General features: G+C 41.4%; 2 pseudogenes; both read right to left on the reverse strand.

The window, feature by feature from the left end:
* Positions 1 to 16,125: 16,125 nt before the first annotated feature.
* On the reverse strand, positions 16,126 to 34,335 carry LOC103298432 (G protein pathway suppressor 2-like; annotated as a pseudogene).
* A 15,395-nt stretch (positions 34,336 to 49,730) lies between these two features.
* LOC103298411 (RWD domain-containing protein 1-like) lies at positions 49,731 to 50,583 on the reverse strand (annotated as a pseudogene).
* Between the last annotated feature and the right edge of the window lie 21,506 nt (positions 50,584 to 72,089).

The raw sequence follows: 72,089 nt of genomic DNA on the forward strand, positions 1-72,089 counted from the left end.
GGGTGGTTGGGCTGAGGGACGCCCCCGAGTGCATGAATCTTCATGCACTGGGCCTCTAGTCTAATATAAAAATTAATATTTTTTTGTGTTTGTAATGAAAGAAGTTCTTCTCTTCCTTTTTTTCCTATACTATTTTCTGTCTGCCTCTTACTTCACAGTAATATCTTCAGATATCCATCACAGGAGGTAGGTATGTTTATGAACCTCCTTAACTGAGCCAGGTGGTCTTGGAGGCAGATTGCTTGAAGAAGTGGCGAGAATTCCATCACAAATAATTAGGATTAAAGGTAGTGCTTGTGTGGATGCTCCTTTAAAGCCCCAGAAGACATTAGGCAATGTCTGAAGACATTTTCAGTTGTTATAACCAGACCAGAGGTGCTTCTGTCATCTAGAGGGCAGAGGCCAGGGCTGTTGCTAAATATCTTGTATACACAGGATACCTGCTCCCCACATCCCCCCCCCCACACACACACCACATAATTATCTGACTTAAACTGTCAGTAGTACCAAGATTGAGAAAATGACCTAGGTAGGCATGGATCTCATTTTCTACTATGAAAATCTTATAAAAAGCTTTGTATGATTAATCTCCTAGCAAGCTCTAACCAATTGGCAATGAGATAGATTTATGATTGAGATAAACTAGCACACTGCCTACTATAGTAGCCATTAGCAACATGTAATTATTTAAATTTAAGTTAAATTCATTATTGAACAAAGTTAAATTTTAAGTTCCTTGGTCACACTAGTCAGATTTTGAGTGCTCATTAACCAAATGTGGCTATGTTACTTTATTGGAACATTTCCATCATTACAGAAAGTTCTATTGCACAGTGCTAAGCTAGAGACTCCACATATTTACTGCACTAAAGGTAAAATATATGGTGGAGCTCTAGCTGGTTTGGCTCAGTGGATAGAGCGTCGGCCTACAAAATGATGGGTTCCAGGTTCAATTCCAGTCAAGGGTACATGCCTGGGTTTCGGGCTCCATCCCCAATGGGGGGGGGGGTGCAGGAGGAAGCTGATCAATGAATTTCTCTCATCGTTGATATTTCTCTCTTTCTCCTTCTCCCTTCCTCTCTGAAATACATATATGACACAAAGATATCTCATGTGTGGGGGGAAGTGGAGGTGGGAAACACTATCTCTTCTGAATTTATAATTTTACTTTTAATGATCAATCATGTACCTACAACAATATCTAGAAAGGTTATAAGAAATTGAGCAAGATAACCAAAATAAAGTGAAATGAAAATAAAGTTTTCCTGAGAATGATTGAGGCCAAAAATCTAGAATTCAAACTGCAAACAATTTAATATACACATATACTAGTATGTTCAACAGCTTATAAAGAATATATTATATGTTTTGAACAATTTATATTTCCTTCTCAGGTAGTGAATTAGGATAATAGTTAAGCAGGTGGCTTCCCCTTCTGAGTGTCTTTTTTTTTTATAAGCATTTTTTAAAATATATTTTATTGATTTTTCACAGAGAGGAAGGGAGAGGGATAGAGAGCCAGAAACATCGATGAGAGAGAGACATCGACCAGCCGCCTCCTGCACACCCCCACCGGGGGATGTGCCCGCAACCAATGTACATGCCCTTGACCGGAATCGAACCCGGGACCCTCCAGTCCGCATACCGATGCTCTATCCACTGAGCCAAACCGGTTTCGGCGTCTTCTGAGTGTCTTTTTAAAAATATATGTTTTTATTGATTTCAGATAGTAAGGGAGAAGGAGAGAGAGAGAGAGAGAGAGAGAGAGAGAGAGAGAGAGAGAGAGAGAGAGATATCAATGATGAGAGAGAATCATTGATTGGCTGCCTCCTGCATACACCACACTGGGGATGGAGCCCACAACCTGGGCATGTGCCCTGACTGGGAATCAAACCATGGCCTCCTGGTTCATAGGTCGACGCTCAACCACTGAGCCATGCCAGCTGGGCTCTTCTGAGTGTCAAAAGCTGCTTTGGGCCCACCTCATGCAATTTGCACCAGGATATAGATCTCTGCTTCATAGCTCTGATTGTGCAACCCTTACTGGATTTTCTAAGAATAGACTTTAATCATAAAGTCTGTGTAATTTCCTTCTAAAAACTTACTGCGTTCCTCTGATATGTTTGGTTTAATCTTGATTGTGGTCCTTTGTATAGCTGCAATATCTGAACTTATTTCACATAAAATTAGGGAGAAACTGCATTTGCTGTGCTATAAAGGAAAAATCGCACCAAAGAAAATATTCAGGACTATTGCAATAGAGGGGAGAGATATTTAACTCAGCTCCACTGAAACAAATGGTAGCAGCATTTTAAAGACTGAGATGAGCTAATGGAAAAATACTAGAGGACATTACAGGGAAGAGTGTCGATGTCATTAGGCTATCTGAGTTTGCTAATTGGTGCTTATCTAAGTTAAGTCTCCAACTATCAAAAAGTCTGGGAGAAAGGGGTGCTTTCTTGATGATTACATTTCAAAGGGATGGCTCCCAGGTCCTTGAGAAAAACATTCTTTGGTTATAGAAGATTTATATCTCAAAGGGGCAGTGAAAAAAGTTTACAATTGCACATTTTCTAAAGTAAATGCTCTACAAAAAGGAAATCGGACCTATTGTCAGGAAAAAGCCTGTTTAAAGTTTAGTTAAGCCCAGGGAACATTAAGAACATCATGGTCAATGCACAGTGAACTATGACATTTACAAAATACTCTTTAGTGTTTGATTGTTTTTATTAAAGTAGAGTTGGCATACAGTATTATATTAGTTTCAGGTGTACAACATTGGGATTTGACATTTATATAGCTTACAATGTGCTCACAACACTAAGTCCCATCACCATCTGCCACCATGTGAAGTTATCACACTATTATCTATAATAATAAAAGCATAATATGCTAATTAGACCGGACGACCTTCTGGATGAAGCCAGGGCTGCGAGGGAAGCCCAGGTCCTGGGTCCTGCTGGGGGCTGGAAGGAAGCCGTTGCTGGCAGCCAGGGGAAGGAAGGCTTACTTTTGCATGAATTTTGTGCATCGGGCCTTTAGTTATCTACATTCTTCTTCACCTTTTCCACCCATCTTCCCTGTGGCAACCATAAGTTTATTCTTTATTTCTGAGTCTGTTTTTGTTGTGTTCATTTGTTTTGATTTCTTAATTTTTTAATCTTTTAAAATTAAATTTATTGGAGTGATATCAGTTAATAAAGTTACATAAGTTTCAAGTGTACAATTTCATAATTCGATATCTGTATATTGCATTGTGTACAAGTGATGCTTTGATAGACATAGTTTTTGTAAACCGATTACCACAAGGTTAGTTTATACATCCCTCACCTCACAGAATGACCATTTAAAAAACTATTTTAATGTTTCTCTGGTGAACCCTGACTAATACACTCCCCTCAAAGCCTGCAGAAGGAACCAGCCCTGCTGACACACAGACTTCAGCCCAGTGAGACTGACTTTAAATTTTTGACCTCATAATTGTAAGAGATATATTTGTGCTGTTTGAAGCTGCTAAGTTTGCAGTAGTTTGTTATAGCAACAATAGGAAGCTAATAAATATGGGTAATAAATTATGTCAAATTCTGAATTGTGTTGTTCAGTTACTCTGTCTTAGAGGAGTATAGGACAAGCTACTCCAGAATGTGCCACTTTGGCATGCAGGTTACAATTGTTCCCCCTTATCCACGTTTTTGCTTCATGAGGTTTTATTTACTCACTAGGGGCCTGGTGCACGAAATTAGTACACTGGGGGTCGGGGATCCCTCAGCCCAACCTGCCCCCTCTCACATACTGGGAGCCCTCAGGGGATGTCCTACTGTCGGCTTAGGCCCGCGCCCCACAGGGAGCGTACCTAAGCTGCAGTCTGGCCTCCCTTTGTGGGAGGCAACCGGGCTGGGCAGGGGAAGGCACCAGCCCCATCACCCCACTGCTGCAGCCACTGTCAGTCACTGCAGCCACCAAGGTGTTTTCATCAACACGGACTCCAGTCCCTTAACCAAGAAAAAAATGACAACTTTCTTTAGGCATTTTCAAGATGTGTCTTTCATAGAATATGGATTTCTTTATTTATTTTTTATCCTCACCTGAGGGTATGTTTCCATTGATTTTAGAGAATGTGGAAGAGAAAGGGAAAGACAGAGAGAAACACTTTGATTGGTTGCCTCCTGCATGAGCCCTGATCTGGGCCCCAGGCAGGGAGGAGCCTGCAACCTAGGTACATGCCTTTGATCAGAATCAAACCCAGACCCTGCTGTCTGCAGGCTGAGGCATTATCCACTGAGTCAAACCGGCTAGGGCAGGATATGACATTTCTTAGCCTTCCAGCAGCAGACCTTCATTTTTTTCTCCAGAAGTGTGGTGGAAAAACCCTAGATCACCTTTTTGGATTGTTATTACACAAGTTACTAAGAATATTACCAGTGGCATAAAGGAAGCTTAGCCAATGTGCAGTCAGAAAAGGTGTTTCCTCTATAGTTCACACCAATGGAGGGCTGGGCACTGCCCAGGCCTAAAGCCTCTGGCCGAAGCTTTAGGCCTGGGCAGGCCTCTCCAGCTCCCTCTGATCACCAGCTCAGCCCCTGCCCAGGCCTGCCCAGACTGAAAGCCTCTTGGGCAGGAGCGGACCCCCAGCTCCCTACAATCAATCACAGGGGGTCCGCTCCTGCCCAGGCCGAAAGCAGACCCCCAGCTCCCTGCCCAGGTGATCAATCACAGGGGGTCTGCTGCTGTACCAGGCCGAAGAAACCCCCAGATCCCTGGGATCGATGGCAGGGGGTCCGCTGGTGCACTAGGCCAAAAGCCCCCAGTGGAGGCTTTTGGCCTGGAGCCGGAGCGGACACCCAGCTCCCAGCTTTCGATGGCAGGGGAGCTGGGTGTCCGCTCGTGCACTAGGGAGGCTTTTGGCCTGGAGCCGGAGCGGACACCCAGCTCACCGCTTTCGATGGCAGGGGAGCTGGGTGTCTGCTCGTGCACCAGGCCAAAAGCCTCTGGCACCTCTCAACGGCAGGATAGGCCACCCCGAGTCCCACCCACCAGCCTCCTGCCGGCCCAATCGTGGGCGTAGCGCAGTGATGGTTATTTGCATATTACCCTTTTATTAGGTAGGATGGTCAACCATGATCCAAAAATATTAACTAAAAAATTCCAAAAGTAAATTTTAAATTGATTGCTCTTCTGAGTAACATGATGAAATATAACACCATCCTGCTCTGTCCCACCTTGAACATAAATCAGCATATCCATGCTATATATGATACCCATGGATTAGTATGTAGTAACCATTTAGGTTATCAGATTGACTGTTGTATTGCAGTGCTTGTGTTCAAGTAACCTTTATTTAACTTAATAATGACCACAAGGGGCAGGAGTAGTGATGCTGGTAGTTAGGATATGCCAAAGGGAAGCAATGTACACTGAGTGGCCAGATTATTATGATCGCTGAATGCATAATAATCTGGCCACTCAGTGTATATCCTATATAATAAAAGGTTAATATGCAAATTGTCCCCTCAACCAGGAGTTCAACCAGCAGGCAGGCTGGCCAACTGCCCATGTCTCCTCCCCTTGGCCAGGTTGGCTAGACCCCACCCATGCACAAATTCATGCACCAGGCCTCATATATATATATATATATACTGAGTGGCCAGATTATTATGTGTTCAGAGATCATAATAATCTGGCCACTCAGTGTGTATATATATATATATATATATATATATATATATATAGGAAAAAAACATAGTATAAATAAGATTTGGGACTATCCATGGTTTCAGGTGTCCACTTGGGGGGAGGGGGACTATTTAGATGGTTAATTAATTTAGCAATTATTTATATATATGTATGCATATGAAATGTCTATTTTTTGTTAAATAGTATTTCTGGTTTGCATATTGTATTTTATATTGGAATTACTTTTTTTAAAAAACAAAAATGAATGTTTAATATATATTTTTTATAAATAAGATATATAATATGTTCATTTTAAGCTTTAAAGAAAACTGTGATATTCTTATATTCTCTCTCTCTCTCTCTCTCTCTCTCTCTCTCTCTCTCTGTCTTCCTCCTTCCCTTTCTCTCTTTCTCCATCTGTCTCTCTCTCTCTCTCTGTCTTTGTGATTCTGGATAAAATATGAATCTATTACTTTAACAATCCTATATCCAGATGTCTAGTACTTTTTTAAAAAATATATTTTATTGATTTTTCACAGAGAGAAAGGTAGAGGGATAGAGAGCTAGAAACATTGATGAGAGAGATACATCGACCAGCTGCCTCCTGCACAACCCCCACCAGGGATGTGCCCGCAACCAATGTACATGCCCTTGACCGGAATCGAACCTGGGACCCTTCAGTCCGCAGACCGACGCTCTATCCACTGAGCCAAACTGGTTTCGGCCAGATGTCTAGTACTTTTAACAACTTACGAAAGTTTGCTTTTTTCTTATTTTCTTAAATTTTCCTATTATCATTTTGATTCTTATGATTATATTTGCTCAATATATACCATATAATGTCCAGTATATTGTCCAGAGTTCAGCAAACTACCTCTCATTGGACAAATCCATCCCACCACTTGTTTTTGTTACTAAAATTTTATTAGAACACAGCCACGCCAGTTCATTTGCACATTATCTTTGACTGATTCTATACCAGAATGACAGACAGAGTTGAATAGCTGTGACAAAGATCATGTGGCCTGCAGAACTTAAAGTATTTACTATATGGCCCTTTGCTGCACAAGTTTGCTGTCTCCTATCCATTGCTTGATAAACAGCTGGTGCTGAATATACTGTATATATACTCATATCTTAATTAAATGAATAGATGAATAGTTGCATAGGTGGAGAATGATAGAGAGATGTAGGTTTTTATAAGAGGAAACCACTTCACTTCATTTAGTACGTTGACATAAAAATTGCTTTCTGGAGCATGAGTTAGTTTTATTATGGTTAGAGAGAAAAGAGAATGTGTCTCTCTCTTTTTTAAAAAAATATTTTTATTGATTACAGAGAGGAAGGGAGATTGAGAGAGAGATAGAATCATCAATGATGAGAGAGAATCATTGATATGTTGCCTCCTACATGCCCCACACTGGGAATTGAGCCAGCAGCCTGCAACTCGGGCAGGTTCCCTGACTGGGAATTGAACCATGACCTCCTGTTTCATAGGTCAATGCTCAACCATTGAGTCACGCCAGCCGGACAGAGAATGTATCTCTTCATAGAAGCAATAAATATTGGGACAAGGTGGTGAAGTAAACAGAAAGATTTAGTTCCTTGACTGTTGTAAAGAAAATTTAATTTCAAATCAGAAGAGTGTACTAATTTCTGGTTGCCTCCAGTTCTCAAAAACTGAATGCTCCAGAAGACCAATAAGTATTGTAGAGTTCACTATTACCTAATTTAAGAAATTTTCATGCCCCATTATATCCTTTATCTTGAGGTAATTTCATTACTACTTCTATCTTCTCTGTGGAACTGTTAACTAGTCAAAACTGAAAATAAACAGTCTTAATGAATTTCTTTCTAAATGTTTCTATAAATTTTTTAAGTGGAAGAGCTTGCAATGCTTGGGATTTTTTAATTATCAGAAGTGTATTACAGTCCTTTGAAATATAGATAAATGAGAGCTGCCTGAATAAGAAGTCTAATGGAAATTACACAGCAGAAATCCAGAGATGGAGAAAGAATATAATTTCTTCAGTTAGTGAAACTTAATTTCTTACATTTCTCAAATAGTTACCAGACTAGAATCCCCAGAGAAGTGGCTGGGGACCAGAAATTTTCATGGTTGATAGGAATTCATTTTCTTTGGTCATCTATGAAGCAATCTTAAGGATAGGCAAGTACAAATGAAATGAAACTCTTAATGTTGATGTTTAAATTATATTGCTCTTGTGACTTTAAAGCAGGTTTATAATTTTATATTATATCTATTATAAAAATAGAATGAATTATTGGATTCTTCAAAATATAGAAATGATATTTGTCTTATTTCCACACTCAGAATCCCTTATTTCAGTTTTTCCATTTAAATGCTCTCTGTCATGCTGTTTTACATTCATTTTATCTGCTGTTTTATTTATATTTATACTTGTCTATGAAAATAGAAAATGCATAATAAAGGATGTGGTTAGCAATAAATATGCTGTGAGACTGCATATTTTGCAACAAGAGAAGCTTGGGGCATGAAGCAGAAGCCCTGAGCCTTAAACCTCCCCTCTCCTTGGCTGCGGGGGACCACTGCATTAACTCCTGAATAAAAAAAGACCGGGATGTGGAGCTGGGAAGACTAGAAAAATCTCTCTTCCCAAGCACAGTGCTTAATTTGCAAGTTAAAGTGGAATATAGCTAGACAATAAATTTAAGAAGCAAATCTACCTGCCATAAAAAGCATTACTGCTTTTCAATCAAGGCCAGAGAAAGTAATAGTTGGGAAAGTCCTGATCTTAGAAATCGGCATTTGGAATACAAATGATTAACCCTGGAGAGAGAAATGCCATGCATAATGCTTGTATCAAACCACTTGGTTTGATGGATGAGGAAATCGGGCATATTTAGGCATGAGGTATTTGTGGGACAAAAAGAAAAATATCAGTTGTTAGAGTATCTTCCATTCTTCTCCAAATGATAGAATTCAAGAAACCTTACAAATGAAGAAAAAGAGACTGAATTGTCATAAACAACCTACAAAAGAACTGGCTTCTCCTTGTTTTTCTTTCTTTCCTCCCTCCCCCCTTCTCTTTCTCCCAATCCAAGTTGGTCCCACCATGTCATGCTCTGCTTACTCCTAAACCCAAACTTGGTTGACTAAAATAGAAGGTCCATTTTTCATTTCATTTCTCTTTACTTTATCACTTCTATCTAGAATTTAAACCTTTGATATATTCCCAGGTAGTTGGTTATTGAGGATAGCACTGCAAGGACATCTTTGGAAGATCCAGTTGGCTAGACATCAGTTCATAATGATTTGTTCTGGCAATGATTCATTGTGTTAATAATAGTCAGGATAACACGCGCGCGCGCACACACACACACACACACACACACACACACCAAAACAAAACAAAAACAAACAAACAAAAAACTACAGGCCTCCTTGTGACTGGGCCAAATAAATTTTACATTGTATCTTATTTCCTTTCCACAGGTGGAACTCATCCACAAGAAACGTTAGTCTCCAGTTGTTGCCAAGTTCTGTTATCAACTACATATGTTGGCCTTGACACATTGGACTAGGAAACTCCTCTAGAGCAAGCTTTCTGAACCCTGGAACTATTAACATTTTGGACTGAATAATTATTTGTTGTTTGGACTCTTGCCAGGGCTGACCAGCAGACCCTGAGCGATGGGTGAATGATTACTCTGACACACATTTCTGTGAAAGAGAGGGCTAAGCGATTGCCTGGCTAAAGGAACCAGACAGCCCTGTTCGCCTGCTTGCTTAGGCTTTTATTGTAACAACAGCTTGAACTAAAATTAACAGATACTATCAGCAGGGTAAGCATCCTTGAGAAGACACATGCGTCTGCAGTGTCCTTTAAGCAAGGACGTCTAAAGAACAAACATAAAGATTCCAGCAAAACACCCGGGGGCTCAGACTTGTTTGGAAAAGTCAAGGCAGGGTCTGCCGCCTTCTGCAAGGTCCCACTAGAGGCCTCCAACCTTTCGGAGAATCCTCCTCACATACTTTCCAACCAAGTCCCGTGCTTCCCCACAGACTCTGTCCTGGGCACTGTAGAATGTTTAGCAACACCTTTGTCTCTGCCTACTAGATGCCAGTATTAATGTCCTCAGGGTTCATTCATGGTGTACCATGTCACAGAATTTCCTTACTTTTTAGATCACATTTTTATGCATTGATGGCTAACTGAGTTGCTTCCACCTTTTGGCTATTGATGCTGCTATAAACGTGGGTGTACAAATATCTCTTTGAGACTGCAATTATTATTATTTTAAATATATTTTTATTTATTTCAGAGAGGAAGGGAGAAGGAGAAATAGAAACATCAATGATGAGAGAGAATCATTGATTGGCTTCCTCCTGCATGCTTCCCACTGGGGATCAAGCCCACAACTGGGGCATGTGCCCTTGACTGGAATAAAACCCAGGACCCTTCAGTCAACACTCTATCCACTGAGCAAAACAGGCTAGGGCACAATTCTCTTTTTAGATCTCACACTTTGAGCCACTATGCACCAGCCCCAGTCACTCTGTGTTTGGTTACCAGACAACTAATGCAGCCCCTACCCCAGAGTCCTTGAAATTAATCAGATTATCCAATCCACAGAGAGTTTGAGAAATCTAGTTAATCTCACCCTGCTTGTCATATATAAACTGTATTTCTAGCTGTTACCCTGTCCCTAGTGTAACCTTTTGTGTGCCCCTGCCTGGCAGCCTTCTTTCATTTGGAGCTGTAAGTAACAAAAGTTCGGCCTTTCAGTACCATACAAGTGTTTTTGTGTTGTGTCCTACCATCAAAAGAACCTTTATATCTTATAATTACTGAGCAAGAAAAAGGAGGGTGCCATCAAATCCTAAATTAATGATGTCATGGTAAAAATGTCAATTCTGGTCATGACGATACAGAAAACATATGATGCATTTTCAATACTTCAAAAGCAGGAAAAAAAACAACAGCAGGCTTAAAATACATATATTCATGGACCAAAGATGAAACAAAAATATTAAGCTTAATCCACGAACCTACTAGTCTACAAGCCTAGAGGCAATAACTAGTGGTTATGTGTTCACATCTTGTGAGATAATGTCGTCAAATGATGCTCTACCTAGATGGATCAAAACTTGACAAAGGCAATAAAAATATACACTGAGTGGCCAGATTATTATGATATCTAAATGCATAATAATCTGGCCACTCAGTATATATATATATATATATATATATATATATATATATATATATATTAGAAGCCTGGTGCATGAATTCGTGCATGGGTGGGGTTGGGCCAGCCTGGCCAGGGGGAGGGGAAATGGTCAGTTGGCCAACCTGTCTGCTAGTCGAACTCCTGGTCGAGGGGACAATTTGCATATTAGCCTTTTATTATGTAGGATATACACTGAGTGGCCAGATTATTATGCATTCAGAGATCATAATAATGTGGCCACTCAGTGAATGTCCCTGATGAATACTGCCAAAAAAAATTTTAGCAATATATTAGCAAGTTGAAATCAACTCTTTAAAAAAATATTGAATAAACAAATGTAATTTATCCCAGGAATAGCAAAAAATAAAAAAAGCTCAAGACATTAGTCATCTAAGAAATGAAAATTAACATCACAATGAGATCCCACTAAACCTACCAGAATGGTTAAATTCAGATTGATAGCACCTAATTTGTCAAGGATGTGTACCAACTTGAACTTTCATTCATTATTGGGTAAGGGTGTAAAATGACACAAGTAGCTTGGAAAAAAGATCAGGCAGTTTTTTTTTTTGTTTAAAACATATTTTATTGATTTTTTTACAGAGAGAAGGGAGAGGAATAGAGAGTTAGAAACATCGATAAGCTGCCTCCTGCACACCCCCTACTGGGGATGTGCCTGCAACCAAGGTACATGCCCTTGACTGGAATCAAACCTGGGACCCTTGAGTCCGCAGGCTGATGCTCTATCCACTGAGCCAAACCAGCCAGGGCAAGACCAGGCAGTTTTAGTTGAAACTAAAGATATGCTGCCTATGCTGCAACCAGGAAGTGTACTACTAGATATTTACCCAAGTTATATGAGAACATATGTTTACACAAATCCTTGTACAAGAATGTACACAGAGCTTTATTCATTAAAGCTGAAACTGGAAACACAGTGTGGATCAATAGGGGAATAAATAGAGTGCAATATATTCATATAATGAAATACTACTTAGTATTGTATTACAAAGTAGTAAGTTCTTTATACAGAGAGATGATTGTAAAAAACATAATGCTGAGTGAAAGAAGCCTTAGACAAGAGTTCATAGAGTATGATACAATTCATAAGAAGTGCTGGAACAAGCAGAGAAAACTAATTTATGATGGAAAAAAGTCAGAATAGTGGTGACCTCTGAAAGGAGAGGTAGGGGTGGAGACTGACCAGAAAGGGGCATATGAAAACTTCTCTGGGGTGAAGAAAATGCTCTATATTGTGAAAGGAGTTTGTGTTATTTGTCAAAACTCATCAAATCACATGCTTAGAATTTGTACATATCATTTTAACTAAATTTTGCTTCACATTAAAAAACTGCAAACAAATGCTGAACTTTAGCTTCTGATTTGCATGCTAAAATATTTAGGACTGGAGTATACTGATGTGTGCAACTTATGATAAAATGCCTACACAAATAAGATGACCCTTAATAGATAGGTAGGGGGATAGACAGATAAAAAGATATGTGATAAAACAAGTATAGCAACATGTTAATTGTTGGCTATTGGTGTTGTGTATGTGAATGTTCACTGTAAAATTCTTTCAAATTTTCTGCATGCTGGAGATCTTTTATAATATAATGTTGGGCAATAACTTGTGAGTCTGAGTCTTGAAAAAATATATACCCTTAACAACAGAAAGTGACAGCATTTTCTCTGGCTCTATGACTAAATCTGTGTTATCCACCATTTCTGCAGAGGTTGGGACACTGAATCATCAACATGAAGGAAGATTCATGAAGGGGCACTGTGATGGCAACTGCTGATGCTCTGGCAGAAAGAAAAAGAAGAAAAAAATCTCATTCAAAAGAAAACTAATCAAATGAAAACATGAATAAATGGAATGTTAGGAAATAAAACCACCAAATTGACCATTCAAAATATTAATTCAATAAATTCCATGAGGAAGTCTGCAAAGCCCTAATGAAAGACAATCAGGTACTCTTGATGGTTTTTATTCCTTCTAAGAAAAAAACGTATAAATTAAACATTAAATTGTCATTTTACAGCATGACATGTACCTGATGAAACTTTGGATTGATAATACTATTTTAAGTATATAAAGAAGGCTACCAGAGTGGGTAGGTGGGTGGGAAGAGATCAATTAAGGAACTTGTATGCATATATATGAACTAGAGGCCTGATGCATGAAATCTGTGCAAGAGGAGGCCTTCTTTCCCCAGGCTGCTGGCACTAGCTTCCCTCCAGCACCTGGGACCCAGGCTTCCCTCCCAGCCCTGGCTTCATCCAGTAGGTCGTCCAGAAGGACGGTCTAATTAGCATATTACCCTTTTATTATTATAGATAACCCAAAGACACAGACAATAGGGTGGTGAAGGCCTGGGGCCAAATAGGGTCAATGGGGGAATAAAGGGGACAAATGTAATACTTTCAACAATAAAGATTAAAAAAGAAAGAAAGAAAGAAAGAAAGAAAGAAAGAAAGAAAGAAAGGTACCAGAGAAACAAATATATCCAATTATGGCTTGGTCTTGGAATGCTTCAGAGACTATTCAACTCTTGATGGATTAAATCAATGCATTCATTCACTCAATAAATATTTATTAAATACTTAGAATGATCCAGGTACTGTCCCTGGTATGCAGTGATGCATAAAGCAGCCAATGGCAAGGCCCATCATGAGAGTACTTCCTGGAGATTTATCTTCGCTTCTGAGACATGGTAGAGGACAAATGCATGAAGGGATGAAGGGTTAGGCTAGAAATAAAATACTTATTGGGCCTCCAGCATTAGCTAATCTAGTTAGCCAGAATAATGTTTGCAATCTAAATGTGTTAGATGTTCTTTTTTAAAAATATATTTTTATTGATTTCAGAGAGGAAGGGAGAGGGATAGAGAGATAGAAACATCAATGATGAGAGAGAATCACTGATCAGCTGCCTCCTGCATGCCCCACACTAGGGACTGAGCCCGAACCACGGGCGTGTGCCCTGGCCTGGAATCGAGCTATGACCTCCTCAACCATTGAGCTACACCGGCTGAGCAGATATTCTTTTTAATTTTGTTTCTACATGAGGCTAACAAGATATTGGGGTGGACTCCTGGCTGCCATTAAATGAAAAACACATTTTTACTGGGAGACCTTAAGGTGGTGATTTCTTATGAAATCAGGAAGGATTTTTATGAGTGGGATATATGGTTTCTCAAATAGTTGTGGTGTTGACAAAATCAGGGATTTTATTAATTAAACTAAATTGTATTGAGCTAAATTGTTGGTTTAAAATTCTAATCTACATGTTGAAAGAGAAATGTAATGCTCTTCCTTCAACTAGCTTCAATACAGACCTCACTATATCTTCATTTTACCTCCTCATCATACACTCATGTCAAAATTATTAATCATTTATCTATTTTAAAAGATTATTAATCAGTAACCATTTTCTCTGCTAAGGTTTCTCTGTTAAAAGATAGGAACACACTTGTTATTAAAGTAGATATGATTCTTGACTTAATGGGGTTTATATTCTTTAGAGGAATACTGACAATAATTAAAGAGACAAAACCCAAGATAACTATGATATGTGCTGATTTATATGTAATAAATAAATTATGTGGTTCCTACTGAATACAGGAGCCTTCTTACTTTGACACAGATTAATCCAGCAGATGACTTTTTAGGTCCTTTTTTTCCCCTCAAAAAGAGAAACAGGAAAAGTTTTCTTTATTTTAAACATTGTATCTCTGGTGTTATGAACTCACTTGACCCATGATATTAAGGCAATATTTCTAAGCAACACTCAGAAGTTACCAACAATATATAGCAAGTGAAGTAAGTGAAAATGTGCAAAAGTCTTCTAGTGGGTTTGGCTCAGTGGGTAGAGCATCAGACTGCGGACCAAAGGGCCCCGGGTTCAATTCTAGTCAAGGGTTCCTGCCCAGCCCAGGCCGGGGCACAACTAATCGATGTTTTTCTCTCACATGGATAGTTCTCTTTGTCTTTCCCTCTCTCTAAAAAAAAAATCAATGGAAAAAAATCCTCACCTGAGGATTACATAAATAGATAAAATAAATAAAACTATATAAAACCTTCCTGAGCAGAGCTATTGATAAAAAGATAAGGGACACTTGTGTCAATACCACCAAGGGCTCACACTTTGCCACATTAAGCAGGTGGAATTCATCTCACCATTTTACTGTGATATAATGCTTTCTTACATTACATGCATAACTAGAGAAAAAGTAAAAATGTGAGCATTAGTTCTAATACTAGTTCAGTCAATAATTTATTTGGTGAACTTGGATAAATTGTGTAATCTCTCTGAGTCTCAGTTTCCTCATTGTCAAAATGGAGACATTTTAAAAAATTGTGTTTATACTAGAGGCCTGACGCACGAAATTTGTGCAAGGGGCTCGGCCCTCACAGCCCCGGCTTTGTCCAGAAGATCGCCCGGACAGTCGTTCTGCTGTTTGGTCTAATTAGTATATTAGCTCTTTATTATATAGGATTTTCTGTTTCTTGCCTTTGACAGTTTCTTATTCTTCATATATTCTGATGTTCACACAAAGCCTGGCACAGAATAGACATTTAACAAATAATTGTTAGGAAAACTGGTTGAATTAATGAATACTTTTTTACCTAAGGGATTGTCATGAGGAATATATAAGGTAATATAAACAAAGTAAACGTTACAATACCTGACTTACCACAGTTGCTCACAAATATCAGTTTTCTTCCCTTCCTTTTCCCGGTGTTGAGACACAGACCATTTAGTGTACCTGGTGTTTTGCCCACCATTTCTCACCCTGAGTCTTCTTTATTCAAATCCTTCCAGAATTCTCTATAAGAAATCTTCGATGATTAATCCCTTAGATCCAAAATTGGCTTCACTGTGTGTACCTAGCATGGTGCTAGAATACCTTGCTCTTCTTTGAATGTCCCTATGTGGTTTTTCATATTTGCTTGTCCTCTGTCCTGCTAAGGTCTCATTTCCTACAGTGTCGACTGCTGGCTATAACACAATGCACATTCATTAACTGGGATAATGATTCTCAGACTTAACAAAGTGTACTTGCTTGGAGCAACTTGGAGCCTTCCCTTCCCTGGGTTAAAGAGAAGTTCATATCAACTCAGCTGTGCTCTTCATATCCACCACCACCACCCGCAATGGCAGATTTTACTAGGACACAATGGGGACATTCACCCAAGGGGGGTTGTGAGGTTGAAAATCAAATTTGATGGTCACTTGTGGTGGAATCACACGTTCTGGCTGTGCTGAATGAAAGGGAGCCAGGGGCCAGGTTGGCTGGTAGCTGCAAAGCCTGACTTTGCTGCTGGTTGCATCTGCATTGGGAAGTGGGGGGAGCGGGGGGGAGGGGGAGAGCAAGGAGTGCAGAGGCTAGATTTGGAGCTTGGGGGTACATGGGATGCACGGAGGATGAGTCAGAGAAGCCAGTCTGCTGGTTAGCATGTTCCATTTGCTTTTGCAAGTCCAGGGCACCCACCACCAGGCTGGGTGGGATGAAAGTGGCTGTGCATGGCTTAGGGCTGTGGCTGTGGCTGAGACAAGGGCTGCACTGCAGGAAACGCTGAAGGGGCTCTGAGCTGCTGACTGGGACTATAGGAGAGTTGGGTGGGTCCATGGTGAGGTGGGAGCTGAGCAGCTCCATAGGCACTGCCTGGACTGCTTTGGAATTGCCTGTGCTCTGGGTTCCCTGAGAAAGCCGCTGGACCCACAGAATGCCAGGTGGTAAGCACTTGAGGTGGGGACATCTGTTTGGCTCCACCAACACCATGAGGGTGCCTGCAGGGCAATTGAGTGCTCCTGGGCTCCCCTGCACGCTGAGGCAATGAGTTCCTGTGTATCTGCAGCTGAGGTCAGGTCACTCTGCTCTTTTCACCTCCATTTTTCTTCCTCATCTACAACTTTCTTGAGATGCAAGCAAAACAGGTGCTTCTCTTCCTATAGGGCCCAAAGCTTCTCTTGCAACTTCAGGATTTGTTCCTTGGTCTCCACTAGTGACAGTCTCTCTTCCATCTACTTTTTCTTCCTTCTCTCCTGTGCTTCCTTCAGTTTCTCTTTCCTCATCTTGTCCATCTCTCCTTTCTCTTGCTGCTTGTGCTCCAACTCCATCATGATGTGCAATGCTTGGGGCGCTCCAGGAGCCCAGGCAAGGTGCTGCCTGCAGGGTTACATGTCCAGCCCTTGCCCCAGGCCCAACCACCCGCTGGGCCCCAGCACTCTCTCTCCGAGGAGTCTGTAGCCTGGGCATTCCTGCCTCCTTCCAAGCCAGCCCGGCCTCCAGACCTTCCTTCCCAATATCCATTGATTTTTAGAGAGAGTGGAAGGGAGGGAGGGGAGAGAGAGAGAGAGAGAGAGAGAGAGAGAGAGAGAGAGAGACATCAATTTGAGAAAGATACATGGATTGGTTGCCTCCCACAGGATCCTGACCAGGACTGGGGATTGAGCCAGCGATCAAGGTACGTGTCCTTGACTGGAATCAAACTAGGGAGCCTCCAGGCCACAGGCTGACGGTTATCCACTGAGCCAAACCTACTAAGGCAGAAAACTTAGTATTAAAAGCTTTTTTCTAAGCATAATGGGTATTGAAATAGCAGTTCATTATGCTTTTAATCTGCATTTTATTGAGGTTTAATTGGCATTTCTCTAATAACTAGAGAATTTGAATATCTTTCCATGCATTTATTGGCTGTTTGAGTTTTCATTCTGTGAAGTCTCCCATCTTGTGATTTGTACTTAATTTTGTCTATGGAATTTTTATACATTTAATTTTTTTTAACATTGAAGAATTTTTTTCTCATCTTGTTCATACACACAAATTTCGACTTTGTTCAATATTTTCAAACTTATATGTATAGAAACCCAAGTATTCAGTAGGCAAGAAGCACCCTAGTCTTTGGAGCCTATACATTTTAGAAAGTGCTCAGTTTTAAGAGTTAAAACTGAATCTTCTGCATAGCAAAATTTTTCAATTTTGATAGATGTCAGATAAATAATGCAGATTATTTCAAATGTATTTGGTTTCCATTTACTCATCACAAGTAGGGACACTATGTGCAGTATTCCATAGAAAACAAAATGGGGGAGATTGAAGCCTGGGTTGGAGAAATTATGGAAAGACTTTTTGAAAAAACAAAACAAAATACAACACAGATAGTCCATTATTTGCTTTAATTTTTTTATTGCAGCCTGTAAATCCCCCCATCTGCCTCATATTTCATTAAACTTTGCTACACAGCACTCTTTGATGTGAATGAAGGATAAAAACTGACTTCTATAGCTAAGCTAACATGATGTAGAACAGGAAAAGCATGAATGACTCTTTAGGTCATCATCAGCTGAACCAGTTCAGGGGAGAAAAGGAGTTTAGGGTCAGAAGTGAACACAAGAACACTGTACCTCAGAAGCTTTACAGAAATGGAAATTGGGCTTTCTACATATCATTTCCATGATTTTAAGATTATCCTATATAATAAAAACCTAATATGCTAAGTGTCCGACTGTTCAACCATTCCACCAGTCGCTATGATGTGCACTGACCACCAGGGGGCAGATGGCAGATTGGTACTGGGTGAGATGGGTCGGACACGCCCTGGAGCTGTCTCGTGGCCCCTCCCCAGCCCTGATCTTGCACCGGTGGGGTTCCTTGGCCTGGCCTACACCCGATCGGAATCCAGGACCCCTTGGGGGATGTCAGAGAGCCGGTTTCGGCCCATTCCCGCAGGCCAGGCCAAGGGATCCCACTGGTGCACGAATGCATACACTGGGCCTCTTATTTTTATTATATTTGGAGGAACAGGGCAACTACAGATTTGATTTACTACATTTTGTTTTCCACACCTGAGATCAGAGAAGAGTTGAGATATCTAAGTAATGCAGCAGAGTAGTGGAGTGTTTTAATTCCATTCAAATAAAGATTTTTGTATGTTATTAGGCATCAAACCATTCTTTTCACCTCTTCTTAGTATAAGCTGTTTTAATTAAGTTGTATGCCTAGACACACAGAAAGAAAAAAATAAAACTTTAAAACTGAGCATAGAGATCAAAATGTCAGTAAAGGGAAAATTATAGTTAAAGGTAATAAGAAGAAATGAATTCCAAAACACTCCACCCCACACAACACAAATGAAAATGTACATAATATTGGGGGGGAAATGGGACTGGAATATGAGCTATTTTCCTTTAGGTCTTGTGGGACAGGTAGATCCTGCTAATCCTATCCTCTTCAAGCACAATATTCACTAAAATTGTAACTACCTATTATATAACTCAACCTCAGTATTTCTCAAATCTGGTTTTATTTTATTTTTAAAATATGTTTTTATTGATTTCAGAGAGGAAGGGAGAGGGAGAGATAGATAGAAACATCAAAAGATGAGAGGGAATCATTGATCGGCTGCCTCCTGCACGTCCCCTATTGTGGATCGAGCCCACAACCCAGGCATGTGTCCTGACTGGGAATCAAACCATGACCTCCTGGTTCATAGTTCGATGCTCAACCACTGAAACACATGGGCCAGGCATCAAATCTGGTTTTATTTTAGAACCACATAGAAATTCTTTAAAAATAAAAATACTTAGGCCATATTACATATCAAGTAAATAATTTCCTCTGGGTCTTATGCATTAGTATTTTTTAAGCTTCCTAGATGATTGTAATATGAAGAGTTAACAATTAACAACCTAAGTTGGGGCAGGGAAATAAGCATTCTGGAAATTTCTTTGCAGCTGGATATTTTGTAGACTTTGTGCACAAACCACCTTCCTGGAGCAGAGCTCACTGGTGGCAGTAAACATTTGCTTGCAGGTTCCATAGGTAAAGTGAAATAAATTAATTTAGAGAAGTGCTTTTCAAACTTGGCTTTTCTAAAGAATCATCTGAGGAGCTTGTTAAAAACACATTAAGGGGTCCACCCAGAATCTACTAAATCAAAATCTTTAGGGGTCTTTGAGAGAGGAGTCCAGAACTTGCATTTATAACAAATATCCTAGGTAAATCTTATGGTGAGGCAAATTTGCTAAACACTGCTTTAGAAGAATCACTATTATAATTAGAGTATTGGACTATCAATGCCACCTGTCTTCCCAAGAGGGCATCCTATTATCACCTAGGTCAGTGATGGGCAACCTTTTGAGCTTGGTGTGTCAAACTTCGCCAAAAAAATGAGCATAACTCGGGTAGTGTGTCACTTTGAAGAAAAAACATTATTTTGCAAATGTTTCATCCTCAGGAGCAGCAAATGTTTCATCCTCGGCATGCGGCTGCCTCAGCAGCCGCGTGTCATCAGAAATGGCTACACGTGTCACTGCTGACACGCGTGTCATAGGTTCGCCATCACTGACCTAGGTATATGGGCTCAGTCTACCCTCCATAATATCTGGCAATTTTTTGAGGTAAAGCTAAGACAGATATACAGTCAAAAGGCAAGTGAGATGCTACCTTCTGATTAGGGTTTAGCAATATTTTCAGGGCTGTGATAACAAATATGACTAATTCCTCGTTGGGCACCTATTCCAAAGAGAAAGACCAAGCTGGTTTCATTTATCAACACTACTGAAAAATGTATGCAAACAGTTATGATTTGTGTACTGCACTGTCTGTATCAATTAATAGTTGAAAACAGCAGTGGGCTAACCCCAACAATAACCAATTTTTCCTAATTCCTCACCATTGAAGTAGGGTCATTTGCATAGTCACACAACCAGATTATCTTACTTGAATGCTAAAGACTTAAATAAGTCTAATTTCAAATAAATATGTGAGACCTGAGCTAGTGGAGAAATGATGCTGAACCCCCAGTTGGGAGTCATCTCCTGCATGAGTAACTATATCTGGTCAATAGGGAGACTCACCTGGCATAAGTTTTAAATATACAGATCCCTGAGCTATGAAAGAATAAACAAAACTCAACAGCAACAACAGCAATGAAACTAAAAGTAAGAAGGCAAATGATATTACAAATTTATTATAGAAATTTCCAAGCAAACACAAAGTTTGAGAAACTAAAATATTAAACTAAGTCCTAAGATCAGTAATTGTCCACTTTTAAAATTTTTATTTATTTATTTATTTACTTATTTAGTTAGTTTGTTAGTTAATTATGTAGTTAGTTAATCTTCACCCAAGGATATTTTTCCATTGATTTTTCAGAGACAGTGGAAGGGAGGGGGAGAGACACAGAGAGAAAAACATTGATGTGAGAGAGACACATCGATTGGCTGCCTTCTACATGCTCCCCCACTGAGGGCAGGGATTGAGCCCACAACTGAGACAAGTGCCCTTGACCCTTGACCTGAATCAAACCTGAGACTCTTCAGTCCGTGGGCCGATGCTGTATCCACTGAGCCAAATTTGTCCACTTTTTAATCTTTAAAATTTTAGGAAGTAGACATTTTAAAAATAAATACCAGACATTATGTCATTTTACATGTGTATACATTATTATATACTAGAGGCCCGGTGCACAAAATTCATGCACGTGAGGGGGTGTCCCTCAGCCCAGCCTGCACCCTCTCCAATCTGGGGCCCCTCAAGGGATGTCCAACTGCCCATTTAGGCCCGATCCTACTGTTGGATATCCCTCTCCCAATCCAGGACTGCTGGCTCCCAACTGCTCACCTGCCTGCCTTCCTGATTGCCCCTAACCACTTCTGCCTGCCAGCCTGATCACCGCCTAACCACTCCCTGACAGCCTGATTGATGCCTAACTGCTCCCCTACCAGCCTGTTTGATGTCTAACTGCCCTCCCCTGCAGGCCTGGTCCCCCCAACTGCTCTCCCCTGCAGGCCTGGGTCCCCCCCAACTGCCCTTCCCTGAAGGCCTGGTCACCCCTAACTGTCCTCCCCTGCAGGCTTGATTGCCCCCAACTGCCCTCCCTTGCAGGCCTGGTCCCTCCCAACTGCCCTTCCCTGCTGGCCATCTTGTGGTGGCAATCTTGTGTCCACATGAGGGCAGCCATCTTGTGTGTTGGAGTGATGGTCAATTTGCATATTACTCTTTTATTAGATAAGATAGAGGCCTGGTGCACAGGTGGGGGCTGGCTGGTTTGCCCTGAAGGGTGTCCTAGATCAGGGTGGGGGTTCCCTTGGGGCATGGGGTGGCCTGGGCAAGGGGCCTGTGGTGGTTTTCAGGCTGGCCACGGCCCCCGGCAACCCAAGCAGAGGCCCTGGTATCTGGGATTTATTTATCTTCTATAATTGAAACTTTGTAGCCTTGAGTGGAGGCCAAGGCAGGCCAGGGCTGTGGGAGCTTGGCTTCCTCCATCGACGAGGGAAGCCCAAGCCTTCTGCTCTCTCCAGCTCTGCGGCTGCCACCATTTTTGTTGGGATTTATTTATCTCCTATAATGGAAACTTTGTAGCCTTGAGTGGAGGCCTGAGCCTGCCAGGGTGTGCAGAAAGCTTGGCTATCTCCATTGCCAGGGAAACCCAAACATCCTGCTTGCTCCGTGGCTGCAGCCATTTTGGTTGGTTTAATTTGCATATTTGCTCCTGATTGGCTGGTGGGCATGGCTAGTGGGTGTAGCGGAGTGGTGGTTAATTTGCATATTACTCTTTTATTAGATAGGATATCTAAATGATAAAGGTCTCTTGATTTTTAACACAATGATTATGCTATTTTCATACCTAACAGACTTTACAATAATTTCTTAATGACATCTAATGATCAGACAATATTCAAATGCTCTAATTTTCTCAAAGATCATTTTTACAACTTGCTGTTTGTTTTTGCTTTCTTTTTAATTAGGTTTCAAACAAGATCTGCTTATCATGTTTGGCTCTTTTTTCCTTTAAGTCTTTTTTATTTTATAAGAGCCACACATCCCCACTTCCTTTTCCTCTTGAAATTGATTTTCTGGAGAAACTAGGTCATTTGTCCTATAAAGATTCTTACTTTTTTTTTAGTTCCAAGATTTCTAGTAGTATCATTTAACTTGTTCCTTAAAACCATATATTTCCTATAAATTCTAAATTAAATCTGGAGGCTGATTTGATCTAGGTTCAATTTTTTTTTAAGTAAGGGTAATTTATTACATCACATCATAGGGCACATGATGTCTGGTTGTGTTAAGATTGATCTTAGTGGGTCAGGTGAAGCAATGAAGAAAATAATGTGAGAATGAATTCCATTATAAGTGTGTAATATACTCCATTCCATTCCATTCCACTCCATTATAAAAGTAAGTCAAATAAGAGAGAAGGAAGAGATTTCTTTGGTGATTTGTGATTCACCACCTCCTCCTCCTTTGTCATGTCTAGTTGGGAACTTTCATATGGAAACTCAGTCTATGTCTGTAGTCCTGAGATATAGAGAGGCTGTGATTGACTCCTGCTTGAGAAAGCTTAAAGTGTTTGTAACCATGGGATTTTGGTGGCTGCATTGGGTTCAGCCTACAGTCTTTGGGAGTATGAAATTTTCAAGACTGGCTAAGCAGGCATTGCTCAGTGGTTGAGCATTGATCTATGAACCAGGAGGTCATGGTTTACTTCCCTGTCAGGGCACATGCCCGGGTTGTGGGCTCCATCCCCAGTGTGGGGCATGCAGGAGGCAGCCGATCAGTGGTTCTCTCTCACTATTGATGTTTCTATCTCTCTCTCCCTTTCCCTTCCTCTTAAATCAATAAAAATATATTTATTTTAAACATTTCAAGACTGTCCTGGGGACTAGATATAAGAAAGAGCCAACGTGAGTCCTGGTCAGGTGTAGCATTATATTATCCCACTGAATAAAATGGGCAAGGTGAGACCTAAATAAAATTGTATTATGTTTACATCACCTGAGTTGTACTTTCTATATTCTGGTAACACAGAAAGATGGAAATTGAATAAAAATGCAGCTATTAGAGCTGACTGGAAGATGAATAAGTGAAGACACAATGGAGAGACACTTCTCAGAAATTTGGCTGTAATGGGGCCAGAATAATGGAGTCCTCACTGGGGAAAACGCAAGGTCGACTTTAATGTAGTGAAGAGATTGGAATAAAATAAAGGGAGCAACAGACTATCCAATACAGGGTCATTTAGAGGGAGTCAGACACCATAATCAAGGTACTGGATGTACATTAGAGATCTAGAGTTTTGAAAAGTGCTAAAGGGATGATTTGGCAGTGTGAGAAATCCAATTTGACCAAAGAAAATGCAGGAGTGACCCTAATAATATGAATTCCCAAAGAACTCAGGAAGTTGTCCCAAGAGAGAAATTAAAGGAGGAAACCTGATGATCACACTTTGGATACATACAGAGTATTAGCAGCCATCATTCTAAAAGGCTGCATGTTGGAATCACTTGACTTAAACCCAGAATAATTCAATCAGGATCTCTGGGGGGTATTCCAGGCATTAGTATTGTCTTAAACATCCCTAAGTAATTCCAATATGCAGTGAAGTTTGAGAAACACTGTCATAACTGATAAACTCCCAAGGAAAATCAAGTTCCAGTAAAGGTAACAATATGGTATAGTGATTTCAGAGGATGAAGTATAAAGGGAAAAAGAGGAAGACAGCAGTGGAAAAGTATTTCAGAGATTATAATGAGCATAACAGCATGGGGATAATGGCAGGCTTAAAGCTTGGGCTTTGGGATGTCAGAATCCTAGGTTCGAATCCAGGTTCTACTACCTTTTACCTTTCTGATTGTCAGCAAATTATATACCTTATCTCAGATTAAATCTCCTCATTTACAAAATAATTATGTTACTAGTATTCATCATGTTTGTTTTATCTGTTTGTCATCTCACTGAAATGTCAACTCTATGAGAATAGGAATCATGTCTATCTTTTTCAAAATTGAATTCCCAGTCCCCAGAACAGGGCTTGGCCATGCAGTAGATGCTTCTTATCTAGTTTTTAAATGTATCAATGGAAATACTTTATATTTTTACTAGGGGCCCAGTGCACGAATTCGTGCACCTTGAAAGGAACTGTGGGCTGCAAGGCTGTGGTAGGCACAGGGGCAGGTCTTGGCCAATCCTCCACAACCCCGCCTGGCCCCTCCTGCCATGGCCCCCAGTCCCTTGTCTGCTGGCAACCCTGCTAGAACCACCACCGCTCCCACACACTGACGGTGCCGGCCCTGCTCGCACCCGCTGACAGCTTGGAGCCATTGGGGCCAGCACCAGCAATGGTGTGAGTGGGGCTATCGCTGTCAGCAGGTGTGAGCAGAGGCTGCTGCTCTGATTACCTCTCAGGAGCAGGGGGAAGTGGAGAAGCCCTCAGGGAAAATAAGGGCCGGCAGCCGCCACTCACACCCGCTGGCAACGAGTGATCGGGACCAATGCCGGGCACTGGTAGCAGGTGCAAACGGCAGCTCCGGTGCTGGCTGTGGGTGCGAGTGGTGGCTCTGGCACTGGCAGCAGGTGCAAATGCCAGACAGGACCGTGGCACATGGGAGCAAAGAATTTTCAGTAACCACCAGAGGCTCACCCCACTGACAGCGACCAGCACCCCGCCTTGGTCTGGCGTTCCCGCTCACCTGCTCCACCATCCTGCTGCAGCCAATGCCCGCCATGTTCCGCACACGCCCCCTGGTGGTCAGCACACGTCATAGCGACTGGTTGTTCAGTTGTTCCACTGTTCGGTCTATTTGCATATTAACCTTCCATTATATAGGATTGTTTACTATATGATGGGTACTTTTTCCCAAGCACTTTACATCCATCATTTTATTCAATTCAACCCCAGGAAATGGTTACCATTATAATTTTCAATTTTCAGATGAAGATAATTAGGCAGAGGTCAATTAACTAATAGATAGTACATGTGGTATGATGCATGGAAAGCACTTAGATCATCTAAAAAACCCTCACTAGCCCTAGCTGGTTCAGCTCAGTGGATAGAGTGTCGACCTGTGGACTGCAGTGTCCCAGGTACGATTCTGGGTCAGGGCACATGCCTTGGTTGTGTGTTCGATCCCCAGTGGGAGGCGTGCAGGAGGCAGCCGATCAATGATTCTCTCTCGCCGAAACTGGTTTGGCTCAGTGGATAGAGCGTCGGTCTGCGGACTGAAGGGTCCCGGGTTCAATTCCGGTCAAGGGCATGTACATTGGTTGCGGGCACATCCCCAGTAGGGGGTGTGCAAGAGGCAGCTGGTCGATGTTTCTCTCTCATCGATGTTTCTAGCTCTCTGTCCCTCTCCTTTCCTCTCCGTAAAAAGTCAATAAAATACATTAAAAAAATGATTCTCTCTCATCATTGATGTTTCTAGCTCTCTCTCACTTCCTCTCTGATATCAATAAAAATATATTTTGAAAAATAAAAGGTTTTATAAAACCTCACTAAATTATAGTGAACAATGAGAAAAGGATAAAAGTCATAGTAAAATGAACTGCCCTTAAGATTCTGAGAGGAACTCAGATGTTAGGTTGTGTCCATGAGGTCCTATGCATGGAGCTGAACATAGAGATATCAAAAGCAAGGCATGGTTAGGAAGTATCCAATCTTTGTTTACATTCCAGATAAAGTATGAATGAAAAAGTTATCTCATGCTTCTACAATGCTAGCAGAAGAGAATAGGGTAACAAGTCTTATATACCAAAAGAGGTTGGATTTAGGCTCAACCTCTTGTATCTATTATTGGAGAATCACTGGGTCTTTGTCAAATTTCATCTTTGATTATTATTACACTAGTGACCCGATGCACAGATTCATGCACATTGAAAGGAAATTAATTAGAAGGTAGCTTGTGGGGCAGGACTAGGCGAGATGGGCTAGACATGCCCTGGAGTCACTTCCCACAGTCCCTCCCCACCATCTGCAGAGTGAGTGGGATCCCTCTTGCAGGTGGGGTCCCACGGCCTGGCCTGTGGGGATCAGACCAAAACAGGCTCTCCAACATTCCCCAAGGAGTTCCAGAGTGCGAGAAGGCACTCTGCAAAGTTGTTGTCGTACAGGGTGTGGAACGCAAACACAAGTGTGCAGTAAACCAGATTCGGGGCCAACTGTGCCCCAGCAACAACAAAGCCCATGGCCAAAGGTGGAATCACAGGGCCCCATGAGGAATCGGGCTCCCTCCTCTCTGGTTTCAGGGTGCGTCACCCGCGAACCGCCACTGCCAAGTCACTGCAGCTCAGCAGCTCCTGCATTGAGCATATGCCCCCTGGTAGTGAGTGTACATCATAGCGACCGGTTGGATGGGCGGAGGGACACTTAGCATATTAGCCTTTTATATATAGAGATGGAAGGAGGCACTGAAGGTGTTTGGAGCCAGGAAATATAATATTCCTTGGAAAAGCTTGGACTAAACAATTTTTTTGTCTCTTAATAGAGTAGAAAAAAATGTTACATGAACCTCAACTCCATCAGGTTCTATAGAAGCTATTATGTGACTTCTCAGCACTTTGTAGCTTCAATATTACTAACTATAAGAGTGAAAGGTATTTCTGTCCACAAACGCATCTTTTTTTTTAATCCTCACCAGAGGATTTTTTCCATTGATTTTTAGAAAGTGTGGATGAGAGAAGGAAAGACAGAGAAATATCCATGGGGCCTGGGCCAGAGAGGATCCTGCAACCAAGGTATGTGCCCTTGACCAGAATTGAACCCGGGACCCTTTGGTCCGCAAGCCAATGCTCTATCCACTGAGCAAACTGGTTAGGGTCACAAATGCATCTTGAATCTAGCCAATCTGTTGAGATTTTCAACAATGCAGAAAAGTATTCCCTCGAATATTTTCATGGGTAGGCTTTTTAAAGCGGACTATTTACATTATTTTTAAAGTGTCAAACTTCATTGTAAATCACAGCCTATTTTATTTTGAGTTGTAACATTTTTCCTTTGTACATATGCTGTGCCCTTAACTTGACAATTTAGTCAAATGATCCTTTTGCAGTTCATCCATGTAATCACAACATAACAGATGACCATTAGAGGATCAGAGTGGAAATGTATGGGAATGCACAATCTCCACACAGGACTAAAACCAAATTGCATGCCAACTTGGTACCAATAGGGAGAGTTTTGCTTTATGTACTGTCCAGAAAACTGCATGCCCTATTTAGCAAAAGAGATAGAGAGAACTAAATAAAAAATCATATATATTCATATAATCCCTTGGTTTCTGTAAGATTTCTACTTCTTGAAATAATGTAAGTAAAATGACATTGTTGAAGAAATGAATAATTAATGCTATCAGAGACACATATTATGCCTTTAAAATTGAATCCTCTAAAAGCAAACATATGTTGCTTTTTTAAAAAAAATATTTTTATTGATTTCAGAGAGGAAGGGAGAAGGAGAGAGAGAGAGAAAAGCATCAACAATGAGAGAATCATTAATTGGCTGCCTGCTGCACACCCCCAACTTGTGATTGAGCCCACAACCCAGGCATGTGCCCTGACTGGGAATCAACCTGTGACCTCCTGAGCTCTGCCATCTGGGCTATTTTCATTTTTTTTTTTAAATTGGAAACTCTCTTTTATTTACATGTATTTTGATAAAGTCTTTTTTATTTTTAAAAATACAACTAGAGGCCCAGTGCACGAAATTTCGTGCACTGGAAGTGTCCCTCAGCCCAGCCTGCACCCTCTCCCAGTCTGGGACCCCTCGGGGAATGTCCGCCTGATGGTTTAGGCCTGCTCCCCACAGTTGGACATCCCTTTTGCAGTCCAGGATGCCTCGTTCCGTACCACCCGCCTGCTCACCGAGGGGTCCTTAGCACTGCGGCAGAGGTGGGAGAGGCTTCCACAACTGCCGCTGCACTCACCAGCTGTGAGTCCAGCTTCTGGCTGAGTGGCACACACCCTGTGGGAGCACACTGACCACCAGGGGGCAGCTCCTGCATTGAGCGTCTTCCCCCTGGTGGTCATTGTCTGTCATAGCAACCACCATTCAGTCGATTTGCATATTAGGGTTTTATTATATAGGATATTAATATATATACAGAAAATGTGAGTATTATAGAAAAGACAAAAAAGGCATTTCCATAGTTTCATCACTCAAACAAAACATTTGTTCAAGTAAACATATTTTTCTAAGGTGTACTTTTTTAGTAGCCTAAATGACACACCCATAGTTCTACTATAGGATCTTTACATATCCACATCATTTCTAAAGCTACGTGTAATATTCGGCATCTTAAAATAAAGTTGGCTAAAACAACTTTTCGTATAAGAAAGCACAGCTACATATCCAATGACTGAAGAGGAAAGGAGTAGATTTAATTATTGTTCCCAATTCTTTTTTTCTTTAATCCTCACCTGAGGATATTTTTCCATTGATTTTTAGGGAGAGTGAAAGAGAGAGGGAAAGAGAGAGAAATATCAATGTGAGAGAAACACATCGATTGGTTGCCTCCTGCATGCCCACCGACTTGGGCCTGGGCCTGAGAGGAGCCTGCAACCGAAGTATGTGCCCTGGATCAGAATTGAACCCAGGAACATTAGGTCCGCAGGCCGACGCTCTATGGACTGAGCCAAACTGGCTAGGGCTATTCCCAATTCTTCATTCCTTCCCTCTAACAGAATTTTGCACACATGCTTTTACTGTGCAATTGTGTAGTGCCTGTTAATAAAAGAGGTGGAATTTACATTTCTGCCTCATTGACTTTGAGCTTCTCCATATGACTCACACTGGATAATGACTAGTGAGTAGATGTGATGCCAATGAAAACTTTAACTGTGTTGCTGTGCTTTGGCTTGGCCTCTTGTCCTTCTGTGCATGAGCCACAAAAGTAACTGCTCCTCACAGAATGAAAGACTTATGGAGGAGACCTAGATCCAACCCACAGCCTGAAACCAAGCCAACCTGATTGACCTGAAAACTTGTCAGCAAGAGAAAAGAATGTTTTAAGCCACTGAAATTTAGGAGTTATTTTGCATCATCATTGTAGCAGAGACCTGATATTTTTTAAAAATCTTTATTGTTGAAAGTTTTACATATGTCCCATCCCATTTTTCCCCTATTGACCTCCTCTACTAGCCCCACCCTCACCCCATCCCCTGCCCCAGGCCTTCACCACTGCATTGTCTGTGTCCATGGGTTATGTATATATGCATACAAGTTCTTTGGTTGATCTCTTCCCACCCACCCACCCTCTCCCACCTTCCCTCTGAGATTCTGCCTTCTGTTGTATGCTTCTGGAGACCTGAATTTTACAAGGACAACTAAGAAAACCAAGGTACAGAGAAAGAAAAGAAACTTTCTCAAGGTTATGTAGCAAATCACAAGACACTCAAAGGTAAAACCTACCTATTCTCATTCCAAGTACTTTATCCCGTTGACTAATCTATTATTTATTTATTTTTTTGCTAAGGAGAGTAACATTTTCTTATATATGTGCATATATATGGCATCCACAAATTATGATGAACTTAAAGTTTTGGGAAGAAAGAAAAGTTAAATTTTAAATACCTATTCAAATGAACAGAAGTAGCTCTGAGTACACCAGAACTCAGAAAATCTGTGTTAGATATCCATATAATGTTTTACCATGTATTTGCTCACTATTCTGCCTTATTTTCTCTGAACCACAGTTTGTTTAATTGCTGAAAAGTTACCATACTTTTTCAAAGGATCTGTGAAAAAACATATTTTAAGTGACAGGCCATCCATGGTATGTCATAAAATTTTTGTATTAAATAAAAATTTATTTTTAACATCCTAAGATATTATATGAAAACTAGAGGCCCGGTGCACGAAATTTGTGCATGGAGGGGGGTTGTCCCTCAGCCCAGCCTGTACCCTCTCCAATCTGGGACCCCTCAAGGGATGTCCGACTGCCCGTTTAGGCCCGATTCGATGTCCGACTGCTCGTTTAGGCCCGATCCCTGAACGGGCAGTCGGACATCCCTCTCACAATCCAGGACTGCTGGCTTCCAACTGCTTGCCTGCCTGCCTTCCTAATTGCCCATAACCACTTCTGCCTGCCTCTCACAATCCAGGACTGCTGGCTCCCAACTGCTTCCCTGCCTGCCTTCCTGATTGCCCCTAACCACTTCTGCCTGCCAGCCTGATAAACCGCTAACCACTCTGCTGCCAGCCTGTTTGCCCCCAACTTCCCTCCTCTGCCGGCCTGGTCACCCCTAACTGCCCTCTCCTGCAGGGTTGATCACCTCCAACTGCCCTCCCTTGCAGGCTTGGTCCCTCTCAACTGCCCTCCCTTGCAGGCCAGGTGCCTCCCAACTGCCCTCTCCTGCTGGCCATCTTGTGGTGGCCATCCTGTGTCCACATGGGGGCAGGATCTTTGACCACATGGGGGCAGCTATATTGTATGTTGCAGTGATGATCAATCTGCATATTATTCTTTTATTAGATAGGATAGAGGCCTGGTACAGGGGTGGGGGCCAGCTGGTTTGCCCTGAAGGGTGTCCCTGATCAGGGTGGGGTTCCCTTGGGGCGTGGGGTGGCCTGAGCGAGGGGCCTTTGGTGGTTTGCAGGCCGGCCACGCCCCCTGGCAACCCAAGCGGAGGCCCTGGTATCTGGAATTTATTTTTCTTCTACAATTGAAACTTTGTAGCTTGGAGTGGAGCCAAGCCTGGGGCTCCCTCCGAGGCCGGCAGCCATTTCTGTTGGGGTTATAATTGAAACTTTGTTGCCTTAAGCGGGTGGGCCTGGCCAGGGTGTGTGGAAAGCTTTGCTTCCCCTGTTGCCGGCGGCAACCCTGGCCTGCTATCTCAAGCTCCATTCTGCTGCCATTTGTTTGAATTGGTTTACCTTCTATAATTGAAACTTTGTAGCTTGAGTGGAGGCTTAGGCCTGCAACGGCTGGCAGAAAGTTTGGCTTCCTCTGTTACCTAGGAAACCTTGCTCTCTGTGGCTGTAGCCATCTTGGTTTGGGTTAATCTGCATACTCGCTCTGATTGGATGATGGGCGTGGATTGTGGGCGTGTCGGAGGTATGGTCAATTTGCATATTTGTCTATATTAGATAGGATAAAATGTGATTGCTCGTTTACACTTTAAAGTCCATCATAGCTGATCATATCTGAAAGATCAGTTAGGAGCCAAAAAACAGGTATTACAGGCTTTATTAGGAGAAAAACCTGCTGGGCTGTCTCACAAGGGGAGAGCAGCAACCCGTGCAGAGGTGAGCACTCCTTCTGAGGGGAGGAATGGGAAGGAATGGGGGCTTAGGGTACTTGGCGTGTGCTGATTGGTGGCTTAATGTATGGTCCATATAAGGTACATAGTTAGGCACTCAAGTACTTAGGAACAAGGGCTTAGGGTATTTGGCAGGTGCTGATTGGTGGTTCGATGTATAGTCCATATAAGGTGCATGGTTAGGCACTCAATTATTTCCAGGCTGCAGGTTACATCATACTCTGCCCACCAGTTGCGGGAAGGGAGGATCTATCATTCTAGGCTTTTGGTAATAGTAAAAAAAATTGAGAGTCCAGGCAAGGTCAGGGGGCGAAGGTCCATCTTCTGTAGCTGCTTCCTGCTGAGAGGGGGCATCGTCAGGGGCATCTACCCAGGGTCTCAAAGATTCTGGTGACATAAGTGTCTCTAGGTTCTGAATTCAAGACCAGATAGATCTCTCCCACCTTCTGGTTGGCAAACACCTGCATTCTGTTCTGCAAAAAACTAGTGAAACAGCACATGATACAGGGGCCAAAGAGCAAAATTAAAAGAATAAATACCAGTGGGCCTATTAGCGGGAGGAGCCATGGAGTAAGTGAGCCAAAGATGGCATACCCCCCTTCTAGCTGGTTACGTCATCTTTGGTCAATCCTGTCCTGGAGGGATTTAATGTGATCTTTGACAATTCCTGATTCATTAACAAAGTAGCAGCATTCTTCCCCAAGAAAGACACAGATACCCCTTTTTTCTGCTGTTAAGAGATCTAAAGCGCGCCAGTTCTATAGGGCTACTGCTGCTAAGGAGTCTACCTGCCTTTGAAGGGATTCAAGGAAATTGCTAATGATGGAGATATCTTCTGAAAATTCAGCAGACAATTTGTGGTAGAAATGAACAGAAGAGGAAATGCCTCCTACTCCTGTCCCAACTGCAGTGAGGACTCCCATACCCACTAAGAGGGGAACAAGGACCGTCCTTTTGTGGCGAGGCCTGAGAAGACCAAGAGAGGATTCGAGTTCTCCTCCTGTTCTGATAGAAAGATTGGGGGTTAGGAAGACATAAAGGCAGAGCGAGTGTGACAGGTCCTGGGGAACACAGGAGTAGGCTGTGGTCCCACAGAGGAGAAAAATACCCGGTTGAGGGAAGGCTAAGGGAGGGGGTAAATTTATAGATTGTGCACAGTAGTAAGGTGTAGGGGTAGCTGAGGTAGTTGTTTGAGAGGTATTTGTTAAACAGGTAGTATTTTCTGCATTAAAGAGAGAGATGTTGTATAGGGTGCGTTGAGGTTTGGTATAGGGAAGAGTTAAGTTAGTGGTCCAATAGGTTGGGATTGGAGTAGCTATGATGAGAGTTCGAGCCAGTGACAGACAAATCCAGCAGGATGTAGAGAAGGAGGGATTGATGTTAGAGAGTAGATGGAAGGTTGTGTTGATGAGGGTGGGTAAAGGAGTAGGTCCAGAGTTCATAGAGCAAGAGAGAATGTCCTTTAGTTGGGGAGGGTTAGGTCGGGGATTAATATAGGTTTTGATGAGGACAATTATACCCCCGGGATCCCTGTCCCCTCCATTTATTATAATTCCTGCTGGCTGAACCTGGTTCCAGAGTGGGTCTTCTGGGTTTGATATGGTAAAGCTGACAGGATTACATGTAAGGGGGCCACAGTCCGAGGGGGGTCTGAGGTTTACTAGCGGACTACATAAAGCACCAGAGTGGTAGTGATAACACTGCCAATATGGACAGTAGAACTCCCCTATATTGTCACAGTCCCCCTTCTGGCTGTATTTAATACATAGACATTTGTGGTTGGTGGCATAGCTCAGATGCCACCCACCGCAGCTAGACCACCCCGGGGCCATGGCCACCCAGGCATCAAAATAGAGAGTGACACTGGAGGGTTTCCCATTCCAGATAGTAGAATTGATGACTCCCTCATCATCCCAAGACCATTTTACCTGAAAAGACCAAAAACCTCCATTGGTGCATTCATTGTTAGCTGCCTAAAGGAGGATTCTGGTGAGGAGACGAGACATGTAAAAGGAATTAGAAAACCTGAGCTTCTTCCAGAGTAAAAACTTGGATGGTCCCTTTCCAGGTAAGATCTACTATCCATGAGTGTAAGTCTTCTGGGGAAGCAGATTGCGGTCACCACCAGGACCAGTCCACCAAGATACACTGCAGGAAATAGTAGAATTTAGCCTGTGAGGAATGATGAGTCATTAGGTCCTGGATTGTGCCGCTGAGTTTTCTTCAGGGTTGATGCGGAGACATTTGGTGAGCCTGAGAGAGGTAGGTCCTGTGGGGGTAGAAGTGTAGGAAGGTAGTGTTTTGTGTAGAGGTTTGTGAGAGGTGATACCAGTGGTGTATTCCTCGTACCTTTGCTGTCGTAGGGGTAGATAGTATGACTGGGAAAGGCCCCTCCCATGTGGGTGTTAAGGATGCCTTTCCTTTTTTCTTGACATAGACCAAGTCCCCGGGGAGGACTGAGAGATGAGTAGAAGTTGTAGGAAAGTGACGGGGGAGATTATCAGCGTGTTGTTGCAAGAGTGCCCTCATATGGGCAAAAGCAGGGAAGTAGTCTCCCGGGGAAGGGGAATTGTCCTCCAGGGTTTGGAGGACAAAGTCCGCCTATACGTGATCTCAAAGGGGCTTAGAAGTAGTGGTTGTCGTGGCATGGCCCTCAGTCTCATTAGTGCCAGGGGGAGTAGTTCAGTCCAAGGCATATGGAGCTCTAAGGATAGCTTGGTTAGATGTGTTTTTAAGAGATGATTGGCCTTTTTTACTTTACCCGAAGACTGAGGGTGATAGGGGATGTGGAGGTTCCATTTGATGTTTAATGTTTGAGGGACCAACTGCATTATCTGAAAGATGAAAGCAGGGCCATTATCAGATTGAAGAGACATCGGAAAGCCAAAGTGGGGGATGATGTCGTGGTGAGAGATAGATGAGAGTACAGGTTCCTGTCCAGCTGATGGGGAGACAGATGTATGTGTTTTCCCCACAGAGGAAGAAAAAGCCCTGATCATGGAGACAAGCTGAAAGGTGTAAGGAGAAGAGGTGGACTAAAGGGTATGAGATTCCCTTTCCCAGTTCCATGCTCCAAGCTGAGATGGTAGTCACCATGGCGCTACCAATAAGGCGTGACAGATGAGTGTTTGAGATTGTATTGCAGTGAAAGTGTGAGGGAATGTTAGAATGGGCTGTAATCCAAGGGAAAAGTGAAAGGGAAGGAAAGGAGCAGTGGAAGCTAGGGACCTAGATGGTTGGATAAGAAGTAAGACACTGCACTCAGAAAATATACATTCAACAAAGTACAAGAGTCCTTCTGTAATAAAAGTTAAGAGCAGGCAAATTAAAACATGTCTAGCAATCAATGTTTCAGTATTGTATGCTATTTAAAAGTATTTAGAAGTTTATCATTTAACCCAGCAATGCTCCAAAGTCTTTAAGTTAATAAAGACTTTGGAAAATTATGTATAGGTATATGAGGCTGGAGAAAAGGCAGGGGGAGAAGAGAGCAAGCCCCGAAGCCTGTTCCCAGGCCTCTAGCCGCTTGGATTCAAAACTGCCGCATTTTTCCCTAGAGATAACATGCTAAGGTTTGGGAGATAATGAGCTGTTTCTGATAATAGCCAGACTGTTAACTACCGTAAGCCTGTGCAGTCAAGAAAGTTGTTCTTTGGGAAGGGTGGAGTGGGGGGGGGGGGGAGGGCGGGGTGAGAAGGTGCTGAGGTCAGAGCAGTTTTCAGAGCATTAAAGGGGTGAGAATGTTGGCCTTGGGATCTAAAGGCACAGTGAGGGGGTCCTTTCACCATGTCATGTCATAGGGGAGCTTTGCAAGAAGACTAAAGTTGTGAACCCAGAGGCAAGAGTACCCAGTGAGCCTGAGAAAGGAGAAAATTTCTTGTTCAGAGGAGGGGACAGTCATGGAGGAGATAAGGCGTTTACAGTCCAAGGAATGGCTCGGCCTTGTGGGGTGAGAGAGTGAAACTGAGGTAGGTGACTGTGGTTTGGGACAACTGGGCTTGATGAGGGGATGCATGGTAGCCCTGGCCTGGCACCAAGGTAGAATGAGAAAAGAGTGAATGGGGGTATTTAGTAAGATGCAGTGTAGATGCAGTGTATTTAGTAAGATGCAGTGAGGTGGCTAATGGCTGTGAGACTAATCCATCAACCCCCATAATAGAGACTGAGGAGTGGACAAGGGTCCCAGTGAATTTGGAGAGGGCAGAATAAGTGGCCCTAGTGTCAATTAAAAAGGAGATCGGCTTACCTGCCACTACAATCATTACCTGAGGTTCTGTCCTAGTGATGTAAGTCTGTGGGGCCCTGTCAGGGCTTGGGCAGCTTCAGTCTTTGGTGGCCAGTCCCAGGAGGTCTGGGAGCTCCAAACCGGATCCAAAGGGCGGCCGAGCTGGACTGGCTGAGGGCTGAACCAGAGGAGCCAGACTAAAGTCTGATTTCCAGTGGCCTTCCCTTCCACACCTTGGTCAGGGCCCAGGCGGGGGTCTCGGGTTTGAGCAGGACTTGGCTCAGTGTCCTTCCTTGCTGCATTTGAAGCATGGGCCCGGCGGAGGCTTAGCCCCTGACTTACCCACGGTTGGAAGACCGGCACTTGGTTTGGGGTTCCTGAGAGTGGTGGCTAGGAGCTGGAAGGCTTCCTTCTGGGCCTAAGCCTTGGCCTGATCTCACCTTTGTTTTTGGATTTGGATCTCCTCGTCTCTATTATTAAAGACCTTAAAGGTCAGGTTAACGAGATCTTTTTGAGGGGTTTGTGGACCTGTATCTATTTTTTGAAGTTTGTGGCATATGTCGGGGGCTGATTGGGATATAAAATGGGTGTTTAGAAGAAGGGCTCCCACTGGGGAGGTGGGGTCTCAGGTGGTCAATTTCTATAGAGGAGGACAGGGGGACATAGATGTCATGCCAAGTCAGGACATAGGACTGGGTCAGGCTCCTTAGTAAAGGTGGTCGGGTCAGTGGAGGAAAACCTGAGATGCCTCTCAATCTGTGTGAGAGAATGGGATGTGGACTCAGATTATGTCCTCAGTTCCTGCTGCCTCCCTCAAGGGTAGAATGGACGCGGGAATAGAAGAGGCTGTTGAGGAAGGCAGTCTTTGGGTGGCCTGAGAATGAGTGTTAGATGGGAAAGGCTGTTTGAAGCTCACGTTCTCAGGATTTGGGCTCTCAGGGACTGGGGAGAAGGTGGCTGCTGGTTAAGAGGGTCTGGGTTTTGGGAATCTACTGCAGGTGATGGAGAAGATTATAAGGGGGTGGGGTGGAGGTTGGTGGGAGAGTTGGAGAGGAATAATCGGCTGGGTCAAAAGTGTCAGAAGACAGAGCAAGGGGCTGAGGACTGGTTTGAGGGGGCGAAGGGGACTTTTCGAGGAGGATGAGATGGGTGGAACTTGAGGAGCAAAGCGAGGGGCGGGAGCGGGGAAAAAAGAAAGACTGTATGTAGGGGATCTCTGAGGCCTTCCCTGTTTGGTGGCAGAAATTATCTAGGTCTCAAAGGATATTGAAATCGAAAGTGCTGTTTTCAGTCTATTGAGAGCCATTATCGAGTTTGTATGGTGGCCAGGCAGTGACAGAAAAAAATGAGCTTCTTTTGTTTGATGTAGCCAGAAAGACCAAGGGTCGAGAGATTGGCAAGGAGACACCCTAAGGGTGTGTTTCGAGGGGGTTTGGATTGAGAGGTCTCCATGACTGGAGGGAAGGGCTATCAGAGGTTGGGGAAGGAACAAGGAGCATCCTTCTGTTCCCCTCACCCAACCTGTAGAGAGACAGAGCTGAGAAAAGGTTCTGAGATCGTCACCCCGAGACACTTTTCCTATGGAGTAGAAGGGTATTCCCGGCCAGGTGCCTGGGCTTTCGTAGTATGAGTAGCCGAGTAGATGGGAAACTCTGAGACCCTAATGCCCCTCCAGGTCACAGGGAGCGAGAAAAAAAGTGTGTGGGGGTAAGTTGGGTCCGAAGGCTTACCGGAGGGCGGGAGGTGAAAAGATCCCCACAGGTCCTGGTTCAGCAGGGTCCGAGAGGGGACTGGGATGGGCCAATTAACCCAGAACCGCACCACCAAGCAAAGTCAGGAAGTTGCTTCCCTGAAATGCTTGGGATAAGATTTGGGGATTCGTCCGCGTCCCCATTTGCCCCTCCCGGGTTTCGGCACCAGAATGAAAGATCAGTCAGGAGCTGAAAACCAGGTATTACAGGCTTTATTAGGAGAAAGACCTGCTGGGCTGTCTCTCAAGGGAGAGCAGCAACTTGTGCAGAAGTGAGCACTCCTTTTGAGGGGAGGAATGGGAAGGAATGGAGGCTTAGGGAACTCGGTATGTGCTGATCGGTGGCTTAATGTATGATCCATATAAGGTACATAGTTAGGCACTCAGGTACTTAGGGACAAAGGCTTAGGGTATTTGGCAGGTGCTGATTGGTGGTTCGATGTATAGTCCATATAAGGTACATGGTTAGGCACTCAGGTATTTCTGGGCTGCAGGTTACCTCATACTCTGCCCACCAGGTGGGGGAAGGGAGGATCTATCAACATCTTCCTCTTTAGAGCTTGTAATCTAAGGTAAGTGTCATCAATGTAGATGTGAATTTGGTAAAATTTTATGGGTTCCCTAATATCCATCTACTGTTAACAGAAAGCTGAAAAAAAATTTATTCAGCAGCATTTCATTCTTCTGCTTCATAATTAAAAGTGCTTTGAGCCCTGACTGGTTTGGCTCAGTGGATAGAGCATCAGCCTGCGGACTGAAGGGTCCCAGGTTCGATTCCAGTCAAGGGCATGTACCTTGGTTGTGAGCACATCCCCAGTAGAGGGTGTGCGGGTGTCAGCTGATCAATATTTCTCTCTCATCGATGTTTCTAACTTTTTATCCCTCTCCCTTCCTCTCTGTAAAAAATCAATAAAATATATTTTAAAAAGTGCTTTGATATTACAAACAATTTTGTAAAATAGAGAACAAACAAGGAAATATGCCATATAAAGCAAGGTTTAAAGAATTTCTCCTTCATCAGCATTTTTGGAGTTTTGCTACTCCTAGAATCAATAATAGAAGTAGTATAGTTGCAACTGTTCTTTAACAATTTCTGAAAAGAAATGTTTCTTTGTTTACTCTATTTGAATTTAATCAATAGAAAATATCACAAAAAGGTTGTTTTTCATGGTTAACTAAGTTGACAGAACTCAGGATAAAATACTTTCCCAGTTATTTAAGAAATCTGCTGAGATGCAAATTCACAATTGATATAATTTTTGATCTCATAGTCTACAATACATATGTCTTTCATACAGTTTAAAGTAAAATTTGTGGAACCTCATTAATAAGTATAATATTTAGAGTTGGTTACTATTATTTTCAATATGCCTGAAAATTAGAAATAATCAGTAGTGGATAATTTCCTAACAGGGTCTTTAGGTAGATATAATTCCTCTGCAATACAAACCTAAGAGTGAATTGAATGTGATCAGTCCCTTCTCCCCCACTAAAATAGGCAATTTAAGTCTTAATCTGATTTCGATCATGTACTTTTTAGTTAAGTTTCCAAGCCCAGAGGTCTACAACCAGTGAAGGGAATAAAACAGTAAGTGTAATGGTGTTTCTTATACTATTTATGGTCTGGCAGAAAAAAGTTAACCATCTAGTACCCTTATGCCTCAAATAAACTTAAGTATTTCAGATGAGTAGGCAATATATTCCCAGGGAAATATAACTTCCTATGAGATCATTTAAACATAAATCTATTTTGAAATTTCCCTGATTTTCACAATTGTTAAATTAATGATTTTAATAGTAATTAGTAAATTAATACGTTAATAAAGTTATTCTGGATAATAGTTATATTTTATTGGTATATACTGGAATATGTATTGGTATTATAAACATACAACCATTTTTCTTAAATGTAAGTCGCATAACATGGTGTAGAAAAATCCTACTTTTTCCTTTTTCTCCTGAGAAAAATCAAGGTCATAGTCCTAGGTTATCTCTTATTCTCTAAACATTAGGATTGCAAAAATAATAAAAATGAGGGTGAAAATAAAAATAATGCTAATCACTGGAAATTAGAAAGATTAGCCATGATGAGTGCCTACTGTTTCGAATACATCTATGTTTGGAAGCATTTGGAAAAGTCTTAGAAATTTCCAGAGGTCTCAAGTTTTCTTCAGTGTTTGCACTAAACTTGAACTAGTTTAATAAAACATGGAAACCTGTAAAGTTTTCACAGTGCTCCTTTTTTTCTGTGTAGAAGTTTGGAAATGATTCAAATGATTAAAAAGTAATATAGATATAATCCCAATTTATAAAATTAATATTTAAGAAACAATTAATTTTGGCCAAAGAAAAGATGACAGCTGAAACACTTTGAGAAACATTTTAAAATGGAAACTTCCTTTTATTCTGGAAAACTATCCTATATAATAAGAGAGGACTATGCTAATTATCTGTTGCGCCATGAGGCATAATGACCAACCACATAACAACTGGATCATGGATCTATAGGTGGGTGGGGCAGCAAACTACAAGTGGGTGGTGGAGAGCTACAGGAGGGGGTAAGGCAGCAAGCTATGAGAGGGTGGAGGGGGAGGGGGATGGGAAGAGCTACAGGAGGGTGGGGCAGTGTGTGGAGAGCTACAGGAGGGGGCAGGGTAGTAGGCAAGTGGGAGGCAGAGAGCTACAGGAGGGTGGCAGCGAGCTACTGGTGCACAGATTCATGTGCAGGGCTACTAGTACAATATAATTTTATGGCTTATAGCCTCCTCTCCTGGCTTGTTTCTCACCCCTTCATACAGATAGCTTACAGCCACACTGAACCAGTGTGGTTCTTACATTACCTAATGTTGGTTAGGGTACATGTGCCTTTGTACATGCCACTGATTCTTCCCAGACAATGTTTGTGCCTAACTTTAATGGTTCAAGTCAAGGATCACATCTTCTGAAAAGCTGTCCTTCCCTGACCCCCACTCATTGTTATGTGCCCTCTTCTGTGCACTTATTGAATCAATCCTATATTCTCGTTAAAGCAGTTCTTTCTCACATCTTCTGTATTATTATTTTCCTGTCTACCTCTTCTCTAAGCAAGTGCTCTCCAAACTTCTAAAACTTAAAAACATTTTTTTAGCTATTTATTTTAGAGAGAGAGGTAAGGAGAGGGATAGAGAGACAGAAAGATCAATGAGAGAAATGTTGATTGGCTGCATCCCACATGTCCCATACTGGGGATCGAGCCTGCAATTCGGGCATGTGCCCTGACCAGGAATAGAATTGGCAACCTCTTGGTTCATGGGTCAAACATGACTACCACTGAGCCATACTGGCAGGGTAAACTTTAAAACATTCTTAACATGTACTTCTAATAAACATATGCATTATTGTGCATATGTTTACATGTATATATATTGATAAATATATCCCTTGAAAATATTTCACTCACATATATGCATTCTAAACAATGAATATAGAGTGTAATTTTAACATATCATTCCTTTAGTTTTGTGTATCAACTTGGTCTTTCTTGAGGTGTAAGCACTCACTTTATGGACCACCCCTCTAGATGATCATTTCCTTGAAAGCAGGTACTTCACAAAATTCTATGTTACCCTAGCACTTGTGTTTGATATATGTCAAATGCACATCCCTCATTAAATGATATCCATGGTAATAATGGGCTGATTTGGGGTAGCTGCACTAGAAGTTTCTAATTCATGGTCTTGAGAATTACAGAAAGGGAGGGGAACCTAAAGGTCACCAAATGCAATATCCTGATTGTATAGATAAATACACTCAAACTTGGACACGTTAAGTAATTTACCTAGTCTCATACATTCAGTGATTGATTGGGAACCAGAGCCTCTGCTCCCATTTCCAAGTCTCCCCATTTCAGTAGAATGCTCTTGCTATGATCTCTGTATAATTGTGGAGCAGTGGTTCCCAACTTTTCTTTGGCCATGCCCCACCTAAGCATCTCTAAAATCCTGATGCCAACCCTGTGACATATAATTCTTATTATTCAAAAAGTGAACTCCTATTCACATGGGGGAAGCCTAAAAGGCCATTAACTTGGTCTAAACAAGATTCCAAAGAACATGGCATCCATGAAAGAAAAATAAAAGAATGAAAGGACAGTTGAAGTACTGAGGAAGAAATCACTAAGAAATTGTTAAAAAATAATATGAAGTGATATGAAAAATAGCAAATAAAGTTTCAAAACACATAATAGAGAAGTGAAATGCATAAATATATCACAATATATATTTATATACTGTATATGAGGCTCCTAGAACCATAAGAAATGCAAAATATTCACTGTTAAGAACTCATTCTCCAACCAATTGCCCCCCTTAAAAATCAAATTACCGCCCCCCCCCCCCCCCCCCCCGTGGATAATTTGAGAACCACTGTGGTAGAGGAATGTGAGCAGAGGAAGAATTTTATTCTACTTTTCTTCTTACACTTCTAACCGGCATGAAATAGTTTGATATTTCAGAAATAGACCAAGTGCACTGGGAATAACCCCTTGAGTTCAATAGATTTTCTCTTTCAACTGGTGATCCTGGTTCACTGAAGCTGCCAGTCTGATCTGGAAGTTGTTGCAACTGACCGTTTCAAAGCCTAACTTGGAATATGGTAGTCTCTAAACAACTACTGTCCAATAGAACTTTTTGTGATGATGTAAATGGTCAATATCTGCACTATCCAACATTCAATCTGTACTTTAAAATATGACTACAGAGATTGAGGAACTGAAATTTAATTTAATTTGTATTTAAAAAATATTTTTATTGATTTCAGAGAGGAAGGGATGAGAGAGAAGCATTGATCGACTGCTTCCTGCACACCCCACACTGGGGATCGAGCTAGCAACCTGGGCATGTGGCCTGATCATGAATCAAACATTGACCTCCTGGTTCATAGGTCGACACTCAACCACTGAGCACACTGGCAGGGCTTAATTTGTATCTTATTTTATTTAACTCTAAATTGCTACATGTGGTTGGTGCCTACTGTATGTGAGAGTGTGGTTCTAGACCCAGAAAATAAAATGTCAAATGTAAATGTAGAAAAAGTATTTGTGTGGAGAAGATAACTTTTTAATTTGGTAGAATTAAAGCAAGAAAACTAGGGTATGTTTCAAGTAATTTGAAGAGCTAGCATCCAGTCACAGATGAAAGAGAGTAGTGAGTAGGAAAAAAAAAGAGTAGTGAGTGTATCATATGCAAAGTAGGATAAAATGTTGTTTTTACTTTTAGAAAATATTTTTGAACAGTTTCTCAAACTTTAATATGCGTATTACATGAATCACTTGAGGAGGGTTTTTTTTTTTTTTTTTTTTTTTAACACAGATTCTCAGTAAATCTGGGCGAGGTCTGAGAGTCTACATTTCTAAGAATTTTAGGAAATTTTGATGCTCCTGGTGTGTGTTCCACAATTCAAGTAGCAAGGATTTAGGAAAAAAAATAGGTTACACCTGTTGTAAAAATATTTGGTAAACAAAGTATAAAAAGGCATTGTAATCACGAACCGTATAAAACTGGATTTAGGAGAGCATCCTATACAAATTCAAATGGGATTATCTCCAGAAACCATTAAATAACTCTCAATTCCCAACACTACATACATACATACATCAAATTGCATCTTCCATGAGCTATAACAGCAACGGGAAAACCCTTTGTCATGTATCTTTGTGTCACTTTGGTCCATACAAATATTTGGAAAGGGAGAAAAGAAAAGGAAATTGATTGTTTCTGAAAAGGAATTGGATTGGGGCTCACTGAAAGAAATTTCCCCAGGAGCATTTCAAACTAGAGATAATCAGAATCATGTTTATGGCTGGGGAAGGGATACAAGTAATCATTAAATGACTTATATAGTCTGATTGAAAACAGTGAGACTTCCTGCTTGATATAATTGAATACAGCTGTATTATTTTCACAGCTTTGGTTATTTTTGCAGGTACCATATTTTCTGGCGTATAAGACGACTTTTTAACCCAGGAAAATCTTATATGCCCAGTCGTCTTATACACCGGAAAATACGGTAATAGAAATCAGTATCTGCCTAGGCTATGCCTGGGATAAGTGCTGTATTTTCCGGCATATAAGATGACTGGGCGTATAAGATTTTCCTGGGTTAAATAGTCATCTTATACGCCGGGAAATACGGGTATATATTAGGAAAAATGATCCATACTTATTATTTCTAGTAGCAACCTGGATAGACTCATCCATGGATTTGACTATTCCTATCAAGAATTTTAGGAAACAAAAACTAGCTGTGTGAAGTAAATAACTAGTGAAAAAAATACTGTAGAAGTTTGGGCTAGGGTAAAATAAAAGGAGGCTAGTCTAGATTCATTAATTTCTGGCTACAAATGTAGAATCCAACCAAGTTTAGATTTGATTTCATTCATGTTTATGACAGAACCACAAACAGCACAATTTGAGTGGATGCAGACACCACATTCCATGCATCCATAATTATTTCTGGAGGCAAACCTGGAATTTGGAAAGCTCTGTATGGAAAAGGAGTGAAGAATCTATCAGGTTTTAAAAAACAAAGAAACCATGAGCCTAATGCATTTTATACATTAGTTTTTGAGAGGGGCCATATCAACATTCAAGGGTCTACATATTATTTGGGAAATTATTTGATGTTCCATCTCTATAAATAAAAGCCTAAGTGACCATTATGATGGAACGACCAGAACAACTGGTCGCTATGACATACACTGACCACCAAGGGGCAGATGCTCAACGCAGGAACTGCACCCTGGTGGTCAGTGTGCTCCCACAGCGGAAGCACCGCTCAGCTAGAAGCTGGGTTCATGGATGGCTAGTGCAGCAGTGGTGGCGGGAGCCTCTCCCGCCTCCAAGGCAAGGCTAAGGAGCAGCAAGTAGAGCAGTAAAGAGCGAGTGGGCATGTGAGTGGTTAGGAGCGAGCAGGCAGGTGAGCAGTTAGGAGCAAGTAATCCCAGGTTGCAAGGGGGATGTCTGATTGCCGGATGTCCGACAGCAGGGATCAGGCCTAAACCGGCAGTCAGACATCCCCCAAGGGGTCCCAGATTGCGAGAGGGTGCAGGCTGGGCTGAGGGACTCCCCCCCATGCAAGAATTTCATGCACTGGGCCTCTAGTAGTTACATAATATCAAGTTCTAGCCCTAGCTGGCTTGGCTCAGTGGATAGAGCATTGACCTGCAGACCGAAGGGTCCCAGGTTTGATTCTGGTCAAGGGCACTACTGTGGTTGCAGGCTCCTCCCTGGTCCAGGTCCTGGTCGGGGCTTGTGCAGGAAGCAACCAATCCATGTGCTTCTCTCACATTGATATTTCTCTCTGTCTTTCCCTCTCTCTTCCACTCTCTCTAAAAATCAATGGCAAAATATCCTTGGGTGAGGATTCAAAAGTATATATATGTATATAAAGTTCTAACTATTATACCTTTATAAGGTCCACAACAGTTCTGACAAAGCTAAATTTTCTGATGGTCATCCTACCTTATAATAGAGAAACATGCAAATTGACCGCACCTCCGCTATGCCCATGATTGGGCCTGCGAGAGGCTAGGGGCGGGACTCCAGGTGGCCTATCCGGCCCGGGGACGATCGCCACACTGGGGAGGCGTGGCCCGGCCCAGCCAGGTGCTCCAGGGGGTCCCGGGGGCGATCGCCACCCTGGGGTGGCGTGGCCGGGCTGAGCCAGGCGCTTCCTGGGGGGTCCCGGGGGCGATCGCCACCCTGGGGGGCAGCCCGGACCGAGCCAGGCGCTCCCGGGGGTCCCGGGGAGATCACCACCCTGGGGGGGCATGGCCGGGCCCAGGCCAGGCGCTCCCGGGGGCAATCGCCACCCTGGGGGGGCATTGCCGGGCCAAGCCAGGCGCTCCCAGGGGTCCCTGGGCGATCACCACCCTGGGGGGGCGTGGCCGAGCCCAGCCAGCCGCTCCCGGGATCCCGAGGGTGATCGCCACCCTTGGGGGGATGTGGCCGAACCGAGCCAGCTGCTCCTGGGGGTCCCGGGGGTGATCGCCACCCTGGGGGGGCATGGCCCGGCCCAGCCAGGCGCTCCCGGGGGTCCCGGGGGCGATTGCCACCCTGGGGGGGCATGGCAGGACTTGCCCAGCCGCTCCCCGGGGGTCCCTGGGGAGATCGGCACCCCGGGGAGGTGAGGCGGGACTCGCCCAGCTGCTCCCAGGGTCCCTGGGAACATTGCAGGCATGTGGTTGCTGAGACCCAGACCAGGCCTCTGGCCACAGATTCATAGCTTTGCAGAGACCTAGGGCAGGGATCTGCCTCATCTGCAGAGAGACAGAAGTTCTGCAGTGCCCCCAAGACGTGGGTGGGCCCAGCCAGGGATCAAGGGGCATGGAAGGACTCCTGGCAGAGGGGCAAGGACCCTCACCCCTGAGGCGGGGGTTGAGGGGTGGAGCCACCTCAGTGAAGGGGTGCTGCACTGCAGGGTACTGGACTGACTGACATGATTCAGAGAAGCTCCCAGTGCTAATGGGCCTTGGTCAGGCAGCCTTCACACTTCAGAGACAGTGACTACTGCTCCTGCCTTGACCCAAAAGCAAGCTCGCTACACCCTGCCCCATGGCAGAGCATGCCTAGGCAGTGAGTGGGAAGCCTTCCACCTGCTTTGGAGAAGGGGGGGCAGTAAAGAATGGGGGGAAAGGAAAGAATGTGGAGCATCCGCAATGAAGAGGTGCTTGAGAAAGAGGCTGGGAAGCCTGACTGGAAGGTTTGTTCTGTTTGCTGGGCCGCTGCCCCTTAGGAAGCTCAAAGAGCATGGCTCTGAGGGCTTCCTGTGTGCTGAGTCAAGTTCCACAGCCAACTGGAATTGGCCTCAGTTTCCTGGTCTATAAAATGGATGAAGCGTGTCCCAGTGCCTTCACTGAGCTTTCATGGCCAATTGAGATACTATATAAAGAAAATGAGGGAAGAAGTGAGAAAGAAAAGGAAGGACAAGAAACACAAAAGAAAGACTGAACCCATTGTCACTTAAATAGGGAATATAGTCAGTAGTGTTGTAATGATGGTATGATGCCAGGTGGGTACTAGAAATATCGGGGAACACTTTGTAAAGTATATGATTGTCTAACCACTATTCTGTAACTAATATAAAACCTGAAACCAATACAAAATAATGTTGAATGTAAAGAAATGAAAATTGGAGTGAAATTTTTATAAATTTCAAAGTTTAAATAAAAGCTGTAAAGGAAGGAAGGGGAGAATAAAAATAGTGTTTTTCATTTTACCACTTCATTAAAAAGACAGTTGTCTTTATATGGTGCTTTTATACTTTTCTAAGTCATTATCTCATTTTAATTTCCGGGCAACTTAAAGACAAGATAAGTATTCCCTCCACTATTCAAAGAAAGGAAATCTTGGTGTCTGGTCCTAATGATTCAATCGTCAAGCCCTTACTGTAAAGCAGGGTTAGTAAAATTTTCTGTGCAGGGTCATATCTATACTAATAAAAGCCTTGGGGGTGATCAGGCCAGCAGGGGAGGGTATTTGGGGGCAATCAGGCCAGCAAGGAAGCAGTTAGGGGGCAATCAGGCAGGTAGGTGAGCGGTTAGGAGCCAGCGGTCCCGGATTGTGAGAGGGATGTGGAATCGGGCCTAAACCTGCAGTTGGACATCCCCCGAGGGGTCCCATATTAGAGAGGGTGCAAGCTGGGTTGAGGGACACCCTCCCCAGTGCACGAATTTTGTGCACCGGGCCTCTAGTATCTTATATTTTACAGTAAAAAAGAAATGATCAACAAACCAAACATTTGTCATCATAATGTTTGGTTTACATGTTTACATAACAATGTAAAGTTACTTCACATTGTTAAAGTATTTCTCTATTTACAGAATTTAAACTGCTAGAATGATTGCTTTCCCTTAACCAATAGTCAGAAACACTGCAGTGATAGAGGTCATAATTTGTGCAATAGTGTAGACATGTTCAAAAACAGTGTGTCATATCCCCTTCCACTCAACCACTCAGCACACACTTGTATGTATCACTTGGGATGCTGGGAGTTGTTTGCAGTTTCTACAGTTTAATATTCCAAGTCAGTTCTCAAAATGAGGTCATCTGTAGAACTGTTACAGATGTTATTTAGATAGGAAGCCTGTAAGTATGCAGACCAAGATTTGCTATTTTTGCTATGGGTTTGTAGAAAATGAATTATGTTGTAGTTGTGGAAGTTCTGAATTATAGATGCTAAGATATTTGGGAGAAATTTTTAAGTTTACAATTTTTTTCCCCTTCAGAAATATATCATTTATATTCTGTAATTTAATAGAATATAAATGATATATTCTATTAAATAGATCAAGTTCAAAATGTTAAGTTTACTTCTTTTCATACTCATATATGATACAATTAAAAAGAGAAACAAAATCTCATTTATCACAAACAATTATTGTTCTTTGGCAGAAGCAAATTTCATTTCTTCATCCTATGTCCCTTTCTTTGACTTCTTTCCCTTGCCTTCAGTCCCAAGAAGAAATAATCAAGCTATATACAGATGTCAGAAATTAATTCACTCTTTTATTAAATATCCAATAATAGAAAGTTTTAAAATGAATCATACAGAAAATATAATACAGCAAAAAAATTAAGAAAAAATCTCTTCCTTTGTCTATATCTACACTAATAAAAGAGTAACATGCTAATTGACTGTACCTTTGTGACACCCACCAGCCAATCAGGTGTGAGTATGCAAATTAACCCAACAAAGATGGTGGGTTAATTTGCATACACAGGCGCCAAGTGGCAGGGGGAGGGGTGGGACGCAGGTGTTCTGCACCCCCAGCCGCTCCAGGCCTCTGGGCATCATGGGAAGGCAGAAAGGCGGTGCTGGCAACCAGGAGAAGGAAGGCCCATTCTTGCACGAATCTTCGTGCATCAGGCCTCTAGTATGTGAATGTGTGTTCATATATACAGAAATAGATCATGGATAGGTGTAAAGAACATATATATATAGACATTATTTACCTATTGATCCACTGTTTTCCCCATGTGCTCTTATAGATCTCAAAACTAGTGTTTAGTTATGTTCTTGTCAAGCAATGAGAATACTTGAGTACCCTGGGAATTTTATTCCTTGGTTTTTCTAAAGTAAGAAGGCAAAGGGGCACCCTAACTTGTTTGGCTCAGTGGATAGAGTGTTGGCCTGCAGACTGAAGGGTCCCAGGTCTGATTCTGGTTAAGGGCATGAACCTTGGTTGCAGGCACATCCCCAGTAGGGAGTGTGCAGGAGGCAGCTGATCAATGTTTATCTCTCATTGATGTTTCTAACTCTCTATCCCTCTCCCTTCCTCTCTGTAAAAAAATCAATATATATAGATATGTATTTTAAAAAGAAGGTAAAGGGGCAAAGCCAGAGAGGATGTTTGAAGCATAGGAAAAGCAAAAGTGCTTTTGTATTTTCTTCAAAATTGAAGAGCTGAAAAGTAATCTTTTTAATATACATAAAACCTGTCATCTCAATGAAAAAGGAATTCAAAATTTCTAAACAAATGCAAAGGTTCCATTCTTCCAATATAAATTCTCTTTACATTCTTAAGGATTTTTAAAAAAAGATTTCTGATTAATGTAGATAACAGCAATTGAATACAATATTAATTCTATTCTAGCCCCGTTGACTTTTTTTTTATTTGAAAATTTAAGGTCAGCTTATTAAGTTCAATGATGAAAGCTGTCTGAAGAATATTGTTTTGAAAATTATTTTTCTTAGGGAAAAAAAGAGGAAAATCAACAGTCTGCCAGTGTCGCCACCGTTGCTGTGGCAGTCAAGCCTCTCTGCAGGCAGGGATAGTCTATTAATCAGTCAAGTCACTTTCTGGGTCAGCAGGATTGTATTCTGAATCATCCTCATCATCTTCCAGCCCCAAGTCATCCATTTCCTGGAACACAGACTCATCTACCTCTACAGTATTTCCAGCATCCTCTAAGAACTGAATATCAGATGTGTCAACATTATGATCTGTTTCAAATAGCTATTTCCTACTTAATTTCTTTTTAAAATATAGTTTTATTGATTTCAGAGAGGAAGGGAGAGGGAGAGATAGATAGAAACATCAGTGATGAGAGAGAATCATTGATCAGCTGCCTCCTGCACGCCCCCTACTGGGGATCGAGCCTACAACCAGGCATGTGCCCTTGGCCAGAATCAAACTCAAGACCCTTCAGTCCACAGGCCTATGCTCTATTCACTGAGCCAAACTGGCTAGGGCTTAATTTATTTTTTCTTGCTTGTTCTTCTACTTTCACTCTTTTTTTTTTTAATTTCCAAGAGTTCTGCATCAGACTTTGCTTTCCAACTTAAGAAATTCCCAATTGTATCAGGGGTGCCATGAAATAATTGTTTTTCTGCTTCTTTTTCTTTCTTTTTGATTCTGGTTTTTAAATTTGACTCACTCTATCATTTAATTTTCTTGCACAGCTGTCACTAAAGTAAAGATCCTCACCATACCAAGGTTTTCTTCTGCTTGTAATGCTAATAATTTCAAATGTCTGAGACATCAGTATCTTCTAGATTTTGTTGGGAGAATAGGTAGATGTCATAGTAATGGTGAAACTGGGAGTATTTTTTGCTAATACCATAAAGAAGTCTGGGTAGATGAACTCCAGAGCCTCCAGGTCCTTGTGCTGCTACTCACTATCATCTGTCATTGTGACCCTCACTGCTTGCTACCCATGGATTGCCCAGACTGCCCCCGGGACCATCACCACACTGGGAATGTGGGCAGTGGTCGGGTGGGTGCAGGCACACAGTCCCACCTGGAGGCCCAGAGCCCCTGTATTCCCATTTTCAAGCTCTGTGACCTTTGCGGATAGTGGTCAGTAAATGGCATCTATTATTATTATGACTGACTTCTTATCCACCTAATAATCATATTTGTCTCTCCATTTCTCTAGGAGGAAGTTCACCTCATGTTATAAAAATATTTTATTGGCCATCAACATACTATAGAATGCCTAATAGAAAGATCACTATGTGAAACTAGTGTATATGTGTGTGTGTGGGGGGGGGGAGGAGGTCCTTTTTATTGGAGACTCTGTATGACTTAAAGAAAATATTTATTTTACAACATCTACAGATTTATCTGTGGCATAATAGGAATTAAAGAAAAGTCTAAAATGCTTTTATATTTCAAAAGTTAAATGACTATTACAAATTCCCTATTATTCCCACTTTTTTCACCTTAGCTATGGAGTTGTGATTTAGCATGGCTAGTTTAGGAATGCTAAGGCTAAACTGACCCTCATTCCATGTCCAGAATATGTTTTGATAAGTTGGGAAAACTGCAAACTTCAGTCATTCATATTAATAGAGAAGAGAAAGATAATGAGCTGCATGAATAAAATCAATATTTTTGTTCCTACTATAATAGGCCAATTGGAATTATAATTAGAGAGTACCTTAGAGTTCTATCAGAATTAAGGACCTGTCACCATTTCCACTCTATTTTTATCTTTTTCAGGGGTTAAGATTTAGCTATTAAAAGAAAATAATCCTTTAGACACATAGTATATATTCAAAGTGATTCTAAATGGCATTTTATTCTTAACAAATTTGGTTGGTTCCACATTGATCATTAATAACTTGTAGATAATTGAGATCAAAACCTGCATTAAGGGCTTTTCAGTCTTCTTAACTTTGGCTAACACTGCCCTCCCTAGGTACTTCCAAAAGTATTCATAGAAAAATATCTCACATTTATGATTCATTTTGGTAAATATTTTGTATTGTGTTATAACTAATATGTAACTTTTATAAAATACAATTTTGAAATATACACAAAAACATATTTTTGCTTCCTTTTTTCTTTCTTTTTTTGTTGATCATCATTTAATTTTAATTTGGTATTGTGTACACAGATTAAAAATAGAGACTCAATTCTTCTCCCCTTCCTGAATACATACTCTTTGCAAATCCACTTTGATGTTTTTCCCATTAGAAGATGCAGTTTATTATCCCAACTCTAGAATCTGGGTTGTTCTCCTTATTACTTCGATTCATGGAATGTGATCAAAATTACATTGTGTTATTTTTGAGCCTAGGCTTCAAAGAAAACTTTTCTTTCTCTTAAAAGAAAAAAAAAATCTTTGCTTTCTCTTGAAACCCTGTCCCAGCCACAAGAACAATAGAAGCTAACCTCTGGAGAATGTGGAACAGAAAAATGTCATCCCAGCAAAGGCCACTGAAAGCCAGGCAGCTCCCAGTTAATCTGCCAGCTGATCAGAAACCCATGAAGAAGCCCAGCTGAAACCAGAAGAACTTCCCAGCATAGCCCAGCCTAAACTGGTGGTTTGCAGAATTGTGAGCTAAGTGGTTCTTGTCTTAAGCCACTAAGTTTTAGAGTGGTTTACTATGCAGCAAAAGCCAATTGATACAAATATTCAAAATAGATACGCACAATTTTGATAATGTATTAATTACACAGAAGTTATAGTAATCTACAAAACTCATACCAACATTGATTTTACTCCTTAAGATAAAAACAAGACTAGACATTTGTTCAGCAAAAATGCTAATTAAAGATGAAAATGAAGCTTTATACATTGTGATAATTACAATGGCAGATATTGTATTTATTGTTTCTTTATGACTTGCCTGTAGATACTTCATAAATAAGTTACTAAACCTACAGTAATCCTTGTTCTTAGGTATTTCATACAACTTGACATATGTTTCTCTATGTTTACTATAGAAAATTTATAATGAAATACCACTAAATTTTCTTTGATATGTCTCATTATAAGGAAATCCTATATAGTTTGAGTTCCATCAGATGCTGACCCTGAGTCTAAGGATTGAGTGAAAATAATTTAATTGGGATATTAAGGAGATAACAGTGAAAGACTGAGGAAATGAGACAGTAAAAGGAAGTCAGACAATAGAAGGTGATTATTAAGCGACTTACCATTGTAGATGAATACAGCTTATTTCTCTCAAAGACACACATCTCAAACTTATCCCGATTGAGAGAGATGGAAAGTGGAATATTTATACACTGAATCCCATCAATTTTTGGGTAAGGTTTTTCTGGGAGTTATTAGATGCCCATCATTAGTTGCCTGTTGCCTAGCAGCAAACCAAGCCCCAGAGGCAAACAAAATGAAACAAAACAACCCACCATAGCAGTCTGATAGTTACAAAGAAGCCCAAACTAGCCCATGTAGAGACAACATGGAGAAGCTTAGAGATTCCATGAGGAATGACAGATATCTGAGTGGTCCCCAAGTTTAGTACCATGCTATTCCATGTTCAGTCATTGTCTGACTGCAGCCATATTAAGGATCCTGAGTCAGAACCACCCAAACTAGCTCTTCCCTAAGTTCCTGACATACAGAAACCATCTATATATATAAAAGGGTAATATGCAAAGTGTCCCCTCAGGAGTTTGACTGGGAGAACAGGAATTTGATCGCTCACTATGACGTGCACTGACCACCAGGGGACGGCAGGGAACATGGCTGGTGACCAGCGGTGGCTGCAGGGCGCTGAGGGACTGTGGGAAGGAGGAGATGGGGAGGTGGGGAGGCGGGGAGGTGGGGAACCTGATTGGCCCTGATCACCGACAAGGTCTAGGAACCCTACCCATGCACGAATTTCGTGCACTGGGCCTCTAGTAAGAGATAATACAATAATGGTTCTTGCAAGCTACTAACTTTTGGAGTGATGTGGGGTAGCAGCTAATTAAAACTATATTAATTAAAATATATTGGTAAAGTGTTAGACTATATTAGGTTATAGTCACCAGATGGTGCCCATTTGTCCTCTTTTTGTGTGATTTTATGAAATGGGGTACTTTTTAAAAAAACATTTTTATTGATTTCAGAGAGGAAGAAAGAAGGAGAGAGAGGTAGAAACATCAAATGATAAGAGAGAATCATTGTTCTGTTACCTCCTGCACGCCCCACACTAGTGATCGAGACCACAACCTGGGCATGTGCTCCAACCAGGAATCGAATTGTGACCTGGTTCATAGGTCAACGCTCAACCACTGAGCCACGCTGGTCAGCCCATAATTGGGTACTTTTTAACCATTTGACTGTCTGTGGACTTAAATGACAAATTTGCTTGCAAACAAAATGCCTCCATTTGTGGGCAAAGTGGGGGGAAATAGGGGAGATCTGTAATAGTGTCAAAAAATAAATAATAATAAAATTGCCAACCCCCCCCCCCCCAAAAAAAAAAAAAAACACCATAAATTCAAGAGCTGACGGTTTAAAGTCTACAGATATTAACCAAGATGGCAATGATGAAAGTATATGGGTGGGTCACCAACTGTGTCTGCTACAACCATTATCTTACAGATTCAGTCTAGGGTTTGAGTCAATCTAGTCAGATTAAAAAGGAAATAAGCAAACACTTTTCATTGCATTAGGATCCTCAAATCTTTTCTTAACCTTTCAAAAATAGTGTAGAATCAGCATGTTTAATGCAAGTAAATCTATATCCAGCATTGATTTTAGATTCCCTATAGAGCTCCTATTACAAAGAAAATGCCACTAGTTTATGACCTTTGCTTATGAAAAGGCACAGTCAATTTGGCCTCTTTATTATATTTTGCTCCACTAGCCTTGCTTCAAATTACTGTTACATTGTACTTTTAATCTAAAATACAGCTCTGAGGGTCTTAGTTTAGGTCCTAGTCCTCTAGTCTCATTCAAACAAATTGCTACATCTTCCTCATTTTTCCTCAACTTACACATGAGCCTCTCATTTAACATCCATTTTTGGCCCTTCCTCTTTTCCTGGCTGCATTGTTATTTGCTGAGGGATTACTTTATTTTTTAAAAATATATTTTATTGATTTTTTACAGAGAGAAAGGGAGAGGGATAGAGAGTTAGAATCATCAATGAGAGAGAAACATCCATCAGCTGCTTCCTGCACACCCTCCACTGGGGATGTGCCAGCAACCAAGGTACAGGCCCCTGACCAGAATCAAACCTGGGACCCTTCAGTCCACAGGCCAACACTCTATCCACTGAGCCAAACCGGTTAGGGTGGGATTACTTTATTTTTATTTATTTATTTATTTATTTATTCATTCATTTATTTATTTATTTATTTTTGGCTAATCCTCACCTGAGGATATTTTTTTCCATTGATTTTTAGAGAGAGTGGAAAGGAGGGGGAGAGGCAGAGAAAGAGAAGCATCGATGTGAGAGAGACACATTGATTGGTTGCCTCGCATATGCTCCCTGGCCAGGGTCAGGGATCAAGTCTGCAACCTAGGTATGTGCCCTTGACCTGAATTGAACCCAGGAGCCTTCTGTCCACAGGCTCACACTACCCACTGAGCCAAAATGGCTGGGGCCTGAGGGATTACTTTAAAATCTTATCTCCTCAGGTCATAAAGTTATGGGCATGATAGCAGAACAGCTGTTGTTGGCAGGATTCGAGGAAACAAGAGTTGAGGAGAAGCATGTAGAGGAAAGTCTGATGTTACTACCTTTCAAGAAAGTCAAAGTAAATGATGATGCAACTGTGGATGACTTTGTATCTTTCCTAAAGTATTACTTTCCGTTGCAATATATATATGATTCATGATCCTGAGTTTTTGCTTCAACAGATTTCACCCAAACAAACCCAGATATGCCATTTCTTTTTTTTGTCCACCGATGTGTATATTTTCTCTCTTTTTTTTGAAATTGCTAAGGTATATTGGTTAATAAAACCATACAGGTTTCATGGCCTGGCTGGTTTTGCTCAGAGGATAGAGCATCAGCCTGCCGACTGAAGGGTCCTGGGTTCGATTCCGGTCAGAGGCACATTCCTGGGTCGAAGGCTCTATCCCCACTAGTGGGCGTGTAGGAGGTGGCTGATCCATGATTCTCTCTCATCGATGATGTTTCTGTCTCTCTCCCTCTCCCTTTCTCTCTGAAATAAATAAAAGTATATTTTAAAAAACCATACAGGTTTCAGATGTACAACTCTATAACCCGTCATCTGCATACTTCAGCATGCACTCACCACCCAAAGTCAACTCTCTTTCTTCCACAAAATTTGCCTGATGCATATGTAGAGCAAGACTTCCATAGTACTAGTCTGTCTAATTCTACATCCTCACCACCCATAACATTCTTTTTAAAAATATATATATATTTTTAAAATTAGTTTCAAAGAAGAAGGGAGAGGGAAAGAGAGAAACATCAATGATGAGAGAGAATCATTGATTCACTCCTGCACACCCCACACTGGGGACCAAGCCTGCAACCTGGGCATGTACCCTGACCAGGAATCCAACCTTGAACTCCTGGTTCATAGGTTGACACTCAACTACTGGGCCATAGCAGCTGGGCCTTCCTGTAACATTCTTAGCATAACCCAGAAGGGACAATTTTTGCCCTTGCTCAAACATGTCACATTGTTTGATGTCCTCATCCCTTATACCATCAAGCAGACTGCTTCCCCTGTTGGGATGTAATATTCCTCCCATCTCTATGGTAAACTCTTACTTTTTGACAATATTAATCACCACTTCCTTTGCAGAGCCTTTCTTGACATTAACAGGTTGAGTAAACTGCTTCCATTTTTTGTACTTCTGCATCATGTTTTCTATCTACATTGTAGTAACTAGATTACTAAATTATATGAGTTAATTTCGATAATAGTCTCCCAACTAGACTTTGAAGTTCTAAAGATCTGAAACTGAGTCTCATTTTCTTCTAACACCCAGAACCAGGAAACATCTGTCACAAAGTAAGAATGCAATAAATGGAGTTCACTGTTGAATTACCATTTTATTGGATTCTCTCTAAGAATTCTTATGCCTTTATGACTTTCTACATTGTAAAGTTTACATAGCAGTCATCACTGAAAATTTTTATTCTCCTTAAAACAAAAATAAAAGGGCATATTCAACTTTTCTTGAACCTCCTGTGATTCCTTCTCTTTCAGATCAAAGAAATCCTTGCTAGTTAAATTTTTTATAAAGTGAATGCTTACTTTCCTCATTTGAAAATGTTCCATAATTGGGTACATTTCTGGAAGTTATTTATATAATACGCATGGTAATTTCTTCCTTATAAGTTACTCCAAGACATCAACTATATCTGTTTAAGTGCTTTGTATTCTGTCTATTATGGTAATTTGCATAAAAGAAAGTAGGAATGGCATATCCAAGCAGACAATTAGTAATATAACTACCATCATCAACATAATCTTAATTCTCCTTTCCCAAATACGATATCATTATACTGTTACTATGGCTAGTTATGTAGGTGAAATCACTGTGGGGTGGTAGCAGAAACACCAAATGGCAGTGAAGATATCATTGTTGTAATTCGGTACGTGCACGTTATTGTGTATCCTGGAATGTGCTGCTTAACTCCTCAGACCTTTGATTTCCTCAGCAATAAAATAAAATGGCTGGTAAAAATCTGGAGGGTTCACTGTAGCTCTAAATGATATCTGATCCTAACATACAATGACTATTCCTTTGTGTTTTTTGATGATACTACTGTATTTGTATGCTATACATACAAATTACATCAAATGAGTGCAGTTATAGAATAGAGACTCACGTTTCTAGGATCTTAGAAAGATATAAAAGTGAAGAGGGTTGCCTTTTAAAATAGATATCTATTTTTTTTATTGATTTCAGAGAAGAAGAGAGAGGGAGAGAGAGAGAAAAACATAAATGATGAGAGAGAAGCATTGATCGGCTGCCTCCTGCACTCCCTACACTGGGGATCGAGCCCGCAACCCAGGCATGTGTCCTGACTGGGAATCGAACTGTGACCTCTTGGTTCATAGGTCGATGCTCAACCACTGACCAATTCTAGCTGGGCACCTTTGTATACTGAAATGAGAAAGAAAAATATCTAGGTGTAGGTCAAAGAAATGAAGCTCTAGAAGATGATGGCTTTTCATTTGGGCTGGATTTACTTATGTTGTGGCCATGGGGATGTTGATGACACCTTTATTGTAGTCAGTCTTACTGGGGTAGGATCTAGATCCTTTTAATAATAATAATAATGATAATAATAATAATAATAATAATAGTAATAATGGAGAAGGAGGAGGAGGGGAGGGTGAGGGGAAAGAGAAGGAGAAATCTAAAGAAGGAGAAGATAAATTAAAAGCTGTCAAAAAAAGAAAAATAACATATGCTGCTTCTCAAACACCCCTTAATGTGAAAATAAGCTGAACAATAAAGAGTAAGTTTTCCTTAAGGAACAAGTACCACACAAGAAGTCTGTTCAATTACATCAGTTTACAAAGATCCATGATCCTAGTGCCTATAATGGTCCTTCAATTAAGGATTTAGGAAACTGGAATGCTATGAGAGTGATGATAAATCTAAAGGTGAAAAAAGAGATCTCTACACTTCCTTTGTTTTATTCTAACATTACAAAAGGGAAAGAAAGCATTTTAAAATATTGATTCCCTTCCAAAGCTTTCTGTTAACTATTGCCAGTTTAATAAAGTGGAAAGATCCTAAAAATCACGTTTCAGATCTTAGTGAAATTAGAAAGAGATTTAAAAGACCTTTGGATAAAGTTTTACTTAATATACTAAGAAATGTGAAGACTACGCTAAAGATGAGGAAGCTCATCTTCTATATAACTTGTCACATTTAAGATAAAAATAGGGATACCATACAGAAAAGATGTCACTGGATTTGTGGAAGATATTCTGCCCATGTTTATTAGTGGACCAATACATATTTCACTAACATTTAAGAAACTGACAAATGTAAATCACGTGTCATCATTTCCTAAGCAAATAGGAATTTACTTCAGTACATCTCTCCTTAATCACAATTGCAAATGTTACTACAAAATGAATTTGGATGTGCAAGCTCTATCTTTCACTCCACATATTGTCTAGTTGATAAACTATCAAGTAAACACTTATTTGAAAGATACAGCTCAGAGAGTTCTTACTGACTCATTCTGCCATCGCTTCAGCCTATCTTAGGCAAATGTGAAGTTACTTTTTTTTTTAAATATTTTTTTTATTCATTTCAGAAAGGAAGGGAGATATGGAAACGTCAATGATGAGAGAGAATCATTGATCGGCCTGCCTCCTGCACTCCCCACACTGGGATTGAGCCCGAAACCCAGGCATGTGCCCTGACCAAGAATTGAACTGTGACCTCCTGGTTCATAGGTTGGTGCTCAACCACTGAGCCACACCAGCCAGGCAAGGTGAAGTTATTTTCTACAAGCAATGTCAATGAAATGCTTCCTATGCAAATGTCTTTCAGATGTAGTAAATCAATATTTCTTATTTACATGGTGTCATAATTAACTGTAACCCCTGTAATATTTTTTAAATTTTGAAAAAGTGAATTTTAAAACTATGACAATAAATCAGTGCAGGGAAGTTTCCCCCTATTTTGTAACATTACTTTAGCTGGATTGCATGTAGTCTCTTATCTGGTCTCTCTGCTCCTGCCCTAGCCCCAAGGTAGTGTCTTCTCAGCCAGAGTGAACTTTGAAAAGTGTTTGATCATACCAATTCTTTTCTCAAACCTCCCAGCGTTCTTTTTTTCTTCCAAAATTTTTATTGATTTCAGAGAGGAAGGGAGAGGAAGAGAGAAATAGAAACATCAATGGTGAGAGAGAATCATTCATCGGCTTCCTCTTGTACGCCCCTCACTGGGGATCGAGCCCACAACCTGGGCATGTGCCCCAACTGGTAATCAAACTGTGACCTCCTAGTTCATAGGTCGACTCCCAACCACTGAGCCACTCTGGCTGGGCTATTTTTATTTTGGTAAAGACAATTACCAAACACAAATGGTCACTCCAATTACCAGGTAAATTTAGGTTGAACTATGTGTGAGAAAGGGTGTTGTCAAGTCCTCTTAAATAAGGACTAGTTGCTGTTTATCTTTGGAACAAGAATATAATGGGCTGTATCTACATGGCTATATAAAAGGTTGAGGCTTATGTCTGCAATCTTTTTAGATTGCCAGTGATGGGCATCACATTCCAGTTTAGTGCCTACTCAATAACAAAACTTGTTTCTTTCTCTTCTAACTTTGTAGTGAAGTTTTCTGAATTCCAGAAGATTTTTTTTTTGTTTCTAATTATACTTCCCCAACATAGGTAAGTGCAAAATCACATTAAAAAAACAGAACAAGAGGAATTCAGGTTTCCACTTGGGAAGTAGAGAGTTAGAAAAGCATTATCCTTACAAGAACCACCACCAAAGCTGGATAAACTGCAAGTCTGCAACTTTTCTCAGTTATAGGGTAATTAATTAGACCAAAATCTAAAAAAAAAAAAATCAGCTGGGATTGTTAACAAATTAGTAGAGGACACTTGGGGACAGTCAAGAGAAGGTGGATCCCTTTGAGTTCATAGATAGAGGGGGATTCTACTTATATGACTTTCTGGAAAAAACAAAGCTATATGAATGGATCAGTGATTGCTGGGAGTTCAGGGTGGGGGAAAGAGTTGACCACAAAGATAAAGAATTAAGAAATTTTATTTTTTTAAATATATTTTAAATGTTATTTTATTGTTTAAAGTATTACAAATAGTAGTAATATGTCTCCTTTTTCCCCCCCGTTGACCTTCCCCCAGCCTCCCCTACCCCCTGTCCCCCCGCACATGCCCTCACCCCCCCCCAGTGTCTTCCATCCATTGGTTATGCTTATATGCATGCATATAAGTCCTTCGGTTGATCTCTTACCTTCCCCTCCCCACCCTCCCCAGCCTTCCCACTATAGTTTGACAGTCTGTTCGATGCTTCTTTGCCTCTGTATCTATTTTTGTTCATCAGTTTATAATGTTCTCTATATTCCACAAATGAGTGAGATCATGTGGTATTTTTCTTTCACTGACTGGCTTATTTAAATATATTTTTATTAGTTTCAGAGAGGAAGGGAGAGGAGAGAGAGATAGAAACATCAATGAAGAGAGAATCTGATCAGCTGCCTCCTGCACACCCCCCTACTGGAGATGGACCCCGCAACCCAGGCATGTACCCTTGACTGGAATGGAACCCAGGACCCTTCAGTTAGCAGGCAGACACTTTACCCACTGAGCCAAACCAGCTAGGGCAAGAAATTTTATTAGTTGATAGAACTCTTCTGTGTTATGACTTGGGTTGTAAAGACATGATTCTGTACATTTGTCAAAATTGATGAAATTGCATATCGCCAACAGTGAATTTTACTGTTTGTAGTATAAAATAAATTTAGAAGGAATAAAATATAATACTAATTTGATAATTTGTCATAAGTTACTATTAAATATTAGCAGTGGCACATTGAATCACATAAAAGTTTCAGATTTATTAAGAAAAACTTATTTGTTTTTTTTGTATCAACAATGGATCAAACAAAAAACCATATTATATTCAAATCAAGGACAAACTGAAAAAATATAAAGTGTATATAAAAGTATATATAAAATATATTCTATTTTTTGTTAATCTTCACCTGCAGATACCTTTTCATTGATTTTTAGAGAGAGTGGAAGGGAGAGGGAGAGACAGAGAGAGAAACATCAATGTGAGAGAGACATCAATTGTTTGTTTCCCACATGCACCCTAGCTGGGGCTGGGAATCGAGCCTGCAACCAAGGTAAGTGCCCTTGACCAGAATCAAATCCTGGACCCTTCAGTTCAAGAATAGACACTCTATCCACTGAGCCAACTGACTAGGGCATAAAGTATATTTTTAACAAAATTATTAGGTCTGTCTCATTAAAGGGAGGTAGTATCATATTTGGAATAGCAGCCTTACCTCCAGTCTTATTAAGCTAGGAAAATGATAGTAGAGATGGAAAGGGTTAGGTCAGAAGGCACAGAAATAGTTCAGTGTTGTGGGTATGAATTATAATGATAGATTAGTCAAAGTTGACTGATAGAGTTAAAGAAATGAAATTGTAAGATCACTGCACGGTACAGAGATTTGAAATAGAAAAGAATGGATTGATTCTGGTAAGCTGTTTGAGCCAGTGTAATAACTAATTAGAAAAACAAGAGTTTTATCGATCAAATTTGAGAAGGGGATTATTCTATAAGCAATTCAAGCAAAATTTCCTTACAAAATGGTACTTAGACTATGGAATTAACTTTCAAAATGTTTTCTATAAAAGAAAAAGAATTTGATAAATATGTATAAATTATAGCAAGGGTTTAAATAAGAAAGTTATTGATAGGCAAGGTGCAATTATAAATAATCAGAAATAGGGAAGTGGAAGTTAGAATTTAGCTCAAAGAAGGTTACAAACAACTGACATGGAGATTGTAGAGTTGTTTGTCAGACAATAGGCCAGGTTATCCAGCACATGCAAATGTTTGTAAAGCATCTAGGTAATTTGATCAATGTAAGGAGCCTAGTTCAAAGTGACAAAGTAAAAAGGCCGGCATAATTATCCCTTGGAATGTAACATTTAAGTAAGACTTTCGTTTTTGACTATTTAGGATTGAATTGCATTTTATTTATGAATAAAAACCCAACATGCTCAAGTGAAAATTCATTCATTTCACTCAAATTGTACTTACATACAAATCAAAGGCTATTCTGAAAGGGCCATTATGATTTTCTCATTTGTCAAATGTTTATACAAATTGTATTTGCCTCCTTAATCTAACTGTTGCAGCTACAAATATAACTTCATTTGGCCTTTTTTTCTGACAACATGCAAAAGTTACTTATTAAAAAAGCACTCTCATACATTATTGATAAAATTTTAATTGGTACAACAGCCAAGAGCATTAAAAAGAAGTGGGGAACCGCCCAGCCGGTGTGGCTCAGTGGTTGAATATTGACCTATGAACCAGGAGGTCAAATGCCCAAGTTGCAGGCTGTATCCTCGGCATTGGGTGTGCAGGAGGCAGCCAATCAGTGATCCTCTCTCATCATTGATGTTTATATATCTCTCCGTCTCCCTTCCTCTCTGAAATCAATTAAAATGTATTTTTAAAAAGGGCAGGGGGGAATAGATTCTACTCTCAAATACATTTTTTATTATTGATTAAGATATTATATATGTGTCCTTATCCAGCCAATCCCCACCCCCACACCCCCCGGTTCATGCCCTCACCCCCTGTTGTCTTTGTACATTGGTTATGCTTATATGCATGCATACAAGTCCTTTGGTTGATCTCTCCCGCTTACCCCCACCCTCCCCTACCTTCCCTCTGAGGATTGAGCATCTGATCGATGCTTCTCTGTCTCTGGATCTGTTTTTGTTCATCAGTTTATATTGTTCATTATAATCCACAAATGAGTGAGATCATGTGAACTTAATCTTTCTCTGACTTATTTCACTTAGCATAATGCTCTCCAGTTCCATCTATGCTGTTGCAAATGGTAGGAGTTCCTTCCTTTTTATAGCAGCATAGTATTTCATTGTGTAGATGTGCCAAAGTCTTTTAATCCACTCATCTGCTGATGGGCACTTAGGCTGTTTCCAAATCTTAGCTATTGTAAATTATGCTGCTAAGAACATAGGGGTGCATATATCCTTTGATTAGTGTTTCTAGTTTCTTGGGATATATTCCTAGAAGTAGGATCACTGGGTCAAATGGCAGTTCAATTTTTAGTTTTTTGAGGAAACTCCATACTGTTCTCCACAGTGGCTGCACCAGTCTGCATTCCAACCAGCAGTGCAAGAGGGTTCCTTTTTCTCTGAGTCCTCGCCAACACTTGTCATTTGTTGATTTGTTGATGATAGTCATCCTGACAGGTGTGAGATGGTATCTCATTGTCGTTTTGATTTGCATCTCTCAGATGATTAGTGACTTTGAACATGTTTTCATATGTCTCTTGGCCTTCCTTCTGTCCTCTTCTGAAAAGTATATATTTAGGTCCTTTGCCCATTTTTTGATTGGGTTGTTTATCTTCCTTTTGTTAAGTTGTATGAGTTCCCTGTAAATGTTGGAGATTAAACCCTTATCGGAGATAACATTGGCAAATATGTTTTCCCATGCAGTGGGCTTTCTTGTTGTTTTGTTGATGGTTTCTTTTGCTGTGCAGAAGCTTTTTATTTTGATGTAGTCCCATTTGTTTATTTTCTCTTCAGTTTCCATTGCCCTAGGAGCTGTATCAGTGTAAATATTGCTTCTGCATATGTCTGAGATTTTGCTGCCTGTGGATTCCTCTAATATTTTTATGGTTTCCTGTCTTATGTTTAAGTCCTTTTTCCATTTTGAGTTTATTCTTGTGTATGGTGTAAGTTGGTGGTCTAGTTTCATTTTTTGCATGTATCTGTCCAATTTTCACAACACCATTTATTGAAGAGACTGTCTTGATTCCATTGTATGCTCTTCCCTCCTTTGTCAAACATTAATTGAGCATAGTGGTTTGGGTCAATTTCTGGGTTCTCTATTCTATTCCATTGGTCTATATGTCTGTTCTTGTACCAGTACCAGGCAGTTTTGAGAACAGTGGCTTTGTAATATAGCTTGATATCTGGTATTGTGATCCCTCCTACTTCGTTCTTCTTTCTCAGCATTGCTGCAGCTATTCTGGGTCTTTTTTTATTCCAGATGAATTTTTGGAAAGTTCTTTCTAGGTCTGTGAAATATGACCTTGGTATTTTAATGGTTATTTCATTGAATCTGTAGATTGCTTTGGGTAATATGGACATTTTAATGATTTGATTCTACAAATCCATGAACACAGTATGTTCTTACATCTGTTTATGTCTTCCTCTATCTCTTTTTTCAGTGTCCTGTAGTTTTCTGAGTACAGGTCTTTTACCTCCTTAGTTAAGTTTATTCCTAGGTATCTTAATTTTTTTTGGTGAAATGGTAAATTAGATTGTTTTTTTTTAATTTCTCTTTCTGGAAGTTCACTAGTAGTGTATAAAAATGCCATAGATTTCTTGGCATGATTTTGTATCCTGCTACTTTGACGAATTCACTTATTAAGTCTAGTAATTTTTTGATGGAGTCTTTAGGGTTTTCTTTGTATAGTACCATGTCATCTGGGAATAATGACAATTTTACTTCTTCTTTTCCAGTTTGAAATCCTTTTATTTCTTCTTGTCTGATCACTGTGGCTAGCACTTCCAGTACTATGTTGAACAGGAGTAGTAAAAGCGGGCATCCCTCTCTTGTTCCTGTTCTAGGGGAAATGGTTTTAGTTTTTGCCCATTGAGTATGATGTTGGCTGTAGGTTTGTCATCTTATGCTTTTATTATGTTTAGGTATGATTCCTCTATTCCAACTTTGCTGAGTGTTTATATCAGGGAAGGGTGTTGGACTTTGTCAAATGCCTCTTCTGCCTCAATTGATATGATTATGTGATTTTTGTCTCTCAATTTGTTGATGTGATATACCACATTTATTGAATTGCAGATATTGTACCAGCCTTGCATCCCTGGAATAAATTCCACTTGGTGATGGAGCATGATCTTTCTAATGTAATGCTGGATCCAGTTTGCTAGAATTTTGTTGAGGATTTTAGCATCTATGTTCATCAGGGCAATTGGCCTATAAGTCTTTTTCTTTGTAGTGCATTTATCTGGTTTGGGGATTAGGGTAATGCTGGCTTCATAGAAAGAGCTTGGAATTTTTTTGAATAGTCTGAGAAGGCTTGGTTTTAGTTCTTCTCTGAATGTTTGGTGAAACTCCCCTGTGAAGCCATCTGGTCCCTGGCTTTTGTTTGTTGGGAGCTTTTTGATTACTGCTTCAATTTCATCAGTAGTTATCGGCCTATTGAGGTTTTTTGATTCTTCCTGATTGAGTTTTAAAAGCTTGTATTTTTCTAGGAATATGTCCATTTCATATATTCAGTTTTTTTGGAGTACAGTTGTTTGTAGTATTTATTTACAATCCTTTGTATATATGTGGGATCAGTTGTTACTTCACCACGTTCATTTCTGGTTTTATTTATTTGGGTCCTCTCTCTTTGTTTCTTGGTGAGCCTGGCTAGAGGTTCATCAATCTTGTTTATCCTTTCAAAGAACCAGCTCTTGGTTTCATTGATCTTTTGTATTGTGGTGTTTTTTTTTTTGTTTTGTTTTGTTTTGTTTTTGTCTCTATGTCCTTTATTTCTGCTCTGATCTTTATTATTTCCTTCCTTCTGGTTACTGTGGGATTTTCTTGTTGTTCTCTTTCTAATTCTTTAAGTTGCAAGGTTAGGTAATTTATTACCATTTTTTCTTGTTTTTTTGCGGTAGGCCTGTAGAGCTATGAACTTCCCCCTCAGGACTGCTTTCATTTTGTCCCATAGATTTTGGATTGTTCTGTTTTCATTGTCATTTGCTTATAGGATGCTTTTTATTTCTTCTTTGATCTCTTTGGTAACCCAATCATTGTTTAATATAGCATGCTATTTAGCCTCCAAGTGTTTTTTTTTCATTGTTTTTATTGTAGTTGATTTCTAATTTTATGCCACTGTCATCTGAGAAGATGCTTGTTATGATTTCTATTTTCTTGAATTGGAAGAAACTTTTCCTGTGTCCTAATATGTGATCTATCTTTGAAAATGTTCTGTGTGCACTTGAGAAGAATGTATATTCTGTAGCTTTGGGGTAAAACATTCTAAAGATGTCAATTTAGTCCATCTGATCTAGTGAGTCATTTAGGATTGATGCTTCTTTGCTGATTTTTTTGTTTAGAAGATTTATCCAGTGATGTTATTGGGGTATTAAAGTCCCCTACTATGACTGTATTGCTATCAATCTCTCCCTTGATATCTTCCAGAAGTTATTTTTTATGTATTTGGGTGCTCCTGTATTGGGTGCATATATTTCCTTTCATGCCCTTCTGGCCTGGTGTATTTCTGTTAAGAAATCAGTTGATATTCTAATGGGAGATCCCTTTTAGGTAACTTTCTGTCTCTCTCTGGCAGCCTTTAAGATTCTTATTTTGTTGTTGATGTTTGCCAATTTAATTATGATGTGTCTTGGTATTGGTCTTTTTGGGTTCATCTTGTTTGGGACTCTATGTGCTTCTTGGACTTGCGTGTTTTTTTTCTTGCCAGCATCAGGGAAGTTTTCTGTTATTTCTTCAAACAGGTTTTCTATTCCTTGCTCCGCTTCCTCTTTCTGATACCCCTATTATGTGGATGTTGTTTTGTTTTGTGTTGTCCCAAAGCTCCCTTAGGCTCTCCTCCAGCTTTTTAAGATTTCTTTCTAATTGCTGCTGGAGGGAGAAGTCCCAGTTTGTGTGTTTTTTCCTACCTTGTCTTCAAATTCACTGATGCAGTCCTCAGCCTCTTCTAGGCTACTGTTTAAGACTTCCATTGTGTTCTTTATTGCAGCTATGTCATTTCCTCTTGGTTCGTTTTCATGTTGGTGACATTCTCTATCAGCTCCTTATAATTCTCACTGAGTTGTGTGTATTTGTCATCCACCCATTTGAGCATCATTATTACCATTACTCTGAATTCTTTCTCTGACATCTTACTTGCCTCCATTTCATTTAACTCCCTTTCTGGTGACCCCTCTTTTTCTTTCCTTGGGAATTGTTTTTTGTGTTTTTTGTGTGTTTTTTTGTCTCCCCATTTTTTTTCTGTAACATTTTAATTGTTTCTGTGTCTTAGATACAACTGCTTTGCTACCCAGGTTATTTTAGGGGTGTTGCTAGTGGTGTGGTCTCTCAGGTCTCCTGGGCTTAGTGATATAGCAGAGCTCTGTACTTGAGCTATTTGGGTTCTCTTGATGTAGTTGGATCTTGAATGTTAGTTTTTTATTTGTGGATGAAGTCTTGTCATGGATTGGCAATGTGACTCACCCCCGGCTTCATTGTGCACGCTGTTTTGGATGTGATCGTGGTTCTGGCTTTTGTAGAAAAGGTTGTCTGAGGTCTCACTAGTATATGCTCTCTGTGAGTTCCCAGAGTCCACGGCCTGGGAGAAAGGAGTCTTGTGGCCTGAGGCTCAGGTACTGTGACTTTGGCTGGTGTGGTGAGACTCTTGCTGAATTAGCATCACTCTGTACCTCACTACAAGGGTCCCAGAGCCCATGACAGTGGGAGGCTAGTGTCATAGTCTGTGGTTGAGGCAGAGGGACTCTGGCCAAAGTGATTTCCCTCTCTGAATTACGAGGGGTTTCAGGATCCAGCAGCTAGGGATGTTGGAATCTTGGAGTCTGTGGTTGAAAAAATGTGACTTTGTCCAGGGAGGCAAGTCCTCAGCAACTCACCAATCTGTCCAGCGGTAGGGGGACGTCATGGATCCTGCTGAGGGTTGGAGAGGCACACATCTAGTGGCAGCTCACAGAGGGGCCTAGGAGCCATCTGCATGGGGTATGTGCTCATGGGGCCCACACACTGGATCCGAGCGATTGTGTTATGCCACCAGCCCCATGGAGGGAGAAGTCCCAGTTTCTGCTTTGGAGGATGTGCACCCTTGGTTGGATATGCGTGTTCAGAGGCTGCTTACAGAGGCACCCAGGAGCTTTCTGCTGGGGCAGTGGGCTCAGGTGGCCTATGTGCTGGAGCAGCACTACTGTGGTGACTGGATGACAGCAGCTGGGGTTGTGCCTTGCAGCAGCTCAGAGAAGCACCCAGGGGCTGCCTGCTGGGGCAGCAGGCTCAAGGGGCTTGTGCGCTGGATCGGTGCAACTGCAGTGACCGGAGCTCAGCAGCCGAGGAAGGGAAAGTCCGAGTTTCTGCTGCCGGGCCTTGTGCCCTTGGTTGGATACAAGTGTGCCTAATAGAAGCTCACAGAGGCACCCGGGAGTTGCCTGCTAGGGCGGCAGCTTCAGGGGGCCTGCGTGCTGAAACCACCGGACTGCAGTGTATGTGGGTAGGCAACCGGAAAGGGGGAAGTCCAAATATCTACTGCTGGGGCCATGTACCCTTGTTTGGATGTGAGCAGGGGCTCAAGGAGGCACCCAGGAGCCCACTATAGGGGCAGTGGGCTCAGTAGGCCTGCGTCCTGGCAAGGCGCAACTGTGGTGTCCGGAGGTCAGCAGCCAGGGAGGGGAAAGTCCCAATTTTTGCTGCCTTGTGTCCTTGGTTGAATTTGCACATGACCAGCGGGGGCTCACAGAGGCACCCAGGATACGCCTGTAGGGGTGGTGTGGCTCAGGAGGCCTGTGCACTAGAAAGGTGCAACTGCAGTGTTTGGCAGTCAGCAGCTGTGGAGGAGGAAGACTCAGTTTTTGCTGCTGCTTGGTTGGATTCGTGTGGCCCCAGCAGTAGCTCACAGAGGCACCAAGGAGCCATTTGCCAGGACGGGGCACTCAGAGGAGCCCTCATGCTGAAGCGCCTGACTGAGTTGTCTGTGGGCAAGGCAGCCAGAGGGGGGCGGGAATCTGAATTTCTACTGCTGGGGCTGTGCGCCCTTGTTTGGAGACGAGCGCGCCCAGTGGGGGCTCACAGAGGCACCCAAGAATCGCCTTTGGGGCGGTGGGCTCAGAAGGCCTGCGCACTGGAAAAGTGCGACTGTGGTGTCTGGATGTTAGCAGCTGTGGAGTGGGAAGGCTCATTTTTTACTGCTGGGTCCTTGCACCCTTGGTTGGATTCACGCATGCCCAGCGGCAGCTCACAGAGGCACCTGGGGTCCGTTTGCCAGGGTGGTGCACTCACACACTCAGAGGGGCCCTGGCACTGAAGCTGCATGGCCGAGGTGTCTGTGGGCAGGCAGCCAGGAAGGGGGAATTCAGAATTTCTACTGCCGGGGATATGCACCCTTATTTGGATAAGAGCGTGCTCAGCGGGGGCTCACAGCGGCACCTAAGAGCGGCCTGTGGCGGGGGGGGGGGCGGGGGGGGTAGGATCAGGAGGTGCAACTGAGGTATCCAGAGGTCTGCAGCTGGGGAGGGGGGAAAGTCGCATTTACTGCTGTGGGAGCCATGCACCCTTGGAGGTGGATGTCCTAAGGTCTGTAGGTCTGTGGGTGGGGCAGCAGGATTTTGGCTGGAGTGGCTGCAGGATCACAGGCAGTGCCCAAGGCCAGTCTGGGTGGTGGTGCTGATGAGTTCCTAGAAAAGGCCGCCCTCCCCTTCAAAATGGCTTGGGCTCCATGCCCGAGTCCTGCAGTCCAGGGAGTGCCCACAGCGGTGGTAGTCTCTCCCTGTCCAAGAGAGCCTGGTCTGCCAGCCCCTGCTGCTCCTGTGAGATTTAACTGTCCCTCACTCACTCACACACACCACACACATCCACACACTCTCCTTTCACCCCCTCACTCACTCACACCCTCTCCCTCACCTCCGTCCTGCCAGCCGCCATCATCCTCATCTCAAATGCCTTTTTAATTAGTGAAGGAGTCAGATGAATTTTTAAAATATGAAATGATACCATCAGAGTTTAAAATAGAATTATTAATATCTATAGCCTAGATAAGAATGTACATTGTTCTTACAGGGATAAAGAACCTTGACCTTGATGGTGGACATCAGGCATATGAAAACAATATTTAATTTAAAAATAAAAAAAGAGAAGAAAATCACTCTGAATTTTAGTGGTTTTTGGTGGAACAATTCTTCCCTTGTCCCTCCCACCACCAGCAGCTCTGCCTTCAGTTATCACCTTTTCTGGGGGAAAATCCTTTTTGGAATGTTTATTTAGCAAATGTCCTTTTCATGTCTTCAATGAGTCAGACTCTGTTTTGGACACAGGAGCTACATGATGAATAAGACAAACTCCTTCCCCTCATGAAGCTTACATAACTTGTGACAGAGTCCAAATATAGGCAGATGAATGCACAAATAAACTTAGATATTTTAGAGTGCTATGTGCAAAGTTGCAAGTAGAATTTTAAATTGTTTTGTACAAAACACCAAGCAGAGTCCAAAACTTAATTAACCATGCCAAGAATATTAGTTCCTTCTTCTTTCCTTCCAACTTCCCTTCTTCCCTCCCTTTTTCTTTCCTATCTCCCAGTGTTGCCCTTTCTCTTCTCTTCCAATTTTCACTTGATTCTCTGTCTGTATAACGTCTGCTAAAAATTACATTATTCTGTCATGGTTTTTACTTTTGAGGATGACTGCCAGAATCCAATCCCAGTTCAGCATGCCAACACTTGGAAGGGCCTTTTTGTTGTGCATTAGAATATCAACCGGGCAGCCCATTTCATATTTATTTTCAACCTCCATTTTAAAGTTGATGCTATTTTCAATGATTGGAGTCTATGTCTGGCCTGAGCAATTCAGGACCAATGACTTTCCACCCCAAGCGCCACTGAAATCTCTCTCTCTCTCTCTCTTTCTTGCTCTCTCTCTTCTGTTAATCCTCACCCAAGGATATTTTTCCCATTGATTTTTAGAGAGAGTGAAAAGAAGAGAGAGAAAGAGAGAAAGGGAGAGAGAGAGAGAGAGAGAGAGAGAGAGAGAGAGAGAGAGAGAGGCATTGATGTGAGAGAGACACATCAATTGGTTGCCTTTCGCATATGGCGCTAGGCTGAGATGGCACCTGCAACCAAGGTACGTGCCCTTGACCTGGATAGAACCCAGGACCTTTCAGTCCTCAGGCCGACGCTCTATCCACTGAGCCAAACTGGCTACAGCTGAAATCTCTCTCTCTATTCATATCTGTAGCTGTTCTCTGGAAACCTGGTGATTTTTTTTTAACTCTCCCTCTTAATATTTTAGTTGTATTTTCATTTTTCTCAAATAGAGAATTCCTTGGATTAAAAGAGTCCATCAAGCAAGAATGCAGGTTCCATTGGTTTCCTCTTCCATCTACAGTTCTTTCACACACCACGTGAAGCTGTAATGTGGTGGATACTAAAATCTATTTCCGTGCCCTTTCTGCCTAGTTGTGCCATGCTTTACACACCCTGCACATTGATTCTTCACATGTATGTACATAGAAGAACTTACATAGACATTCAGATATTATTGCTAGTGGAATAAAAAAAAGGTATAGTAAAATTATTCCTTTTCCTAGAAGTGCTTACATTTTCATGCTCTAAGTGAACATCCATGTATGTGGATAGAAATGAGTAAAAATATTGGCTTTTAAGAATCGTTTGCTTTTGCCTTTCAGGCATTTTACCAACAATCTCCACCATGACTGATGTATAAAATACTGCAAGAAAATATTTCAAGGTGTTTTATCCTCCTTTTTCTTATTTCTACAGAAGTTATATGTCATATACTTCCATGCATTAAAAGCAAAAGACTTAAAGGCTGATCTGGAAACAAAGGTAAGGGACAAAGCCGAGGACTTACTGGCAAAAACGGGTTCCTACACTTAATCAATAAGAGATACTACAGTTTGCTTCAGAAATAGCCTTTGTTTAAGCCACTGTAACATTCCAGATAATCATGAATTATACTGGCAGTCTTTCTAGGA

The sequence above is a fragment of the Eptesicus fuscus genome, chromosome 1 (genome assembly GCF_027574615.1).
Source record: "Eptesicus fuscus isolate TK198812 chromosome 1, DD_ASM_mEF_20220401, whole genome shotgun sequence".
Taxonomy (NCBI): Eukaryota; Metazoa; Chordata; class Mammalia; order Chiroptera; family Vespertilionidae; genus Eptesicus; species Eptesicus fuscus.